General features: G+C 46.7%; 3 protein-coding genes across 3 annotated transcripts in view; all 3 read right to left on the bottom strand.

The window, feature by feature from the left end:
• The window catches only part of LOC142301083 (E3 ubiquitin/ISG15 ligase TRIM25-like), a 2,592-nt gene extending 1,097 nt beyond the window's left edge, over positions 1–1,495 (bottom strand). Inside the window, exon 1 of the mRNA XM_075342102.1 lies at positions 1–1,495. This exon is cut by the window's left edge and continues 1,097 nt beyond it. Within this exon, the coding sequence (XP_075198217.1) occupies positions 1–1,474 (1,474 nt within the window). The 5' untranslated portion in view covers positions 1,475–1,495.
• Positions 1,496–29,888: 28,393 nt separating this feature from the next.
• Positions 29,889–67,525, bottom strand: LOC142302278 (uncharacterized). Its single transcript, XM_075343349.1, is given in 4 exon segments — positions 29,889–31,542; positions 37,278–37,299; positions 57,951–58,258; positions 65,949–67,525. Coding segments are annotated over 4 exon segments (3,561 nt in total).
• LOC142302765 (E3 ubiquitin/ISG15 ligase TRIM25-like) lies at positions 50,434–52,063 on the bottom strand. The gene has a single exon (XM_075343876.1). The coding sequence runs from the start codon at positions 52,061–52,063 to the stop codon at positions 50,480–50,482; it is 1,584 nt and encodes a 527-aa protein (XP_075199991.1). The 3' UTR covers positions 50,434–50,479.
• Positions 67,526–72,089: the final 4,564 nt, after the last annotated feature.

Raw genomic sequence — 72,089 nt, 5'->3', positions numbered from 1 at the left:
CACACAGCTCATAAAAGGACAACTGCCCGGCCTCATAATCCAGACAGATCCTGACTCTATTACTGGAGATCTTGTCAGGTAACTCGATCTCTTCACTGTCATGTCTCACTGAATACTGATTATAACATCTCCACAAACTCCAGGACTTGTTATTCTCTCCAATCAGTGACCGCCTCCCCCTCCTGTCTATACTGGGGTAACACATCCCCACCCTCCACCACCTTGATCTACTGCCCTCCACATCCCAGTAATGTCGTCCTGAGGTAAATCCCCTCCTGCTCATCACCTGATTATACTGGAATCTCTTTGATGTTTTTGGACGATTCTGGTCCCTTTCTGTGCAGGTCGCAGTTTTCAGGTCGTCTGATATAAGGAGATAATTAGCAGCTGTGTTTACATCCAGTAATATGTCTGCAGGACCCTCCACATAGATCCCCTTCCTTATACCTGATATTACCTCACATAATGTGTGTAATGTGTGTGAGATCACAGCCACATCCAGGTCATCTCCATCATGGAGCTGTTTATCATGTCCCCCTGTGTCCTCATCACCTCCCTTCTCCTCAGGATCACACAAGTCCCCGGTGTCTGGTTCCTGTAAGACGGTCAGTGGATCAGTCATGTTACACAGCTCCTCAATGTGCCTCATCTTCCTGGACAGCTCGTCCTTCTTTATTTCCAGCTGATGGATCAGAGCAGACAGTGACAGTGACTCTTCCTTTTCCTGCCTGGAGATCTCACTCAGGACCTTCTTCTCCAGGTCGTCCACCCGTCTCCTGATGTCTGTGCACAGGGCAGTGACTCTCTCGGCTTCTCCAGCTGCTTTTTCTTGAGCTTTTCTTCTCTGTGCCTCCAGACACTGGACTCTTTCCGCAGTCTCCAGTCTGTTTGTTGTCAGTTTTTGGAGAACATTTCTCAGTTTCTCCATCTTTTTTTTTGAGGCCTCATCCAGCATCTCCACCCGGTGTCCCCGATGTTCTCCTGCTGAACAGTAGACACAGATACAAGCAGCGTCCTCAGTGCAGTAATATTCCAGGATCTTCTTATGGACAGGACATTTCCTTTTCTCCACAGAAGTGCTGGGATCAGATAAGACGTGTTCTGGTGATTTGCTGTGAGCCCTCAGATGTTTCTCACACAGAGAAGCCTCACAGTGTAGACAGGATCTAACAGCAGGAACCGGAGAGTCTACACAGTAAGTGCAGCAGATCCCGGTTTCCATCTGTGTTGGTGGAATAATCAGGATATTCTCCATTATGTTCCGTAGAGCTATGTTTCTCATCAGCGGCGGCCGCTCCTGAAACCTTTCTCTGCAGTCAGGACAGGAATAGACTCCAGATTCGTCCTGTGTATCCAGCGCACGATCAATACAGACCCGGCAGAAGTTGTGTCCACATCTCAGCATTACAGGATCTGTATAAGTGCTCAGACAGATGGAGCAGAGCAGCTCGTCTCTCAGATCAGCAGACGCCATGGCTGAAAGAGGAAAAGAGAAAGAAAACTAATTTTCTGACACTCAAACATTGGTTGAGTTTATACTTGTTAATGAAAGACAGAGATCAGGAATACAATTAGGCTAGGTGTGCAAGCTGCATCTTTGTGGTGACCACAAAGATGCACATTTTTTGGCCCCCCACACATGCATGTGTTTTGATACGTTTTTACTGGCTGACTGCTGTCCCTTGGCTGGTTATGAAAAATAGAAGGGGAAAAAAAAAAAAAAAAAAAAAACAAAACCTTTTTTACATTTTTTTTTTTTAATAAATCAAACGTAGGGTTCACCCTCTCCCATTTTTCTAAAACCAGCCAAGGTACAGCACACATCTGGGGTCTGATATTATTAAAGTGAGAAGGTCCTTAGTTATTTGGGCCTTTTGCAGCCTAACAATAGCAACCTGCAGCTGCCCTAGAAGTGGCGTAACCATTAGATGCAATGGAAAATAAACAAAAAAAAAAAAAACAAAAAACCCCCGCACCCTCTTTCACTCATATTAACCCCGAAAACACCCATGCGAGTCCGACGTAATCCACACGAGGTCCCATGACGCTTCCACCACTGCTACATCTGAAGCTCACAGCGAGCGGAATAGAACATGACTGCCCACTGTAAGCTCCAGGCAGAAACTGAAGTGAGCCATGCGATCAGCGGTGACATCACTCCGGTGATTTGCGGTCATAGGTGGAGGACTATAGATGTGGCCACAACTAACCTGAGTGACTTCACTGCACCTCTGTCTGTGATTGGAAGCCTCAGACACGCTGTCACTTACCCTGGGAGCTCGTCTAACTGGAAGAAGAATGGAGCGTCTGCGGGAGCAGTGTGACAGTTGCCCCAGTAAGTATGAAGTGCTTGCTCCTACCCCTTTGCGCCGGATCCTGGTCCCCATAGACTTTATACGGGGAGCGGCACCTGGCGAGATACCAGCGATCAATCCCCACCTCCGACCCAGTCAGTGGGGGATTGTTCTGCCAGTCCTCCGAAACGCAGTGACAAAAGGCAAAAAGAATTGACATGCTGCATCTCTGTGGTCACCACAAACATGCAGCCAAAAGAAACTTGTGCGCACAGTAACAATGAAATTTCATAGACTTTGCTGGGGGAAGGCAATGCATGCACCTGAAAAATGCAGGGGGGGGGGGGGGGGTTGGAGTGTGAACATAGCTTTACTCCCATAATAAGTGTTTGCAGCGTGTTTCGCTGCATCCAAAATGCTGCACTGTACAGTCCAAGTGTAGCGCCCCAAGTGGTTTAATCGTCACCAGGCCAGTGGTATTTGGGGTTGCTGTTGTGACTGGCCTGACCTGGCTCCGTGGCCCCGTCGGCTACATGAAAAGACAAACAGGTGGGTGCAAGGTTGTCCGGTGTAGAGGGGGTTGGAAGGAGGGTGAAGGGTCCCTGGAGAGCATCACCGGTGCCGGTGGTGTGCCGCCCCAGTGTCTCTGGACCCGGGGGTCTTGCGGTCACGCCGATAAAAGGGGGGGGGGGGGTTTGGGGACATAGGTGGTGTACAGCCGGAGCTGTGTCACGTTCGTGACGCCACCCATGGGATGTGGTGAAGGTGGACACCACCGCTGCGGTTACGGGGCACCCGGGGGAGATGTTGCGCAGCAAGTTGTTAACCCCTCCGTGGGCAGGGATGGTGGCCCCGGGACCCGGTGGGCTTGAGCTGGTGCAGGGAGATGGGAGGCCGGGGGGCACTGATGTACTCACGATTAGTAAAACACACAAGTCTCTGGTAAACCAAGGTGATGGTGGTCGGTGCCCGCAGCCGGCTGCAGTCTGGTCCCCCACCCGGTTCGTGGTCACTTTCTCCCGCACCTGTTTTGTGATGGTGGACTACCTGCACCTGCAACGTCAGGAGTCCACTTCCCGGCTTGTGGTTGTCGGAGGAGCCCTTTGCCCGCAGACGCTGGCCTGTGGGATCTCTCTGCCGTGGCGGTGGCTTTCTATCCCCCTCGTTGGGCTGTTGTCTTCAGTCGGGACTTTGAGGCTAGGACTATAGGTCCTTTCCCATCCAATCAGTTAATTAGCTAGCCCCCAGTAGCTTCTGGACATAGCTTCAGGGTCTGAGTACCCCCCTTTGTGCTCCGGTTTCCAGGTCGGTTCCCCGGATCGGTACCAGTGGGCCACTACCCTGTCCCGGTCCACCTCGGTTCCACTGAGCCGTCTTCCTGGCTCCAGCAGACAGAGGCCTTCGTATGCCTCCTATCCAGAGGTACCAAGGCTTCTACACTGGCACCTGTCAGTTTGCCTCAGGCCCTGTCACAGGCCTGGCCTCCACTCTCCTTGAACTCTACAACTGAACTTTCTACTTTGTGTATTTTCTCCTGCCTCAGGCTCTCTGAACTCCTCGGTGGGCGTGTACAACCGCCTGGGCACGCCCCTTGGTGTGTCCATCAAGCTCTGAGGGAGGTGACTAGGGTTTTAATGGTTGGCAGCTGTCACCTTGTTAGGGGACTGGTGTTGTGTGGGGCTCTGACTACCTGGCTAGTCCAGGGCGTCACAGTGGTGACTGGGGGTCTCGGCCGCCAACCCCTATTGCGACTTCTCTCCTAGGAGCGTTGTTGGATGAGGATGGGGGATGCTTTGTAGCGCCACACGTGGTGCACGGCCAGGGATTAGCCGCCGCAAGATGTTAGCGCAGCCCAGATGGTCCTGCTCCCCACACGTGGAGTGAACCCCGGGGAGGACGGTGGCGACCGGGGGGGGGGGGGGAGTTGGCTGTTGGCGCCGAAGTGCAGGGCAACAACAAGCCAAGGCAGCGGCTGCGGGTCCATGACTTTTACTCACAGTTCTTTAGGAGGCTGCCCTCGGGGTACTGATCACCTGCCGTGCTGGGCCCCAGCCGATCCTGGATAAGCAAGAAGCAACCGCCATTGTCCGTGACCATGTAAGACCTTTCTTCTCTGCGCTCGTAGTGTGATGTGCGTCCCCTTGACATGAAGCGACTTGGGGACTCAGTTCCACCTTGTGTCCCATTCAAATTGGGTTAGCCCGGGGACTACCTAGTTGATCCGCGGCCCTGCAGAATTGATGAAGCAACATGAAGTATGGTCCATCCTAGGGATCTGCAACCTGTCTGCGCCAGCCACCAAGGGGACGGTTCAGCAAGCTTCCCCTCGGCAGCCGTGTCCTCCTCAGTCTCACCTGACCGTCTGCAGCTACTCCAGGTCCGGTCCCCCCCAGTCTGCCAGCTTCTACAAGTCCATGATGTCCTGGTACTCACTCTCTCTCTCCTTCCGTGTCTCTGGCTTCCGGAGGTACTCACTCAGCCCAAAGATGATGACACAGTTCACGGTAAACAAGCGGCTGGTTGGACGGGTCCCTCGGATGGCTGCGGTGCGGATGTTCCCTGCAAGTTAGCAGTGACTGTTTCTTCCCTGCACCTAAATACGGTTGTTGGTAGCGATGAGTTCCCACCGGTAACCCGCTCCCCGGCTTGAATATGGGCCGGAGGAGCCCCTCTCTTTTGCCCGCAGGCGCTGGCCCTGGGAAACTGGTGCCTTGGCGGTGGCGGTGTCTCCCCAATATGGTTGGACGGTTGCCTTCAAATCGGGACTTAGTTGTTTGGAGACCCAGGAGGTCCCCTTCACTGACGGATTTGGCAAATTCACGGCGACTCCTAGCCTTGCCGGGATCCGAAAGGCCCCTGCCAATGGTGCTGGCTTCTCTTCGTATACCGCTCCGGTACCGCCGGGCCACCACCCGTCCACGGTCCTTTCGGCAACCTCCGATCAGCCTCTCCTGCAAATGGTCACCGCCGTCTGCCAACCTTGCTGTCTCAGTCCGGGGCACACACCCAGACCAACTTCAGGCTTTTCAACTATCACTTTCTCTGTCACTACTCTCACTGTCCTCCTTCTCCTTCCTCTCACTTTGAACTCTCAAACTCATCTGCCTGGTTTTCCCGCCTCCAGGACTGTGAACTCCTCGGTGGGCAGAGCCAACCACCTGGCCCACCCCCTGGTGTGGACATCAGCCCCTGGAGGAGGGCAACAAGGATTTGTGTTTTGACCTTGGTGTTCCTGCAGGGAATGTGGGGTGTGTGGTGGTGGTGTTGTGACCTGTGACCCCTGGCTTGCCCAGGGCGTCACATATATACAGTATATGTCCCTCATCCTGCTATATACCGTCATCCTGCCATATGGCCGCATCCTGCTATATACTGGCATATGGCCGGATCCGGCTATATAACCCACCGTGGCATATGGCCCCATCCTGCTATATACCCCCATCCTGCTCCTAATATACCCCCATCCTGCCATAAGACCCCATCCTGGTGTATGACCGCATCCTGTGGCACATAAAAAAAAAAAAAAAAAACAAACCCAAACGTTCATACTCACCTCACCTTACCTCACTCCCTGCAGCATCGCTCGTCCTCCCGTCTGTCAGCGGCAGCGCCGCCGAGTGGAGCCGTCCCCGTTACCCTGCTGCATTACGATCATCTCCTGTCTGTGCCGGACACGTGCGCACAGCGATGACGTCATCGCTGTGCGCGCCGCTAGTCTCCACCCACCCGCCGGCACAGACACAGGAGATGATCGCGACGGCTCCACTCAGCGGCGCTGCCGCTGACAGACGGGAGGACGAGCGATGCTGCAGGGGGAACGGTGAGTACTGTACACTGAGTCACTGGACCCCGCGCTGATGATGATGATGCGCGGGGAGCAGTGAATACAGCCGCACATCCTCACTCCAGGCCGTAGTTGCCAGGGGTGATCATGCGGGCCGGCTGTTTATCCCCCGCCCATCATCCTGCCGACCTGTCAGCACTGGCTTTAGCGCTGAGGGATGATGGGTGGGGCATGGGCGTGCATATTAAATGAGCGGGTCCACGTGGTCACGGCAGGCTGCTACAGCCTGCTCGTGCCCCCCAATGACCCACTCCACCGCAGCACCCACATTCCCCGCAGCCACCATCAGACCATAAGACGCACCCCCCCCCACATTTGGGGGGGTGGGGGGGGGGGGGGGGGGGGGAGAGAAGTGTGTCTTATGGTCCAAAAAATACGGTATGCGACAGTCCCCGACTCTTCCAGATTGCCGTGATGCAGTGGCAATCCAAGTAATAATGAGTTAATGGTCAGCGGATCGCTGCCACTAAGTCATAGCTTAATTAAGGCAGCGTCTATGAGACAGCTTTCATGATTAACCCGTAAGTAAAGTGAACACACACACACACACACACGAAAAATCCATTATTTTAAATAACACAAAAAAAAAAAAAGCCCCCCTCTTTCACCCCTCCCAACACACAGCTCCGGCGTAATCCACGCAGGTCCCACGACGCTTGCATTCAGCCGCGACTGACACACTGTACTGAATGCAGCCTCGTAACAAGAGTGCAGAGAGGTAACTACAGGTCATTTCTCAGTCGGTAATGTGAGCACATTACCGTTTGGGAGAACTGCAGTGTGCTCACAGGGACTCTATTGATTATCTATCCATCTATCTCAGAAGGAATTTTTTTTTTTTTTTCTTTAAAAAAAAAAAAAACAACAAACCACACAATGTGCTTTATTGCATTGAACGCATTAAAACACATGTACCAACCTGCTGAAAAACCGCACCAAAACGCATGCGGATTTCGGTGCGTTTTTTTTCTGTGGGTGCGGAAATCTTTCAGTGCCTGCAGAATTTTCTTAAGAAAAAAACTCCATTTTCTAGTGCGCACAGGGCCTAAAACCGCAACGAAATCCGCATGCGGTTTTTCCACAGGTTGGTCCCTGCAGATTTTTACCATTATCTATGGCTAAAACTGCAGGTACCTGTGGAAAATAAGTGACATCACATTAATGCCGCAGGAGAAAAATAAAAAAAAACAACAAAAACAACAACACAATTTTTTTTTTTTTTTAGGTTTTGCTGGGGAATGACTGCACAAATGTTAGACACATAATCCGTGGTAAATCCGCAGCGTGCGCACATAGTCTTATACTTTTACTAACACCCAGAATAGGAGGGGAGAGGTGACATCAAACACATACAAGCAGATCCTGCCCACATTTACTGCTGTAGTAATAGCAGCAAGCAAGGATTTCATGGCAAATATCATCAGCTGCTCCCCCTAGTGTTTAACAGTTGACAATAACAGAACTTTGTAAAATATTTTATACCATGTAAAATAAAAAATGAAAACCTTCATTTTTCTCATTTTTTCAATTGTTGAAAAATGTGGTTGGAGACAAATTCCCTTTGAAATAACAATCAGAATTGTGTAATAGTAAATAATGAAGCAGTAGTAATATTCACCAAGGCCAAGGTTCAAATTGTGACATGTAATAGTAGCTTTGGATGGGAATATTTATTTTTATTTTTTTTTTTAAATTTCACCTCTATTGTGGAGATATCAGCACACATTTTTTAAATATCATTTTTCTGTTAGGAAGTTTGAATGGTTCAAAGTTTAATCAGCAATTTCTCATTTTAAAAAAGAACAAAAAAAAAAAAATAAATAAATTCTCTTCTGCTTTAGGGACCTCACATTTGAAGTGACTTTGACAGGGCGAGGTGGCAGAAAATATCCAAAAGTGACACTATTTTAAAAACTGTACACCTCATAATCACATTCAAGAAGTTATTAACCCTTCAGGTGCTTTACAGAAATAAATGCAGTGAAATGGGTAAAAAAAAAAAAAAAAAAAATAAATATAAATAAAAATTACATTTTACCTAAAAATGTTGCTTTAGCCCCAATTTGCATGTAAACAAGAAATAGCACAAGATGACTCCAAAATTTCTTACCCAGTTTCTTATGAGAGAGCCTATACCCCATAAGTGCTCAAAATCCTTTGTTTTGACAAACGGACGGACTTTGAAGGAAAGGAGCGAGATTTGATTTTTGGTCCAAAAACGTGGCTGAAATAGATTGTGGGCACCATGTTGTATTTGCAGGGCACCTAAGGTGCCTAAACAGAAGAAACCCCCTACAAGTGACCCCCAGTTTGAAAATTCTTAAGGATTTTTTTTCAGGGGTATATTAAGCATTTTAATCCCACAGGCACTTCACTGAACAACCACCGTTAAGACTAGTTTCACACTTGCGTTCAGCGCATTCCGTCACTATGGAGAATAGCGCAGTCCGTTAACGCACTGCGCTATTCTCCATAGACTTGTATGGACGACGCACTGTAACGCAAGTGTCTGCGTTGCATCCGCTGGACGACGCAGCGTCGTTATTTTGACGCTGCGTCGGGCGGAACGCAGCATGTAACGTTTTTTCTGCGCTTGGCGGAGTGTCAAAAAAACGCAACCTGCAGGAATCAGTTAGGCATCCGTTGTTTTTATAATGGACGCCTATGGTGGCGGATTCCGTTAGAATGCATCATTTGACGGATTCCGTTAACGCAGCTGTCTTTACACAACTGTGCATGCTCAGATGTGTAAAGACAAGGAAAAAAAACCTACAACGGATTGCGTTATTTTGTACGATCTGTAGAATGCGTTGTGCCACTATATGCAACACATCCGTTGCATGCGTCACACAACGCAATGCTACGGATCCCGTCCAACGCAAGTGTGAAACTAGCCTAAATAGGCATATTGGCGGTCACTAGGGTGTTAAACATTGGCAATGAAAACCCAAATAAGTCTATGTATAACAGTGCAATGATTACAAACCACTAGTACAATACATGGCATAAGAAAGTAGGTATAATATAAAACATGTAAAGGAAATCTCATTACAAAATGAAGCAGAAATACAGGCAAAAGAAAAAAGAAGGAAAAAAATAAGTGCCAGTTAGAAGCATAATATAAGCACAATATAGAGTATGGATTATATTACCGGATTACCCCCCAGGACCAGGGCAAAGAGCTGAACTACAGCGTCCACCACTTACTGAGAGAGACACACACACAGCAGGCGCCTCTAGTTTAAATGACTGCACATTGTGCAGCTGGACCAATCACCATGAGTGTGATTAGGGGCTGGTATGGACATCAGAGTAGAGGCCAGTCCAGAAAGGGATGAGACTGGTTTCACATCAGCGGTTTCTTGCCGTTTTTTTTCTCAAAAAAACGCAAAACGCATCTTACCGGATCCGTTGTCTGCTCAATGCAATGTCAATGGACTTGCAGCAACATGCGTTTGCGTGCGGTAGTGTCAGGATCCAGTGAGTTGCAGTTTCTCTCTCTCGGGTTTTTTCTGCAGATTTCAAAGAATGAGCATGTCAATTCTTTGCTGCGTTTTTGAAACGTTTTTTGATTGATAAAACCCATTTTTTAGAAAAAAAAGCACCAAAACGCAGATGACTCAAAGATTTCCTGCCACAAGATCAGGTTTTGGTCAGGAAAAAAACTTACCAAAAAAGCCCTGTGTGAACAGAGCCTAAAGGCCCCGTTACACGCAGCGACATCGCTGAGATGTCATTGGGGTCACGGAATTCGTGACGCACATCCGGCCTCGTTAGCGACGTGGTTGCGTGTGACCGTGCGACCGGTAACGATCAAAAATACTCACCTAATCGTTGATCGTTGACACGTCGTTCATTTTCAAAATATCGTTACTCGTACTGGACGCAGGTTGTTCGTCGTTCCTGAGGAAGTACACATCACTACGTGTGACTGTAACGCCCCGCGCTCGGCTGCAGCCGAGCCACTCGGATCCGGGCTCATCGGTGGGTGGCTCGAGCGCCTCCGGACCAGGGGTCACATCGCTCTGAAAGGGGCTGGCGCTTTGAAGGGGTTAGGGTTACGGCCGGGGCCGTGGTTTTGGATAAGTTTGTGACGCCACCCACGAGTCGTGGTGAATGTGGACACCCACGCTGCTGTTTACTAGGCACTCCGGGGAAAATGTTGCGCAGCAAAGGTGTTAACCCCTGCATGGGTAGGGGTGATGGCCCCGGGACCCGGTTGGTGTGGTGTGTCGGTGCTTGGTGGTGCGCGGCACAGTTGTACTCACTATGACAGATGCACAAGAGTCTCTTGTAAACCAAGATGATGGTGGTCGGTGCCCGCAGCCGTCTGCGTCTTGTCCCCCACTCGAGTTGGTTGTCTCCGCCTTTCTCCTGCACCTTGTACTGTGGGCTACCTGTACTTCAGCTCCCCGGCATTGTGTATGTCGGGAGAGCCCGTTTGCCTGCAGACGCTGGCCCGTGGGATCTCTCTGCCTGTGTGGTGGCTTTCTATCCCCCTCGGTAGGCTGTTGTCTTCAGTCGGGACTTGGGTGGGAAAGGACCTAAAGTCCAGACCTCAATCAGTTAATTAACGGGGTCTGGTAGTTTCAGGACCGCATGTCAGGGTCTGAGTACCAACCTTTGTTCTCCGGTTTCCAGTCGGTTCCCCGGTTCGGTACCGGCGGGCCACTACCCTGCCTCGGTCCCTTACGGTTCCACCGAGCCGTCTTCCCAGCTCCTGGAGGCTGAGGCCATCGTCTGCCTCCTAGCCAGAGGTCACTGGGCTCCGACCCAAACACCTGGTGTTAGACCACGGCAGACCTGGGCATAGGTCTGCCTCTGCACTTGACCTTCACTCCTCTCCACTTCATTCCCAAAGCTAATCTAACTAACTACTGGTTTTCCTGCCTCAGGGCCTGTGAACTCCTCGGTGGGCGTGTCCAGCCACCTGGGCATGCCCCCCTGGTGTGAACATCAAACCCAGAGGGAGGTGACTAGGGTTTTAAGGTTGGCTGGTGACACCTTTTTAGGGGACGGTTGTTTGTGCAAGGGCCTACCTGTGACTACCTGGCTAGTCCAGGGCATCACATGACACCCCGGGAACGTCGAACAACAGCGTTCCTGTGTCCTCCGGCAACGAGGTGGGCGTGTCGTTAATGTGGCTGGTCTCCGCCCCTCCACTTCTATTGGTGGCCCGCTGTGTGATGTCGCTGTGACGGCGCACGAACCTCCCCCTTAAAAAAGGGCTTGTTCGCCGCCCACAGCAACGTCGCTAGGAAGGTAAGTCCGTTTTACGCGTCCTAGCCATATTGTTCGCCAAGGGCAACGATTTGCCTGTGATGCACAAACGACGGGGGCGGGTGCTTTTGATAGCGACATTGCTAGCGATGTCGCTGTGTGTAAAGCAGCCTTAAGCGTGTGTGCCCACGATCAGTGTTTGCAGTGTTTTGGTCACAGCCTTCGTCAGCTGCATCCAAACCGCTGCGTTGTACAGTACAAGCATAGTGGACGGGATTTCTAAAAATCCCATGCCCACTATGCTTGTTTTTTCCGCAGCAGACACTGACCTGCGGTGCGTCTTTCCAGACCGCAGCATGTCAATTGCTTGCTGCGTAAATGCATGCGTCCTCTGTAGGGAGAACCCACGAGGAGATTGCAATGCACGGGCCCCTGATCGTAAGTACAAGCAGCTGCGGTCTCCTGTGGAGGAGACCCGCGGCCCCGTAGGTCAGGACTCGCTGCGTTCTGAATGCAGCGAGTCCTTATCGTGGGCACATACCCTAAGGCTAAATTTCTGCACCAAATCTGCATCTCCTGCCAGAAAAAAATTTTTTGATACGTTTTCAAGGCATTCTGGGATGAAAAAACACTGCAAAAACACTGAAAGAATTTACATGCTCCAGATTTATTTCTGCACCAAATCTGCAAAGGGAAAAAAAGCAAAATGTGCAGAAAACTTCAGGATTCTCATTGACTTTGATGGCATAAGGATTTGCATGCAGATTAGTCATTTACAGTCATGTACAGGACCATTTACAGTGATCTCTGCTACATGATAGAATTGTATCCATAAAAACGGATGCTACTAGGACGGTCCCTGTGGCATCCGTTTTTTTCTTGCACCCATTGACTTGTATTGGTGAGGCTCACACGATTTTGGCAACAAATCGCAGCATATTGCAACTTTTCGCTTATACAGAATCTGGGTAACAAAAAAGCTGACCAACTGCTCCACCTCATGGGCTAACATTGGTCCGAATGCAATACAGGATTTTCTCGTATTGCACTCGTGTAAGCATAGCCTAATGACAAGGGTAAAGAATAAATGGCAAAAATTACTCTACATGTATCAGTAACACACACACACACACCCACTACAATGCTCCCCTATTACACATACACACACACACTACAATGCACCTCAATTACACACATACACTACAATGCACCCCCATTACACACACACACACTACAATGCTCCCCTATTACACATACACACACACACACACACACACACACTACAATGCACCCCCATTACACACACACACACACACACACACACACACACTACAATGCACCCCCATTACACACACACACACACACATACTACAATGCACCCCCAATACACACAAACACACACACTACAATGCATCGCCCATTACACACACACACACACACACACACACACACACTACAATGCACCTCCATTACACACACACACACACACACTACAATGCACCTCCATTACACACATACACTACAAAGCACCCCCCTATTACACACACACACACACACACACACACTACAATGCACCCCCAATACACACAAACACACACACACACACACACACTACAATGCACCCCCCATTACACACACACACACACACACACACACTACAATGCACCCCCAATACACACACACACACTACAATGCACCCCCCATTACACACACACACACACACACTACAATGCACCCCCATTACACACACACACAGACACACACATACACTACAATGCACCCCCATTACACACACAATACAATGCACCCCATTACACACACACACACACACACACACACACAATACAATGCACCCTCATTACACACACGCAATACAATACACCCCATTACACACACACACACACACAATACAATGCACCCCCATTACACACACGCACACACACACACACACTACAATGCACCCCCATTACACACACACACACACACTACAATGCACCATTACACACACACACACGCACACACAATACAATGCACCCCCATCACACACACACACACACTGCAATGCACCCCCATTACACACACACACACACACTACAATGCACCCCCATTACACACACACACACACACACACACTACAATGCACCCCCCCATTACACACACACACACACACAATACAATGCACCCCATTACACACACACACAATACAATACACCCCATTACACACACAGACACACACACAATACAATGCACCCCCCATTACACACACGCACACTACAATGCACCCCCATTACACACACGCACACACACACACAATACAATGCACCCCATCACACACACACACAATACAATGCACCCTCATTACACACACACAATACAATACACCCCATTACACACAGAGACACACACAATACAATGCACCCCCCATTACACACAGACACACACACACACACACACACAATACAATGCACCCCCATTACACACACGCACACTACAATGCACCCCCATTACACACACGCACACACACACGCACACACACACACACACAATACAATGCACCCCCATCACAAACACACACACACACACACTACAATGCACCCCCATTACACACACACACACTACAATGCACCCCCATTACACACACATACACACACAATACAATGCACCGCCATTACACACACAGATACACACACAATACAATGCACCCCCATTACACACACATACACACACTACAATGCACCTCTATTACACACACATACACACACACACAATACAATGCACCCCATTACACACACACAAACACAATACAATGCACCCCATTACACACACACACACACACACACACACAATACAATGCACCCCCATTACACACACAGACACACACACACACACAATACAATGCACCCCCATTACACACACAGATACACACACACACACAATACAATGCACCCCATTACACACACACAATACAATGCACCCCTATTACACAGACACACACGCATACTACAATGCACCCCCATTACACACACGCACACACACACACGCACACACACACACAATACAATGCACCCCCATCACACACACACACATACACACTACAATGCAGCTCCATTACACACACACACACACACAATACAATGCACCCCCCCATCACATACACACTACAATGCACCCCCATTCCACACACACACACACACACACACTACAATGCACCCCCATTACACACACACACACACACACACACAATACAATGCACCCCCATTACACACACAGATACACACACACAATACAATGCACCCCCATTACACACACATACACACACTACAATGCACCTCTATTACACACACATACACACACACACACACAATACAATACACCCCATTACACACACACACACACAATACAATGCACCCCATTACACAGACACACACACACAATACAATGCACCCCCATTACACACACACACACACACACACACACACACACTACAATGCACCCCCATTACACACACACAATACAATGCACCCCATTACACACACACACACAAAATACAATGCACCCTCATTACACACACACACACACAATACAATGCACCCCCCATTACACACACACACACACACGCACAAAATACAATGCACCCTCATTACACACACACACAAACAATACAATGCACCCCCCATTACACACACAGACACACACAGACACAATGCACCCCCATTACACACGCACACACTACAATGCACCCCCATTACACACACACACACACTACAATACACCATTACACACACACACACACACACACACACACTACAATGCACCATTACACACACACACACACACACACACACACACACACACAATACAATGCACCCCATTACACACACACACACACACTACAATGCACCCCATCACACACACACACACACACACACACACTACAATGCACCCTCATTACACACACACACACACACATTCACTACAATGTACCCCCATTACACACAATAGAATGCACCCCCATTACACACACACACACACACACACACAATACAATGCACCCCATTACATACATATACACACACACAATGCACCCCCATTACACACACAGACACACACACACACATAGACACACACACACACTACAATGCACCCCCATTACTCACGCACACACACACACACACACAATACAATGCACCCCCATCACACACACACACACACACACAATACAATGCACCCCTATTACACAGACACACACACACACAATACAATGCACCCCCATTACACAGACACACACACACAATACAATGCACCCCCATTACACACACAATACAATGCACCCCCATTACACATACACACACACACACACACACTATAATGCATCCCCATTACATACACACACACACACTACAATGCACCCCCATTACACACACACAATGCACCCCCATTACACACACACACACACTACAATGCACCCCCATTACACACACACACACACACTACAATGCACCCCCATTACACACACACACACACACACACACACATACAATACAGTGCACCTTCCATTACCCCTCCCCCCACACACAATGCAATGCACCCCCCATTACCTCCTTCCCAGACATAATACAATGCACCCACCTATCACCCTCTACACACACAAATTACACTACCCCATCACTACTCACTCCTACCTCCCCCCTCCCCCCTCCCTCGGAATACAGTGCTCCCTCTCTGCCTGTCACAAAGCTGTGTCTCCTTCACAAATGTTCCCCGTTATGAGTCCTCAGCCCCTCCCCACTCATCCCCATTAATTAAATGTGTCTCTTCGGCTCCTCCATGGAGCGCTTACCGCTTCCTTTATGTGCACGTACGTGTTCAGCCATTGGCCCGTGCCTCTGTGTGGAGCACACGTGAGCCCGTATGCTCCATAAGGAGGCATGTCCGTTTTTCTCCGGCAGCACGGGTGTCACGCGGCCCGCACACGTACCACACGGATGTAGTGTGGATGCGGACCCACGTGACACGCGCCGGAGAAACACACGGGTCATTTTAAAAATTAAAAAAAACACATACTCACCTCCACCAGCCCTGCAGTGTCTTCCGCGGCTGTCACCTGCATACGACACCCAGTGAATTTGACCAAGACGCATCTTCTTCACTGGGGGCCGGAAGCAGCGTCAGCGGGGCGTGGCCTTTGCCGGACACTGCCATTCAGCACCACAGACAGCTCCGGAAGAAACAGGTATAACACACGGAAAACACGCATGTGCCACAAACACGGCACATGGAGAGCAAATAACCCCTTTAATACGTACGTGAAAAAACGGCTCGTTTTTTTCATGTGTGTGAAGGGGGCCTAAGAGAGGGTGGGAAAATTAGCCAATGGAAAAATTGTCACTAGAAATAAAGGGTTAAGGGAGGATGACCTTGATGGGCCCTAATACCAGTCCAAAATATTAAGATCCCCGTAAACTGCCAAAACAGCAGAAACCGCCCATAAATTGAACCCTTTTGGGAACTACACCTCCAAGGAATTTATCAAGGTGTAGTGAGCATGAATGTATGAATTAGTGTAAAGTGAAGTGTCATAGATGCCATTAGATGTTTTTGATCCTAATTATTTTCAAGGGGTTATCCGGGACTATTGGTTCAGAGAGGGGGCAAATGTGCTATACACGGCCACTATATAGCTGAGCTGTGCTGTGCAGCTCCGCACCTGAGCACATCCGGCCTCCGACTCCGGGAGCAGCTGAGCTGTGTATGTTCATTCGTGCTGGATCATCTAGGAATTAATGTTTTACTTTATAATCCAAGTCATGTGATAACCTTTGATAGAAGGGAGCACTAATATTAGGGGAGCCTCCCAAATCCTCACTGAGGAAACTCATGGTAATATATAACAGTACAGGACCCAAGGACATAAAACCTGCTGGACTAGGTGTGAAGGAGTGGGCAAAATTACGTGTCATGTAGCAAATAAATATTTCTAAGCAATCCAACAATTCTGTCAACCGGGGAGAAACATTTAACAGAAGAATGAAGCAAAACATCTATTAATTCCTACTCCACACTCTTCTCACAGTGAGCACGGTTATACACAGGTTATGTCAGCTGTAACTACTATCTAACTTACCTCCATCTGTGGAACTCCATTGCAATACCAGTCACAGCCAAATGAGAAGAGTGGCGCTGATTTTGGAAAAAGACCACTATGTTTTTCATATCTCACACAACTCTTTAGATTAGAGCAGTCAAAATACATCTATACAATATACAGACAAAACTAATGTGGAAGTTGTATCTCTCCTAATAAAATGAAGGTAGACTTGTGATACATTCACAACCACAGTTTTATACCACATGCTGCACTTTTGTGGGACACTGTATGGCTGCACCCCCAGATTTCAAATATGGACGACTTCAGTTTACATATTGGCTTGGCGGACTCATAAACGTTTGGGAGTCAAAAGCAGACGGTCTCTTTCTCTAGGTCAGTGTACCTCAGTTTAAACAGAGAAGGCTTTTTTTTTTTAGATAAAATGAAGGAGGTTCTATCTCTCTCGGTGTACCTCAGATAAAATGGAGGCTTTATCTCTCTCGGTGTACCTCAGATAAAATGGAGGCTTTATCTCTCTCGGTGTACCTCAGATAAAATGGAGGCTTTATCTCTCTCGGTGTACCTCAGATAAAATGGAGGCTTTATCTCTCTCGGTGTACCTCAGATAAAATGGAGGAAGCTGTATCTCTCTCAATGTACCTCAGATAAAATGGAGGAAGCTCTATTATTCGGTGTACAGCAGATAAAATGGAGAAGGATTTATCTCTCTATGTACCTCAGACATAATATAGGAGGCACTTTTATTCGGTCTACTTCAGATAAAATGGAGGAGGCTCTATACCTCAGATATAATATAGGAGGCTCTTTTATTCGGTGTACCTCAAATAAAATTGAGGTTTTATCTCTTTCAATGTATCTGAGATAAAATGGAGGCTGCTCTATCTCTCTCTATGTACCTCAGATAAAATGGATGAAAATGTTTCTCTCGGTGCACCTCAGATAAAATGTCTTCATCTCTCACTGTGCCTCACACTAAATACTGTCTCTCAAGATACCTCAGCTATAACACAAGATGTCTTCTTTCTGTGTTTCTCAGATAACTGAAGGATTCTCTCTGTCTCTGTAAAAACATTAAAATTAATACATCTAGTTATCAAATATTTTATAGAAGGACATATAAGTTCACAGTTCTGTTTATGTTGGAGGGCATAGTTTATTAATTAAGTTTTTATAAGGGATAAGTATTAAAATATCTATATTGAGTATACTTGAGTACTGGCATGGAAGGATATTTATATATTCTTCCCGAAGCTTCCCGAAGCTTCCAGAAGGTTACGTAATATGGAACTATATTCAACTATGTTCCACTAGAACACCCTATATGGACTAAACAGCTGGTATATAATACACGATGGAGGGGGCTACTGGGGGGCTCCTCCACATTGCCTGCTGGTCAGAAGACTCCTGTGCAAGATGAAGACACGCTGTCCGGCCTAAGAGAGGACATCCCCTGCCTTGCCATTCAGGACCCAAAGAAAGATGGGTAAAGACTTCCCATTGATCAGTATGGACTAAATGAACTCTTCTCTTTGCGTAAGCTATCAAAGTATATTATTTTTCCTTTCTGTAACTGAACCCTGGCAACCATTTTTTTAAATAGATAAAATACATTTATTTTTTACATTTTTGAAGTCTTTTCTTTCATGCGCTTTTACGTATTTGAAGAAGAATATATTTAAGAGTATATTTTTTTTAACATTTTGGCGAGCTCAGTCATTCGTGATTTTTTTTTTTTACATTTTTGTTGTTCCTTCACTTTGCATAAGGGGGGTATCTCAAGTATCTCCTGCAAAGGATCAGGAATCGACAATTTATAAAAATCACGCAGAACCTAGGAAATACGTATAAGTCAAGTTGCATGAATGTTTTTTTTTAATGAACTTTAAAGTCTTTACAAAGCTACAGAAGTTAACTTTTGACGTATTTTTTGAGCAAGAAAGATAAAGTCAGTCCATAAGAAGTATTGGACGTGCTAAGCAAGGTGAATCAAGTCTTACAGGATCATCCATCAGATCATCTGATCATTTCAGGTAAGAAAATGGATTTTATCTCTTCATATGTTAAGCAAAGTAAACTTCAGTTCACTTATCCAGATATTTCTAATGTGGAAGAGATTTGGTTACGCTTTTATGAGGAGTGTGAACTTGAGAATTCACGTATAGAATGTGTAAGGTCTTTTAATAGAGAGAAACAGAAAATCAGAAATGTCTGTCATTTAGTCTATGATTTTCACAAGTTAATCGTAGAAAAGTGTAAAAATGGTGGAAATAGACAACCTGAATTGTCAGGAGAGTTAGTGACAGAGAAATCCAAAGACTGCTTAGAACCTGGAATGTCAGTCAGTGATATTGTGAATTCTGACTGTAATGTTGGCTGTAATTTTGCAAATCAGAATCTTGATAATGGCGGCAGACACGTGCTACCTAATCAAGGTCATTTTCAACATACTGGGAAAGAAGCAGGAAATGACGTAGAGAAGCCAGAAGGGGGAGGAGACAGAGTGGGACACGTGCAGAAAGGACACGTGGAGAGAGAAAATGGCGACGATCAGTTTCTAAAAATGGAACAGGCTAAGTTAGGGATTAAACTTAGAAAAAATTTATTGGACATATGCAAATTAATTCCCGCATATAATCCTAAAATACATGTTTGCAGAAATTCAGAGATATTTGAAAGTTCCATTGAGAAGTTAAATTTAACCAATAGTGAGACAAATCAGTTATTCCGTATGTGGTTACCTCAGCATTTCTTTAGACAATTGGCATTAAAAAGTCTTCTGACAATGAGACATTTGATTGTTCAAATGATAACGATATCATAAGGCTGAAAAATCTCATCTTCTGTGCAAGGAATGAATCTGATCCAAATTATGAGATGATGAAGGAATTACAAATTGAACAGAATGAGAGTACGTTCTCATTTATGTCCGTTTTTGAACGTTTGTATAGGGCGGTTATTCCAAATGTCAGATTGGATGGAATGATACGTTTATTCATCAAGAAATTTCATTTCCTTGACAATGCAGCCTGTGCGGTGGCATTAAATAAAAAGTCCCTATTCGAATGTACGACATTTATCGATTTTGTTAGAAGTCGCCAAAGTCAATCAAAACAGAAATTAATTAATTCTGAAAAACCAACACAAAAAAAGGAGAGTTTTTGTGAAAAACCAACAGTGTCTCCCAGATCCAGATATTTTTGTGACAGGGTGTATGAAGTTCGGAGGAAGATGCATATGTGTTATAAACCATACAATCCACCCCAATTTTTGTCATCTAAAAGTCTTTTTCCACAGGAAAAACCCTTGTCACCAGTGACGGGATCGGTCACTGGGATTGAGGATTCCAGACAAATGATGAGTAAAAGCTTTGAAAGACAGAAACAGGTGTCTTGTGGAGATCCTCTCCCTGGGTTAGGATTTGATAGTCCGCGACAGCTGGGGGGTCTTTCAGAGAGTGACATTCTCTCTCATTTAACAGAAAACCTTGAATTACATAAGTTCCGAGATTCCTATAAGTTCAAAGTGAATTTAATAAAACGAATCTTTGAAGAAAAAATTAGGTTTGGTCTTCAGTTAAATAAAGTGGATTTCTGGGTAAATTAATTTTATTGTTTGATAAATATGTTTATTCATATACAGTGAATCTATGCATATATATATATATATATATATATATATATATATATATATTAAAGGTAGTGATAGTAAATCAAGGTCATATTTTCATTTAGTAAAATGATAGTTTAATGTTATAATTAATAATTTGATCTCTGTATATGAATAATAGTATTTAAAATAAAATAATAAGAGAAAGTAACGGATTTTTAAGTGTTTCATTTTTATCATAAATATGATAATTTTATTCTTTTATTTCCCTCAGAATTTATCAGTAAAACAGATTGATGAAGTATTAACTTTTTATTTATACATTTGTTCTTGTCCTCAATCAGGTAACATATTTTTTTTTTGGGTAAGGTTAATCGCGGAAGCACGATTAAATAATAATTATTATTTTCTCAGGTACCAATTGCCAGAGTATTATTGCTTTAACGTTTCTTTTATGAATATATATCTTCTTTAGAGCTATTAGAAATGTAATCTGAGCTTTGGAGTGTAGTAAAACTGCTTGCTGTTTTGGAATGGTGTTCTTTGCACGTGACCAAAGCATGTGACTTGGTACTAAAGCTAATAATAAATGTTTGTTCCATGGTCATATGTACAGTGTGTAATACATTGGAATTTGTTTTTTTCGAGAAGTACTTCAAATTAGTAACATAATTTTTGAAATGCGCATAGGATATTGGAAAAAAAGGGATATGTGTCAGTCCAGTTTCTATGTAGAAGTATATGTTAAAGAACCATGACAGTCTTGTGTGCATAGATGTGTCTATGAATGATTGATTGTTTGAGCAGCTGCTATGTCAATGTTGAGTACTTGGATCCAGAAAAAAAAAAAGGGAATTTTTGTTTTAACTTCGAGGTTATAATATATGTATGTATACTATATAGAATAAATAAGTTATAGTACATAAGTATAAATAATGAAGGAATTTATACAGAATATATATATTATTCTTAGACATATTTATTTAATATAGAGATGCTAGGATCTTTTGTGTTAGTCACTTCTTTTACTGATACATAGATTGGTAATCATTTTTCTTTTCAAATATGGAAGTGATATTTATAATATGGTCTTGAGGATATACCACAAATTTTAATTTAATTTAATCTAAACATATTAATTTTTATAATATCATATTTCATGATATTGAAAGGGAGAGGTTTGGTCTCAATCACACACATTTATATTTGATAAATATATGTGTTTATAGGATACTTTAATAATTAATATTTCAAGTACAAAGGAAGAATTGGGAATAAAAAAAAAAATATATTTGAAGTATATCATAATGCATTTATATACTAAGAGAAGTGTATTATTTGTAAGGTTACATGATTTAATTATAGGTTGCTGATATGATAGGTATGGTAATCCTATAAGATACTGGTAACATTAAGGTTATGTATTATTAAAGACATAGGTGTTATATACATAGAAGGCCTTATTTTTATTTCAATTTTTATTTTTATTCCGATTTTCATTTTTCCTTTTATTCCTATTTTTTATATTAATTATTATTTTAATATTCACATTTTTAATCAAAATCTTAAATTCTACAATTTTTATTTTTTCTTCAGATTTTAAATATCTCAATTGAGAAAACACTTCAATATTTAGTTCAGTAATATCTAATATAAGAATATTACTTTATTAAATATGAATCATATTAAAAGGGAAAAGTTCCATTTTTTGGAAGAAAAGATACTTCCTTCATCAATATATACAATTGTTTACTTTCTGGTAATACATTATTTTTATATTAGTATGTTAACACAATAAGGATGAAATATTACTTATAGTTACACATTTCCTTATAGTAGGTTATTTAATAAATAATAGACAAATCAAATAAATTAAATTAAAGTAATAAAGATGGAAGATTGAGGTACATCTAGGTTTACCTTCTTATATTTACAAATAATATATATTATATTTTTAATCAATAATAATTTATAATGGGTATTATTGTGTTTTGATGGAATCATCCAGTCTTTCCTAAAAGGTTATTTGCTTTGGTTTATAATTTTACAAATGATCTAACTAAATAAGCCACATTGTTGCCTTTCATATTTATAATATGATACATGTTATAGGTACACATTACATTATTTCATATTTTATATTATATTTTGGTTACATTCAACACATTGCCACCTATGGGTTTGGAAGGGTAATGCACCAATGACAAAAAAGGTCATTACAAGAAAATACTATTGTCTATACCATTATGCAGTATTTTATCATTCTGAGTATCAATTATATTAATACTTTTACGATAATAATAATGACATGGTATTATAGTATTAGAGTTATGATACGCTGTGACATTTATTAGTGATAGTTATTGCCATATTTGGTATTTAGATTAGGGAATGACATCTTCAATCAAGATTACAAAAGATAACAAGAATTTATATTTTTCCTAAAGTTAAAAGGGATTCTGCAAAAGGTCCAAAAGGTAACGTCTCAAATAAGACTGTGTAACATACAAAATACACTTACCGTGCTTGCATCTCAGAAACATAGTGCTCTTATGGGTCAAGGATGGACAATGACACCTGGTTTGTGCATTAAGACCTCCCTAAAGTTACTAAGAAGAGCAATGACGTGTTAAAGTTAACCCCTGTCGTGCTGACCAAGAACGTCTTAACATCTGTCCAAAAGGATTTGACAACAGGCAGCATGGAGGATAAAAGGTGACTAATGTAAATCACACTGCACAGACATCAAGGACTTCTGCTATTCTTCTACACTCATGAACTGTGGTTTATCAACATTGGCTATGGACTTTGTAATAAAGAATAAAGTTTATGGACTTTGATCTAATGATGATAAAAGCAATACGGGACTGTACTAAATCGGTAACCATTCATTTTTATCAAAGGAGTTATTTCTAAGAGACTGTGTTTATGCCGGATTACATCAGAGATAAGAAGACATCAACTCAGAGGACATCATTTGGTGACCGGATTTGTTTTTTTGCATTTCTTTTTAGGTCTAGCGAAGTATAGTTATATATTTTTATATGATTGATTAGTCACGGCCTGTCATAACATGAATCAACATTATTATATTATTGAACTTACAACATGAATAATGCAAATTAATTATTATTCATCATTATTATTGATATTAATCCGTTATTGCCAAATAAGGAAAGAAGATTTGTTATTTTAATGATGTATTAATTAATTTTCGGGGTTATTCTACCCGCTTCAAGGGGGAATTGTAAAAACATTAAAATTAATACATCTAGTTATCAAATATTTTATAGAAGGACATATAAGTTCACAGTTCTGTTTATGTTGGAGGGCATAGTTTATTAATTAAGTTTTTATAAGGGATAAGTATTAAAATATCTATATTGAGTATACTTGAGTACTGGCATGGAAGGATATTTATATATTCTTCCCGAAGCTTCCCGAAGCTTCCAGAAGGTTACGTAATATGGAACTATATTCAACTATGTTCCACTAGAACACCCTATATGGACTAAACAGCTGGTATATAATACACGATGGAGGGGGCTACTGGGGGGCTCCTCCACATTGCCTGCTGGTCTGAAGACTCCTGTTCAAGATGAAGACACGCTGTCCGGCCTAAGAGAAGACATCCCCTGCCTTGCCATTCAGGACCCAAAGAAAGATGGGTAAAGACTTCCCATTGATCAGTATGGACTAAATGAACTCTTCTCTTTGCGTAAGCTATCAAAGTATATTATTTTTCCTTTCTGTAACTGAACCCTGGCAACCATTTTTTTAAATAGATAAAATACATTTATTTTTTACATTTTTGAAGTCTTTTCTTTCATGCGCTTTTACGTATTTAAAGAAGAATATATTTAAGAGTATATTTTTTTTAACAGTCTCACACATAATGGAGGATGCTGCCTCTCTCACTCCACTTGGGATATCTGGAAGATTCTCTGTCTCTGTTCGACTGATAAAAATTAAGAATGTTTTCTCTGTCTTTATTAAGAATGGAGTTTGTTTGTCTTACTGCGAGAAAATGGAGAACACAGTGAGATTACTCCTGTGAAGCCTTGAGGTAGTGCAGTATACAGGCCCGTATTTGTCACTAGGCAGCGGCAGTCTGGTGCCTATGGTGGCAGGCTGCGGGGGCGGCACCAAAAGGGAGGGAGACAAATTTATTTTGTAACATCAGTCTGTTAGACAGTATAAGAAATCATTTACTTATATTTTCATCTTTAAGACACAAATACAAATAAACTACTGACACACGCAGCTGATTGACTCAGGAAGTACCAGCTTCTGCCCTTCTAGGTCAGACGAACGCCAATCAGCTACTTGCTGCATCACACTGCAGGTGTCACAGCAGGCCACCGCGGAGGAGCACAGACACCGGAGCCAGGAGGACAGACACCGGAGCCAGGATGAGGACAGACACAAGCAGGTAAGAGCTCATATAGCTAAAGATTCAGAAGGGGGGAGGGGGAAGGCTAATGCTATAGACTGGGGAGGGGAGGCTAATGCTATAATATGGTTATATTCCTGTCCCTTCTTCTACTTTTTGGCAGTCCTAACATTTCATTCATAGGCTTTACCAATCTAGGAGTCACAATTTAGGAGTCACACTCCTTAAAAATGGTCAAAAAAGGTTGTCTGAGGCCCTCCTCTACGTGTGCTCCAGGGGGTATTGCAGTTCTTACTAATTTTTGGCAGCCCCTGCTTTTAATGCATGGCCTTTATGAGTGTAGCATTCCCACTAGCTAACCATTTTAACAGAATGTATATGCGGCCCTCTATATGTCTAATACATAAAATATTAAATATATAAAATATAACAGCTTCATTACTGTTGCTCTATAAATCGCACCCCTGAAACCTCTGAGGCCTTATGTTACCAGAAAGGGTTGTCCAGTGGCCTGTATAAACGAATAAACGATTAGTGGTAGTAGCTAGTTCTTAATTCAATTATTGGGGAGCTTGGCAGTGAACATACCGAAGTATATGTATATTTATCCGTTTGTTGTAATCGAATATGAATATACTATACTTTCACAGTGAAGTTCCCAATAACCGGCATAACGTACTAGCTGAAGCAGCAGTTGTCTTGTCCATCAATAGTCAGTCAATTGTGTCATTATTCCGATGATTGTTGGTCACAGAGTGCTATTCGTGACAAATTGCTGGTAGCGGTGGGATATCTGCAAGATCCCCTGCCTGTTCCATGACATTATATATACATATAAGTGAAATTTACTTGCTGTGGATATGTTTAGTCTTCTGAAACCTAAGGAAGGTGCAAGTTCTGTACTGACACAAGTGGTTTTGTTATAGAATTTTGCAATAAAATACTCATTTTTTAAATCCTCTGCCCTCTTATTCCTATCTCAGCAACACCCGGCATTTACGTGCCACCTAAAGGCTTTCTTTTCAGGCTTTACATTTTGTTAGAGAGAGATGAGTGGAGTAAAATTTTAAACAAATCTACATTTTCTACAAAAATCTGCATTTTGAAATTTGCTTTCCACGTGGATTCAGCAAAATGGAAGTCGCTGTCTGCCATTTTCTGGAACCATGAAAGATCATCAAAATGTTATCACTCACCTCTTCGATCCCTCCGCTTCTCACCGTCACCTGTGCAGTCCTCATTGCATCTTGACATCACCACCACTCATGTTGAAATTTTGAAGCCTCTAACGCTAGGCGGGGATTTCAGGATTTGATTAGGCCAGGGAAAGGTTCTATGCATGTGCCTGCAAAGATCATGGTGCACGCTGTGAGATAATGACACCATGACCTATCGAGATTGCAAACAACCCTCCCAGCATAATCAAACCCGGATATGCCAGGTCAGTGTGAGAAACCTGAGGTGTGTGCCTTAGGCTGACCAACATGATTATTGCACAGGTGTGCCTTAGGCTGACCAACATGATTATTGCACAGGTGTGCCTTAGGCTGACCAACATGATTATTGCACAGGTGCGCCTTTGGCTGGCCACAACAAAAAGTCACTCTAATAAGTGCAGTTTTATCACACAGCACAATGTCACAGAGATCACAACTTTTGAGGGAGCGTGCAGTTGGCTAATGACTGCAGGAATGTCCACCAGAGCTGTTTCCTGTGAATTGAATGTTCTTTTCTCTATCATAAGCCATTTACAAAGGTGTTTCACTAAATTTGGAAGTATATCCAAGGAGTTTCATGACTGCAAGGCCACATGTAACCACACAAGCCCAGGACCTTCACATCCAGCATCTTCACCTCCAAGATAATATGAGAGCGGCCACCCAGACAGCGGCTGCAACAATCCGTGCATAACCAAAGAATTTCTGCACAAAGTGTCAGAATCTGTCTCAGGGAAGCTCATCTGCTGCTCGTCATCCTCATCGTGGTCTCCACCTGACAGCAGATCATCGTCGCTACCGACTTGAGTGGGAAAATGCTCACATTCGATGGTGTCTGGAACATTGGAGTGGTTTCTTTTCACGAATAAATCCCAGTTTTAACTGTACAGTGCAGACGACAGACTGGTGGCAAATGGAGGTCACACCACATGCTGACAGGTTTTCTGACCTCCTCAGAGCCCCTCAATATTGTAACACTGCACATTTTAGAGTGGCCTTTTATTGCAGCCAGCCTAAGGCACACCTGTGCAATAACCAAGCTGACCACCCTAAGGCACACCTGTGCAATAATCATGCTGTCTAGTCAGCATCTTGAAATGCCGCACCTGGGACATGTATGGATTATCTCGGCAAATGAGAAGTGATCACTAACACAGATTTAGACTAATTTGTGAACAATTTTCTATAGAAAGTCTTAGATCTTTGAGTTCAGCTTACAATAAATAGGAGCAAAAGCTAAAGTGTTGCGTTATTTTTGTTCAGTGTACTTGGACAATGGATACAGAGAGCATGCTGGGTGTTGTAGTCTAGTAATTTTATGCATTACGAAAGACGTTTGACCTTAATGTGTTATAATGAGATTTACACAATCAATATCCCACCAAGAAGCCGCCCAAGTGCATTGAGCGGCACCAGTGCACCTCCAGCATAATCTGCATATGGCTTCTATGTGATCAGATCTCTACAGAAAAAGGCGTCATATTTATCAGGAGACAAGCGCCTATACAGCTATACTGCTGCCTCCAATAGGAGAAATGTACTGACAGGTTCCCAGAAAATAAAGTTTCACTCCAAAAATAAAAGAAAAAATATGTAAATGTAATAGTTTATTGAAAAACATTTATATAAGAATCTGCACAAACAAAGTGAGGCTGATACAGAGCCCAATACTAAGACCGTTAGGCTGGATTCACATGATCGTATGGCATGCGATGTGAGTGCATCGGATGCAATATGCTAATGATCCTTGGCTCCTGTTCTGCCAGTTGAGCCAAGTGTCATTATACTGTGATCCAATCCTGTGATTGGATCACAGCTGCGGAGGAGAGGGAGGGATTATTCTGTCCATATGCTCCATTGTCAACTGTCAACTGATGTGATTATCGCACTGCACTCCAATGTCATCCGTGTGGAGTTCAATTTTTCACTCGCACCCATAGACTTGTAAGGGTGCGAGTGACATGTTTCTCGATGACATTGGTCCCAGTTCTACGCTCGTGTGAGATTACCCTTACATACATAGTGATGCCTCACATCAAACTCAGGGCACTTCAACTGGGCCCAAATGGGTTCTGGCCCAAACCATTTAACCCCTTAAAGACACCAGTTACTTATTCAAATTGTTATAATCAGCTGTCTGTCCACTTTGATGCCAGTTCTGATGCTAAGAACCCATTTGGGCCAAGCTGAAGTGACCTGAGATTGATGTGGGGTATCACTACCTGTGTATCGGTGGGGTGACATCAGTGGCCCAAGGTCATTTAACCCTTTCAATAACATACATCGGTGCCCACTTTGATGCCCATTTTTGTGCCGGTTTTATAAAAAAAATTTAGATGTTTTTTATTTTTCTTGTTAAACCTGTAAAATAAATTATCATGTTCCCAAACCCCTCCCTTTCCCAGTTATTATTTAAAATCCCTCAATATAAATACCTTAGAAAAAAACCCCTGTAAAAAACAGAAAATAAACAATTGGACAATAAGAAAATAGACAAAATAGAAACCAACTTCAGAATCGTTAACAGATGAGCATTATTCCCAGAGTATATCATCTCCAGTATATAAACAAACCCAGAAATTTCCAGATCTGCATATAGATTAACTGTTATGTACTAACTCCACATGACATTGAACATTTTATAGAAAGAATACAGAAGTAATTCCGCATTAGGCTAAAAATATACATTTTATTAGAGATCATTTAAAAACCAAAAATAAAATTATTCAGTGCACGAAACACAAACAAGGACTAAACACGCAGAAGGACCACAAACATAAGGTGTCCGTTAAAAATCTGTTGAAGTGTCTATTACTTTAACATATGATTCTCAGTGTAAGATCTTACATTAGTGGTCCGTCTGCGTGTTTAGTCCTTGTTTGTGTTTTGTGCACTGAATAATTTTATTTTTAAATTCTCTAAAAAAAAATGTATATTTTTAGCCTAATACGTAATTACTCCTGTATTCTTTCTAGAGTATGTTCAATCTCCAGTATATAGTAGCAACTGGACATATATCACTATATACCTGCACAGGGGATCATACACCCATATCAACAAGTCATAGTGAGTGACATCCACGTAAGGAACATCACCTGTATCCCACCATCTTATTCATCCTATTGGCCAATGATTTAGCAATTAAAAGCTTAGTTCTGTCTCCAGTGTCCGCCAGGATATCTTACATATTGATGGTTTCTCCCAGTCACTGTTTACCCCCTAATATCTTTATAGAACCATCATATACATATAATGCAGCATGAAGGGGCTCGGAGAAGGCGGCAGTGAAGGTGTGTAAGTGTCTGATGGGGTGACACAGCTCATAAAAGGACAACTGCCCGGCCTCATAATCCAGACAGATCCTGACTCTATCACTGGAGATCTTGTCAGGTAACCGGATCTCCTTACTGTCATGTCTCACAGAATACCGATTGTCACATCTCCACAAACACCAGGACTTGTTATTATATCCAATCAGTGACTGACGTCCCCTCCTGGCTATACTGGGATAACACATCCCTACAATCCACCCCTCTGATCTACTGATCTCCACATCCCAGTAATGTCGTCCTGAGGTAAATCCCCTCCTGCTCATCACACGATTGTACTGGAAACTATCTGCTGTTCCTGGACGTTTCTGCTCCTCTTGTGTCCAGGTCGCAGTTTTCAGGTTGTCTGATATAAGGACATAATTGCCAGCTGTGTTTACATCCAGTAATATGTCGGCAGGACCCTCCACATAGATCCCGGTCCTTATAACTGTTATTATCTCACATAAAGTCTGTAATGTGTGTGAGATTACAGCCACAGACAGGTCATCTCCATCATGGAGCTGTTTAACATGTCTCCCTGTGTCCTCATCACCTCCCTTCTCCTCAGGATCACACAAGTCCCCGGTGTCTGGTTCCTGTAAGACGGTCAGTGGATCAGTCATGTTACACAGCTCCTCAATGTGCCTCATCTTCCTGGACAGCTCGTCCTTCTTTATTTCCAGCTGATGGATCAGAGCAGACAGTGACAGTGACTCTTCCTTTTCCTGCCTGGAGATCTCACTCAGGACCTCCTTCTCCAGGTCGTCCACCCGTCTCCTGATGTCTATACACAGGGCAATGACTCTCTCGGCTTCTCAAGCTGCTTTTTCTTGAGCTTTTCTCCTGCGCTCCTCCAGACTCCGGGCTCTTTCCTCAGTCTCCTGTCTCTTTTTGATTAGTTTGTGGAGAACATTTTGCAGTTTATTTTTCTTCTCTGAGGCCTCTTTCAGCATCTCCACCTGGTGTCTTCGATGTTCTCCGGCCAAACTGCAGGACACACAGATACAAGCCGCGTCCTTAGTGCAGTAATATTCCAGAATCTTCTTATGGACAGAACATTTCCTTTTCTCCAGAGAAGTGCTGGGATCAGATAAGACGTGTTCTGGTGATTTGCTGTGAGCCCTCAGGTGTTTCTCACACAGAGAAGCCTCACAGTGTAGACAGGATCTAACAGCAGGTACCGGAGAGTCCACACAGTAAGTGCAGCAGATCCCGGTGATCTTCTTTTGTTCTTGCTGAGCATCCAGGAAACGTTCTGCTACATTGCGTAGAGCTATGTTCCTCATCAGCGTCGGCCGGTCCTGAAACTTTTCTCTGCAGTCAGGACAGGAATAAACTCCAGACCCGTCCTGTGTATCCAGCGCTTGATCAATACAGTCTCGGCAGAAGTTGTGTCCACATCTCAGCATTACAGGATCTGTATAAGTGCTCAGACAGATGGAGCAGAGCAGCTCGTCTCTCAGATCAGCAGACGCCATGGCTGACGGAAGGAGGAAGAGAGAAACAAAACTAATTCTCTGATACTTAGAAACAATAGGCGGTTTAAACCTGTGAATACAGGGCAGAGCTCAGGTGCACATTCTTTCTCCCTGACACTTAAAGGGAACCTGTCACCAAATATGTCCCCTATAAGCTGGGCCCAACACCAGTAAGCCCTTAAAAAAATACTATATATAAGTGCCCAGGCTACTCTGTATAACATAAAAAACAGCTTTTATTATACTCACCTGCACTGCGGTCTGGTCCGATGGGCATCATTGGTCTCGGTCTAGCGCCTCCTCTCTAGTTGCAATAGCCGTCCTCCATTGCGCTCTTGCGCACGCAGACCGCCCGCGTATTCGCACTACAATACTATGATCTGCCCTAAGCAGGGCAGAGAGAAAGTGCGCGTGCGCAGGAACGCAATGGAGGATGGCGAATATCACAAGAAAGAGAGGAGGCCAGCGACACCCCTGAAACCGGACCACCGGTGAGTATAATAAAAGATTTTTTTTACATTATACGGAATGGTCTGGGCACTTATAGGCAATGTGCACACGTTGCAAATTTGGTTGCAGACAATCTACACACAAATCTGCATGTTCTGACAGGAAAAACGCTGCGGAAAAATAAATGTGCATTTTTACACGATTTTCTGTCTTTTTGCCGCATTTTTTGATGCGTTTTTTCTTTGCTTTCAATGGTCAAAATTAAGGAAAAAACGCAAAAAGAATTGACATGCTACAGATTTTTTTCAACACCAAAATCTGCATGGAAAAATGCCTTAATTTGTGCACAGCCCTTCAGAATTCTCACAGACTTTGCTGGCATCAGGATATCCTTCCAGATTTCTGAAAATTAGCAACAAAAAACGCATTAAATGAAGTGAAAAAAAACGCAGCATGTGCTCACAGCCTTAGGCCCCCTTCACATGCACGTGTCTCCGGTACGTGTTAGGTCCATTCCTGCATGTACCGGAGACACAGACACACGTACGCCAATGTTAATTAATGTATGGAGTTACACGTGCGTTATTCCATACGGTGCGTGTGTCCGTGTGCGCGATACGTTTGTTTGTCCGTAAAACACCGATGCATGTCCGTTTTCCTCACGGAACACGCACACACGCAACCATTTAACTCAATGGGTCCGTGAGCACACGTACGTGATACGGATGCATCTCCGTATGGTCCATGTCCGTTTTGTGCTTTTTTGTAGCGATGTCGGTCATTCTCTTTTTTCTGTGTATGTCAGTCAATCTCCCTCAGTCTGTCAGTCGGTCTCCCCCCATCTCTCATACTCTCCGATCCTCGATCACCGGCGCGGCGCTGCAAAGCTGTTAAAAAAGCTCCGGCGTCTTTTACTATTTTGAAAATGCCGGCCGCTCATTATTCAATCTCGTATTCCCTGCTTTACCCGCCCACCGGCGCCTATGATTGGTTACAGGGGAGACACGCCCCCACGCTGAGTGACAGCTGTCTCCCTGCAACCAATCACAGCTGCCGGTGGGCGGGTCTATATCGAGCAGTAAAAAAAATAAATAATTAAAAAAAACGGCGTGCGGTCCCCCCCAATTTGGATACCAGCCAGGGTAAAGCCACATGGCTGAATGCTGGTATTCTCAGGATGGGGAGCTCCACGTTATGGGGAGCCCCCCCAGCCTAACAATATCAGCCAGCAGCTGCCAGGGATTGCCGTATCCATTAGATGCGACAGTTCCGGGACTGTACCCGACTCATCCCGAATTGCCCTGGTGCAGTGGCAATCGGGGTAATAAGGAGTTAATGGCAGCAACCCATAGCTGCCACTAAGTCCAAGATTAATCATGGCAGGCGTCTCTTCGAGATACCTTCCATGATTAACCTGTAAGTTAAAGTAAATAAACACACACAGTCAAAAAATCCTTTATTTGAAATAGTAAACAATAACAAACACCCTCGTTCACCACTTTATTAAGCCCCAAAAACCCCTCCATGTCCAGTGTAATCCACAGAGGTCCCGCGACGCTCTCAGCTCTGCTACATGAAGCTGACAAGAGCTGCAGTAGAACACCGCCGCTCCTGCCAGCACCACGCAGCAACTGAAGTGAGTCGCGCGATCAGCGATAACATCACTCAGGTTACTCGCGGCCACCGCTGGATCCTCCATCTGTGACAGCGAGTCACCCAAGTGACTGAAGTGAGCTGCGCGATCAGCGATGAAGTCACAGGTGAGTTGCGGTCTCGGGTGGAGGACTCCAGCTAGCCGCGGGTAACCTGAGTGACAGCAACGCTAATCGCGACGCTAACTTCAGTCACTCAGGGGATTAGCGGTCAAGGGTGATTCCATCACGGATGTCCACTAATCAGGATGCCACACACAGACAGAGCCGTGGTATGACAATGAAGTCGGGTGAAGTTCATCCGAGTTCATTCTCATCGCGCGACTCTGTCTGTGTCTGCTGTCAGCGGCCATGTAGCAACGACATTGTGCATCACACATGGAACATTTCACACGGACAACACACGGACATTACACGTACGTATCTCACACACACACGGACATTACACACGCACACACGGCGAGCATACGCCATCACACGGATGTCACACGTACCGGAGAAACGGACATAAAATCCATAAAACTGACCCGAAAAACGGAACGTAAGACACGCACGTGTTTTTCACGTGCGTGTGAAGGGGGCCTTAAACAGCATTCTAGAATACTGTATATAAGATCTCACTGGTGGCCGCTGTTTATAGTCGCCAAATCTAGTGACAGGTTCCCTTTAATGTACCCATATATAATATCGTATGATTTTTTAGGACTTACATTGTGTTTGCATATAAATAACTGGGTTGTTAGTTACAGTAAAGTTTCTTATAGGGAATATGTCACAAAATGTATTTTTGTTTTACATTTTGGACTTTGTTAAAAAGTTTATTTTCAAATGTATAAAATTTAAATCGTGAAATTCATTGTTTAGAACTTATTAACGGAGCTGTTGGGGCCTGTCATTTTTATTTTAGCAGACAGAAGGAATTATAATATCTCATTGAAATAGAAGGCATTTTGTCGTATATGGTAGAAACCCACAGTTTCATCGCCAGTTCCAGCAAAATTAGACAAAACAAAATTTCAGCAAACAAATATAAAAAAATCTTCATAGATGAATAAAAAGATTTTATTTCTTTTCCATTAGGAACACGCAGACAGGATAGTGAATGTTCTGTTCATGCGTTTCCAACACGCCGATTAGGATGAAGATTGTGGAGCGTTCGAAACGCATCAACAGAATATCCACTATCCTGTCCGTGTGTTCCTGATGGAAAAGAAATAAAGTGAGTTTTTATTCATTTATGAAGATTGTTTTGCCACTTTTTGTCTCCTAAATTTTTTTTTAATTTTAGCCTAGCGTTTTGCGCTGCATTACAATTTCCCTCTTTCACTTGCAATTCCTGTGATCTGAGCAGAGCAGTCATATCATTGCAGTGCTTAGATCACAGTAATACCAGGTAAGCGCTCATCATCACCACAATGACATGCATCACAGTGATGTTCTGCTGAGCATCTAATCCTATCATGTGTCATGCAGTCTGCAGAGCTATGTATGTAATCCTATCATGTGTGATACACTTAGCAGAGCTATATATTTAATTAAAGATAAACTGTCACATGAAAAAGCCACTATTAGGCCGGGGCCACATGGGGATTACCGCGATCCGCTTGCATGACACTCGACTCACGCTAGCATTACAGCAGAGCCGAGTGTCTTGCGAGTGTCATTCTCGCCTTGCCATTCTTGCCCTGCACTCGCGGTACACCGGTGTACTGCGAGTGCAGTGCGATTTTTCTCTCGCCGCATAGACTTGAATGAGTGCGAGAGAAAACAGGATCGCATAACAGTCGCAGCATGCTGCGATTGTTTTCTCGTTCCGATTAGGGCTTAGAAAATAATTGCTCATGGGTGCTGACACACAGGCTAATATTGGTCCGAGTGGAATGCGATTTTTTTTTATCGCACTCCACTCGCATTGATTTTCATGCTGTGTGGCTTAGGCCTTAAACTGCAGCTATGGGTTAATCTGCAGGTTACTAGTGTTCTGAATCTGCCCATCGCCAGCAGTTTGAGCCTCACTGCCAGGAGGAAATGATCTTTACTCCTCCCAGCAGCATTCGGCTTCCAGTTACTGATCAGTGACTGAACTCTCCCTCGTCTCCACTATAAGTGGAAGCCAAATGCTGCCAAAAATTATTTTCCTCAAAGTGCCAGCGCTGGGCAGATTGAGAAGACTATTAACCTGCAGATTAGCCCCATATGTGCAGGTTAATAGCATTATTTTACATTTCAGGTTCCCTTTAATGTCTATATAATGCAAAGTTGAAGGAGGGCACCTAAAAAGGTGGCCTTACACACTGCAACATCGCAAACGACATCGCTGTAACGTCACCGGTTTTGTGACGTAATAGCGACCTCCCCAGCGACATTGCAGTGTGTGAAACACATCAGCGACCTGGCCCCTGCTGTGAAGTTGCTGATCGCTACAAATCGTTCAGGACCATTCTTTGGTCCTTTGTTTCCCGCTGTGCAGCATGATCGCTAGAAAGTCTCAGTGTGTAAAGGGGACTTTACAGCGATTCCGTTAGCGACTTCCCTTTCAAAAAGCTGCTTTACAACGTCCCCAATGACTAGCTAGGTCGTTCTGCAGGTCCGGATCGCTGTTGCGTCGTTGGCCAGGTCTGCCTGTTTGACAGCTCACCAGCGACTCACCAGAGACTTTGTAGCGATCCCGGCCAGGTTAGGATCACTAGAAAGTCTCAGTGTGTAAAGGGGCCTAAACACTCCAAAGATTACCTTGGCACAAAGGAGCATGTGGCATAGAGCAAAAAAGATTGTGTCATAGCGGCCCGTTTTCAATAGAAGACTTCTCTCACAGGCTACACCTTCATTTGTTCTTTTTCTGGCTATACAAATCTTCTTTGATAAAACCTGTAGGATATATAAGAACTTCTGCCCTTCCGGCGATATGCGTGGGGCTGTGACAGTCTCTCACCTTACTCACCAGCAGCCTGTGCAAAGCTGATCCTGAGCACAGCACAGCTGGTTCTTTGCTTCATTTCTTTATTGCTGCTGCAGTTATCTTATCTTAAGGCCATGTGTCCACGCTGCGGAAAATGCGCGGATTTTGCCGTGGATTTCTCGCGGAAAAGCCGCAGATTTTCCGAAAATCTGCAGCAGCGGCACTTCCCAGCCATTTCTATGGCATTTTGGAAATGCTGTGCCCATGCTGCGGATTTTTCCGCGCCGGATTTGCCGCGGATTTTGATCCAGAAAAATCTGCAACATGTCAATTATTGTTGCGGATTTTGATCCGGATTTTGGCTATAGAATTGGGGGAAAAAAAAAAATCTGCACCAAAATCCGCGGCAATTCCGCACCTTTGAAAAGGTGCGGATTTGCCGGGAAAGTCGCGGATTTTCATGCAGAAAAATCCGCAGCAACATTCTACCGTGGACACATAGCCTTATTGGCCATACATCTTGCATCTTGCACCTATGTTATGAAACTTTCGCAGTATCGTTAAGGTATGTTCCACCATATTCTGCTCTTTCCTTAGGAGCAAGATTCTGAACTTTGTATTCTTTGGTTCTACCTTATCGCACAGTTATCTCTGACATTGATCGCAAACATTCTTCCTGTAGCATTTGTGTCTTTTGCATTTCTACTCTACTTGAATATTATGGTACATGTTATTTGATATACTGCAGTTGTCTATAGGACTTCATGTAATGTACAACAGGCTGTGTAATGACACATTTCTCACCTGGGCAAATACGTTTTTCTTCCTGCAAAGGAAAAATGTCAAACACTTTGACATGAGATACCAGTTATGAATATTGTTTTTTTTGTGTGACAGGTGTAGGTCTTATAGTTATGTAAGACATACTGTATTTTCAATGTTGTAACAAAGCGGAGAACACAACGCACTTACTAATTTACTTGCGGTCTGTGCATCACCTCTCAATTATTATCGGCCAGATGGATAACGTTGTATGTGCCATGTTTCATTTTTATAGGAAGCTAACATTATGATCTGGGGCCTCCAGGTGGGTTCATATCCTTAAAATGGGTGATCTCGTAATTTTTGGTACCTGAGTCACATTCAATTTAACAGCCACCATCTCAGGTCATCAAGGGGTGTGACTATTACCTAGTAAAAGCAGATTCTGGTATAGAGCCATTGTTCAATTCTGAGAGATTCAGCATGCTATAAGGCTGCGCTGTTTACTAATCGGACTGCTTCACTCCACAAAAATCTGCACTATTCCTGAGATCTTAGATCTAGTAATTGTTTTTGTTTATTCCTTTTATTTTTATGTAACTATATATACGGTATTGTTTTCTCCCCTTTGTAATATCTTTTGTATATTTTAGTAAACACTGCCTAATGGTTGGAGTAAATAATTAAATATATATAATGTAACAGCTTCATTCCCCTTGCTCTATAAATCATACCCTTGAAGCCTCTAAGGCCATACGTTGCCAGGAAATGTTGCCTGAGCAGCCTGTATAATATCTTAATTTGGTTATTGCGGAGCTTGGCAGTGAACGTACTGAAGTATGTATATATATACATATATATATATATATATATATATATATATATATATATATAAAAACACAATATAATGATACTGCGCTAATGGAGGTGTGGTCCTTGTCAAAATAGGGCTTAGGGTACTCACACTTGAGTTGTTTTCCTTCAGTTGCAATCCGCCGTTTTGTAAAACAGCGGAATCCATTAACGGATTCCACTGCTTCCCATAAACTTGTGTGGACGATGGATTGCGAGTGAAGTACCTGCATTGCTTCCGCTGGGTGACGCTGCGTTGCTTCCGACGGGCGGAAGGAACGCAGCATGTAACTTTTTTGAGCAGCGCAATCCGTAGGATTTCGCTGCGCATGCTCTCTCTGGCTCCCTGTACTCGTAACCAGGGTACATATCGGGTTACTAAGCAATGCGCTTTGCCTAGTTACCCGATATTTACCCTGGCTACGGGTGTAAGAAGCCAGCGCTAAGCGGTGTACGCTGGTAACCAAACCAAGGTAAATATCGGGTAACCAAGCAAAGTGCTTTGATTAGATACCCGATATTTACCCTGGCTACGTGTGCAGGGAGCCCGACACTTCCCCCGCTCGGCTCCGCCCCCTCCCGAATTCCGCATGTACACACACACACACACACCTGTCCCCAGCGATGCAGTCCCTGCGGCACTGACATCCTCAGCGCCATGGCCCCGCTCGGATCCACCCACCCCGCACTCCGCCTCCCGCACACATTCTCGGCGACCGAACGATCAGCTGATCACCTGGCGGCTGGCTTCTGTGAGCGATCAGCTGATCACCCGGCGACCGGCTGCTGTGAGCGATCAGCTGATCGTTCACAATAGTCTGCCGCCGGTAAAACTGTAAAGAAGAAAAAAAAATAAAAAATTCCATCCGTTGCATCCGTGGTGCCACTAAATGCAACACATCCGTTGCATCCGTCACACAACGCAATGCAACGGATGCCGTTCAACGCAAGTGGGAAGCTAGCCTTAAAGGTAGGTTTTTTCCTTTGTTTTTGTTTTTTTTAGAAAGGAGGACTGCATTCCTCTAAAAATATATTGGGTTTTTCTCCACTCCATGACTCTGCTGCGGAGTGACGTCATCACACACTGACAGATGTGCCAGCAACATGCACCACTGATCGGATCGCATCACAGACCAGAGGCTCAACTCCCACTATGCACACAGCGTCTGCCAGTCCGGATCTACATGGGCGGACGTCCTCATCTGAGGAGCTAACTTGGTTTGAGTACCTGCAATTACTCCCCCCCTTTGCAACACTCACACAAGTGGACACATTAGTGGACTTTTTGGACTTAATAGCTATTCTAGGTTTTTACCATTGCTTGTTTTTATTCATACACATATACCGTGTTTCTCCAAAAATAAGCGCTTCCCCAAAAATAAGCCCTGGCAGGGATTTTCAGCATTTTCGGAGCAAGGCTTAAATATAAGCCCTCCCCCGAAAATAAGCCCTAGTCCCGGATCAATAATGAAGTGTCCGTGCAGCTAAAAAAGGTTACAAATACTGCAGGACACTTCATTATAGACAGCGGCACCCGCCAATTACACTCATCCGATGCTGAGCGGCAGGACCTGCAGTGATCACACACCCACACACATCAGATCTCACACAAAAACACACACACAATCAGATCTCACTCACACACCTCATCTCACAAACATGGGATCGCACTCACAGTCAGATCACACACACAAACATCGGATCACACGCAAACATCAAATCACACACACAAACATCGGATCGCACACACATCGGATCGCACACACATCGGATCGCATATACACTCACCTCATCCAGCGACACCGATCTCTTCTCGCCGCCAGAATCCTGAGAGGCAGTGCAATGGAGCGCAATGAACAGGACCTGCGGCGGGACACGTGACTTGCTCTCATCATTCCCTGAGGCCGTAAGCGCTGGATGTGATGTGATGTGTACGATCGGCTGAGTGTGTGTGCGATCGGCTGTGTGTCAGTGATCTGCTGTGTGTTTTTCTGTGATCGGCTGTGTGTATCTGTGATCGGCTGTGTGTATTTGTGATCGGCTGTGTGTGCCTGCGATCGGCTGTGTGTGCCTGCGATCGGCTGTGTGTGCCTGCGGTCGGCTGTGTGTGCCTGCGATCTGCTGTGTGTGTGATTTGATGTGTGTGTCTGCGATCAGGCTGTGTGTGTCAGTGTGTCAGCCAGCAGCAGGGGAGAACGGCATGCAGCCACCACCGGAGATCACAGGGAGGACCTGGGAGCCACACAGACGTCCGTCCGAGTCTGGTGAGTATGAGTCTCCGGGGAAGTGTGGGGTCTGCTTTTTTGAGGGGTAAACTTACCCCCAACCGTGTTTCTCCATGAATATGACCTCCTCCAAAAATAAGCCCTACACGGTGTGTATGTGTATATATATATATATACACATGCCACTTTATATTTTGTAGCTTGGACCTACTATTTGCTACCTTCAAGCTTATATACATACTGTATCTCTGTGTATTCCATTCTAGTCTTTTTACCAGTGTACCTTTAGCATTGCTTATGTGAAACTCTGTGGAGATATTAAAAAACTACAATTCAGCCATATTTTGACAAGGGGAATTGTAGAGAAATTAACATTCAAATCACAGGCAACAGCAATGGTGGACATTCCTGCCGTCAGCATGACAGTTCCACACTCCCTCAAAACTTGTGATGTCTGTAGCATTGTGCTGTGTGATAAAACTTCACATTTTAGAGTGGTCTATTATTGTGGTCAGCCTAAGGCACACCTGTGCAATAATCATGCTGATCAGCCTATGGCACACCTGTGCAATAATCATGCTGATCGCCCTAAGCCACACCTGGCAATAATCATGCTCATCCGCCTAAAGGTCCAGTCACACTAAGCAACTTACCAGCGATCCCAACAACGATAGGGATTGCTGGTAAGTTGCTAGGAGGTTGCTGGTGAGATGTCACACTGCGACGCTCCAGCGATCCCACCAGCAACCTGACCTGGCAGGGATCGCTGGAGCGTCGCTACACGAGTTGCTGGTGAGCTCACCAGCAAGAAAAACCACAAAGAACTATATCAAAAAAACACCAAAAAGGAGCCAAGACAAATGATATGTGCACACACAGAATGTGGTGAGCCTTCCTCATAAAGATGGCTGCAGCCAAGGTGCAAGATGCTGATGTCACAGCCACTCAACCTCCACACTAGGGGGGAGGGGCGGCTGCTTAGCATAAGACATGCACACTAATAAGGCTTGCACTGGGAGCCCATCATATAATGAGTGAAATGCACAGTGTCTGAACTGTGACCTATAAATGACGCCAGAAACCCAGGTCAGGCGGGCAAAACAGCACTATATAGGTGCATCTCGCACGGATACACGAGACGCACAGTGTCTGAATAATGGCCTATAAATGACGCACAACACCAGGTCCAGGCGGGTCAGTTAGCACTATGAGTACATAACACATGACAGGCTCACCATTTAACCACCTGAATTCAAAAGGTCCACACACATCCTGCAAAAATGGATAAAATGTGCCATACCTCAAATGGTGAGATATTAGTTTACATTTTGGCCCAAAATATGTAAGCTCGCAATCCGTTCGTCAAGGATTCTCACACTTGCGAGTCCCTACACTGAATTAGTTAGAAAAACCACAAAGAACTATATCAAAAAAACACCAAAAAGGAGCCAAGACAAATGATATGTGCACACACAGAATGTGGTGAGCCTTCCTCATAAAGATGGCTGCAGCCGAGGTGCAAGATGCTGATGTCACAGCCACTCAACCTCCACACTAGTGAGCTCACCAGCAACCAGTGACCAGCCCCCAGCGCCGCGTGGAAGATGCTGCGCTTGATAACTAAGGTAAATATCGGGTAACCAACCCGATATTTACCTTGGTTACCAGCGCACGGAGCTACACGTGCAGAGAGCAGGGAGCAGCGCACACTGAGCGCTGGCTCCCTGCTCTCCTAGTTACAGCACACATCGGGTTAATTACCCGATGTGTACTGCAGCTAAATGTGCACAGAGCAGGGAGCAGCGCACAATGCTTAGCGCTGGCTCCCTGCTCTCCTAGCTACAGCACACATCGGGTTAATGAACCCGATGTGTCCTGCAGCTACATGTGCACAGAGCAGGAGCCGGCACTGACAGTGAGAGCGGCGGAGGCTGGTAACAAAGGTAAATATCAAAGGTAAATATCGGGTAACCAAGGACAGGGCTTCTTGGTTACCCGATGTTTACTGTGGTTACCAGCCTCCGCAAAAGCCGGCTCCTGCTGCCTGCACATTTAGTTGTTGCTGTCTCGCTGTCACACACAGCGATCTGTGCTTCACAGCGGGACAGCAACAACTAAAAAATGGCCCAGGACATTCAGCAACAACCAACGACCTCACAGCAGGGGCCAGGTTGTTGCTGGATGTCACACACAGCAATATCGCTAGCAACGTCACAAAAGTTGTTCGTTAGCAGCGATGTTGCTAGCGATGTTGCTTAGTGTGATGGGGCCTTAAGGCACACCTGTGCAATAATCATGCTGTCTAGTCAGCGTCTGGATATGCCACACCTGTGGCGGATAGATTATTTTGGGAGAGTAGAAGTGCTCACTAACACAGATTTAGGCTATGTGCCCACGCCGCGGATTTACCGCGGATTTTCCGAAAATCTGCAGCAGCGGCACTTCCAAGCCATTTCAATGGCATTTTGGAAATGCTGTGTCCATGCTGCGTATTTTTCCGCGGCGGATTTGCCGCGGATTTTGATCCGGAAAAATCTGCAGCATGTCAATTATTGTTGCGGATTTTGGTGCGGATTTTGGGTATAGAATGGGGGAAAAAAAAAATCCGCATCAAAATCTGCGGCAAATTCGCGGTAAATCCGTGGCAAATCCTCGGCAAATCCGCGGCAAAAATAAGGTGCAGATTTGCCGTGAAAGTCGCGGATTTTCATGCAGAAAAATCCGCAGGTACATTCTACCGTGGACACATTTTCTATAGAAAAAGCCCTTTTGTGTCCATAGAAAAAGTCTTAGATTTTTCAGTTCAGCTCATGATAAATGGGAACAAAAACAAAAGTGTTGCGTTTATATTTTTGTTCAGTGTACTTGGACAATGGGTACAGAGGGCATGCTGGGAGTTGTAGTCCTGTAATTGTATGCATTACAAAAGACGTTTGACCTCAATGTGTTATAATGAGCTTTACACAATCAATATCTCACCAAGAAGCCGTTAAAAGTGCATTGAGCAGCCACCGATGCTCTTCCAGCATAATCTGCATATGGCTTCTAATTTTATGCATTATAAAAGACATTTGACACACACTCACTTACTGGGGTTATTCCCTTGAGAGAAAACCAGCGCTCGAGGCAGAGGCCTAAAAGGAAAAATGGGAGGAGCTTAGCTCTGAGGTAAAATGTCAGTTAGTGACGTGTGAGGTGAAGTGAGGAGTGCACTGAGGAGACGTCCTGTCCTGAGGTGATTTCTAAAAACCTCTGGAGGGGCGGCTACACCTGTCAGGGGCATCAGTCCCTAGGTCACCGGTGCCTTCAAGGTCGGTGACAAAACTGAGAGACTGCAGCCTTATTACAAGGGGCAGTGAACTTCTGGATGTATAGTGGCACGTGTGAGTCTGGAAGTTTCTAGAAGAAATAGAGAGTCTTCCTTCAGGACTCCAGGCACCTGCTCGCCAGAAGGGATAATCAGTCCAGATTGTTATTGTCTTGGGAATCCCAGGTTACCAAGGTACCTACTCCCAGGTAGGGAAATAGTGGCAGAGGGAAAGTACGCCATCACTAAACAGCAGAGGAACCAACTCTCATCAGGGCAGGAAGTACCCCATCATTGTATGCTGTGATAACACCCTGCAGAGCTTCAGTAAAAGGTAAAAGCTCCCTGTCCTGTCTATGGCTGAATCATTCTGTGCTGTGCCATCCCTACCCAGGGCTGTATTTTGCCTTCGTGCTGCCCTGGGCACTTTAAGTGGTCGCGCCCCTTAGTGACAGCGTAAAACTGAGTTTTTGCACTCGACATCTGTTTAAGGCAGATCTACTCTGTAAAACACTTTAAAAAGTATAAATGAGAAATGAAGGGCACTAACCCCCCCCCCCCCCAATGGGGATCACCACAGGCACAGCAAAACATAGCATGAGTATAAAATATTCCCACCACACCGTCCCCACTTATATACTGTGACTGTCACACTGCCCTCCCTTATAAATTATACCCACCACACCTTCCTCAATTATGAAATATGATCTGTACTGTCCTCACATCATGCTGCCCCCTCCTCACAGTGTCCCATGCATGCTGCCCCATCCTCACAGTGTCCCATGCATGCTGCCCCCTCCTCACAATGTCCCATGCATGCTGCCCCCTCCTCACAGTGTCCCATGCATGCTGCCCCCTCCTCAGTGTCCCATGCATGCTGCCCCCTCCTCACAATGTCCCATGCATGCTGCCCCCTCCTCACAGTGTCCCATGCATGCTGCCCCCTCCTCACAATGTCCCATGCATGCTGCCCCCTCCTCACAGTGTCCCATGCATGCTGCCCCATCCTCACAGTGTCCCATGCATGCTGCCCCCTCCTCACAGTGTCCCATGCATGCTGCCCCCTCCTCACAGGGTCCCATGCATGCTGATCCCTCCTCACAATGTCCCATGCATGCTGCCCCCTCCTCACAGTGTCCCATGCATGTTGCCCCCTCACAGTGTCCCATGCATGTTGCCCCCTCCTCACAGTGTCCCATGCATGATGCTCCCTCCTCACAATGTCCCATGCATGCTGCTCCATCCTCACAATGTCCCATGCATGCTGCTCCATCCTCACAGTGTCCCATGCATGCTGCTCCATCCTCACAGTGTCCCATGCATGCTGCTCCATCCTCACAGTGTCCCATGCATGCTGCTCCATCCTCACAGTGTCCCATGCATGCTGCCCCCTCCTCACAGTGTCCCATGCATGCTGCCCCCTCCTCACAGTGTCCCATGCATGCTGCCCCCTCCTCACAGTGTCCCATGCATGCTGATCCCTCCTCACAATGTCCCATGCATGCTGCCCCCTCCTCACAGTGTCCCATGCATGTTGCCCCCTCACAGTGTCCCATGCATGTTGCCCCCTCCTCACAGTGTCCCATGCATGATGCTCCCTCCTCACAATGTCCCATGCATACTGCTCCATCCTCACAATGTCCCATGCATGCTGCTCCATCCTCACAGTGTCCCATGCATGCTGCTCCATCCTCACAGTGTCCCATGCATGCTGCTCCATCCTCACAGTGTCCCATGCATGCTGCTCCATCCTCACAGTGTCCCATGCATGCTGCCCCCTCCTCACAGTGTCCCATGCATGCTGCTCCATTCTCACAATGTCCCATGCATGCTGCTCCCTCCTCACAGGGTCCCATGCATGCTGCCCCTTCCTCACAATGTCCCATGCATGCTGCTCCCTTCTCACAGGGTCCTATGCATGCTGCTCCCTTCTCACAATGTCCCATGCATGCTGCTCCCTCCTCACAGGGTCCCATGCATGCTGCTCCCTCCTCACAGGGTCCCATGCATGCTGCTCCCTCCTCACAGGGTCCCATGCATACTGCCCCCTCCTCACAGGGTCCCATGCATACTGCCCCCTCCTCACAGGGTCCCATGCATACTGCCCCCTCCTCACAGGGTCCCATGCATACTGCCCCCTCCTCACAGTGTCCCATGCATGCTGCCCCCTCCTCACAGGGTCCCATGCATGCTGCCCCCTCCTCACAGGGTCCCATGCATGCTGCCCCCTCCTCACAGGGTCCCATGCATTCTGCCCCCTCCTCACAGTGTCCCATGCATGCTGCCCCCTCCTCACAATGTCCCATGCATGCTGCCCCTCCTCACAGTGTCCCATGCATGCTGCCCCCTCCTCACAGTGTCCCATGCATGCTGCCCCTTCTCACAGTGTCACATGCATGCTGCCCCTCCTCACAGTGTCACATGCATGCTGCCCCTCCTCACAATGTCCCATGCATGCTTCCCCCTCCTCACAATGTCCCATGCATGCTGCCTCCTCCTCACAATGTCCCATGCATGCTGCCCCCTCCTCACAGTGTCCCATGCATGCTGCCCCCTCCTCACAGTGTCCCATGCATGCTGCCCCTCCTCACAGTGTCACATGCATGCTGCCCCTCCTCACAGTGTCACATGCATGCTGCCCCTCCTCACAATGTCCCATGCATGCTGCCCCCTCCTCACAATGTCCCATGCATGCTGCCCCCTCCTCACAGTGTCCCATGCATGCTGCCCCTCTCCATGAGCTCCTAATGCTGCCTTACTCTTTTCCATAATGTCACCTCCATGTTGCCCCATTCATCATACTAAGACCACCACACTAGCGCTTATGCTGAGACACCCCCCCCCCCCCACACACACACTACCCCACTCTTGATATTGACTCCCCTACATTGCTCCACTCCATACTGAGCCCACACATGCTGCCCCTTCTCCATAATGAGCTCCCAATGCTGCCCCCCTCTTATTCTGAGTCCTTACACTCCCCCCATAGATTTTGTCATTGCACTATCCCTCAACCCTTGTCCTCTGTCTCTAGCATTGGCCCCTCTCTCCCATTCCCCCAGCAGCAGCCTCTCTCCCCCGCCTTCAGCAGCAGCCTCTCCCCCAGCATCAGCCTCTCTCACCCCAGCCTCCCCCAGCATCAGCCTCTCTCTCCCCCAGCATCACCCTCTCTCTCCCCCAGCCTCCCCCAGCATCAGCCTCTCTCTCCCCCAGCCTCCCCCAGCATCAGCCTCTCTCTCCCCCAGCCTCCCCCAGCATGAGCCTCTTTCTCCCCCAGCCTCCCCCAGCATGAGCCTCTCTCCCCCCAGCAACAGCCTCTCTCTCCCCCAGCATCAGCCTCTCTCTCCCCCAGCCTCCCCCAGCATCAGCCTCTCTCTCCCCCAGCATCAGCCTCTCTCTCCCCCAGCCTCCCCCAGCATCAGCCTCTCTCTCCCCCAGCATCAGCCTCTCTCTCCCCCAGCCTCCCCCAGCATCAGCCTCTCTCTCCCCCAGCATCAGCCTCTCTCTCCCCCAGCATCAGCCTCTCTCTCCCCCAGCATCAGCCTCTCTCTCCCCCAGACTCAGCCTCTCTCCCCCAGCCTCAGCCTCTCTCCCCCCAGCCTCCCCCCCAGCCTCAGCCTCTCTCTCTTCCCAGCCTCCCCCCCAGCCTCAGCCTCTCTCTCCCCCCAGCCTTCCCCCCAGCCTCAGCCTCTCTCCCCCCAGCCTCCCCCCCAGCCTCAGCCTCTCTCCCCCCAGCCTCCCCCCCAGCCTCAGCCTCTCTCTCCCCCAGCCTCCCCCCCAGCCTCAGCCTCTCTCCCCCCCAGCCTCCCTCCAGCCTCAGCCTCTCTCTCTTCCCAGCCTCCCCCCCAGCCTCAGCCTCTCTCTCCCCCCAGCCTCCCCCCCCAGCCTCTCTCTCCCCCCAGCCTCCCCCCAGCCTCAGCCTCTCTCTCCCCCCAGCCTCAGCCTCTCTCTCCCCCCAGCCTCCCCCTCAGCCTCACTCTCCCCCCAGCCTCAGCCTCTCCCCCCAGCCTCCCCCCCAGCCTCAGCCTCTCTCTCCCCCCAGCCTCAGCCTCTCTCTCCCCCCAGCCTCCCCCCCAGCCTCAGCCTCTCTCTCCCCCCAGCCTCAGCCTCTCTCTCTCCCCCCCAGCCTCAGCCTCTCTCTCCCCTCAGCCTCTCTCTCCCCCCAGCCTCCCCCCCAGCCTCAGCCTCTCTCTCCCCCCAGCCTCCCCCCCAGCCTCAGCCTCTCTCTCCCCCCAGCCTCAGCCTCTCTCTCCTCCCAGCCTCCCCCCCAGCCTCAGCCTCTCTCTCCCCCCAGCCTCCCCCCCAGCCTCAGCCTCTCTCTCCCCCCAGCCTCAGCCTCTCTCTCCCCCCAGCCTCCCCCTCTCTCTCTCCCCAGCCTCAGCCTCTCTCTCCCCCCAGCCTCAGCCTCTCTCTCTTCCCAGCCTCCCCCCCAGCCTCAGCCTCTCTCTCTTCCCAGCCTCCCCCCAGCCTCTCTCTTTTCCCAGCCTCCCCCCAGCCTCTCTCTTTTCCCAGCCTCCCCCCAGCCAAAAAGAGGCATCGCAACGATCATCAACTAACCTGTAAGGTGCCCATACATTCTAGGCTCTGCCTTACGCATACCTGCTCCGGTGCCTGCTGCCCTGCTCTGCTGATAATCCTCTTCTGGCTGGCTCCAGCTCCAGTTGCGTCCTCCTCCGCGGAGTGTGTCGTCTGCAGCATTGGACGCTGCAGCACGGGGCAGTGAGCTGATTGGCGCGCCCGCGCGCCTCTGACCCGGAAGTGCAGGCGCTGGAACTTCCGGGGTTAATCAGCTCACTATGCCTGGCGCCCTCCGTGTATTTAAAGAGACAGAAGTGCGCCTTTCCTCCCTCTCACCCCCCCCCCCCCGAGAACACAGCGAAGTGCAACGGAGGGAGGGGCGGGGGGCGGGGATGTAAAAAAAAAAAAAAATTATATATATATATATATATATATATATATTTTTTTTTTTTTTTTTGCTGCCAGAAAGTGCCGCCCCCCCGCAACGTGCCGCCCTAGGCACGGGACCACGGGTGCCTAGTGGCAAATACGGCCCTGTCCCTACCACAACACATCCCCCAGGAACCAGCACTAGTTGGGGGGGCCAAGAGGACAACCCTCCGGCACTGCGCATCACCACCTAACTCCTGGGGTCACCAGCAGTGCCCGGCCATACCGCAGCCAAACATTCCAACTGGCGTCACAAACTCTTTATTTTCTTTTCTTTATCCCATTTTTAAATATTATTTTCACTGCCCATTACAAAAAGCCTGTTGCTCGCGCCCGGTACGGCCACATCGCTGCTCGGAGCCACTACCGTGACATCAGAGGCCTCCGGGGCGGCACAACTTGGTCGACAAAAATGTATGGACATGTGACCATCTGTAAAGACTATAATACGTACCAGTGCTATCTGTGAAAACCACGTATAGAACATGTACGCAAATAAACGACGTCTGAATGAGACCTAAAACACGTACTAAATGTAAAGAAAAGTCTCCATGCTCCTCCAACCTCCCAAAAAAGACACCTCATATCACTGCATAAAGAGTTGTCTCCAATATGCTGAAAACCATGTAAGTAAGCCACAGAAGTTTTGAGAGTGATGAGAGATGAAACCAAAGTTTTCAAGCCTATGGATCAGAAGTATATTTGATGGAAGAAGAATGAAGCATCCATTTAAAAGAAAACCCTGAAGTGAAACATGGCAGGGGCTCAGTGGTGTCTACAAAGAAACATGGCGGAGGTTCAGTGATGCCTATAGTGAAGAATGGCGGTGGCTTGGTGAGTTAAATGCGGAGCATCACTATGTATGTAATGGTGATGTGAGATCAATGGCTCATGTCATTTAACCCTTCAATAATATACTTCAGTGCCCACTTTGATGCCCATTTTTATGCCAGTTTTACATTTTTTTTAGTTGTATCTAAAGCCTGCTTTACACGTTGCAATTTCGCATACGATATCGTATGCGATTTGCAACGCCCCCATCGTATGTGCGGCACGTTCAATTTGTTGAACGTGCCGCACAAACGATTACCCCCGTCACACGTACTTACCGTACCCGTCCATACGACCTCGATGTGGGCGGCGAACGTCCACTTCCTGGAGTGGTAGGGACGTGCGGTGTCACAGCGACGTCACACGGCAAACGGCCAATAGAAGCGGAGGGGCAGAGCTGAGCGGGACATAAACATCCCGCCCACCTCCTTCTTTCCGCATTACCGGCCGGGAGCCGCAGGACGCAGGTAAGATCTGTTCATCGTTCCTGGGGTGTCACACACTGCGATGTGCGCTACCCCGGGTACGATGAACAATCTGACATTCAATTCATGAGGAATGAACGACGTGCGGGCGATGAACGTTTTACCGTTCAATCGCAATCGCATGTAGCTGTTACACACTGCAATGTACCTTATGATGCCGGATGTACGTCACTTACGACGTGACCCCGCCGTCACATTGTAAGATACATTGCAGCGTGTAAAGCTGGCTTAAGTGTATTCATATCAGGGCTCCTCAGTGCATTGTATTTCATTGCTGTGATTTTAATTTTTGTTAAACCTGTAAACCCCCCCCAGAAAATAAACAATTGCTCAATAAGAAAATGGACACATAAAAAAACATATTCAGAAGAGTATTTAATCTCCAGTATATTGAAGCAACCGGACATATATCACTATATACCTGCACAGCTGATCCTACACTCATATCATCTAGTCATAGTGACAGCTGCCATGTAGGGATCATCCCCTGTATCCCACCATCTTATTTATCCCATTGGCCAATTGATTTAGCTATGAAAGCTTATCTCTGTCTCCAGCATCTGCCAAGATATCTTACATATTGATAATTTCTCCCAGTTACTGTTTACCCCCCAATATCTTTAAAGAACAATGATGTACACATAATAGAGCATGAAGGGGCTCGGAGAAGGTGGCAGCGTAGGTGTGTAAGTGTCTGATGGGGTCACACAGCTCATACAAGGACAGCTGCCCGGCCCCATAATCTAGACAGATCCTAAATCTATCACTGGAGATCTCGTCAGGTAACCGGATCACTTTCCTGTCATGCATCGCTGAATACTGATTATTATATCTCCACAAACTCCAGGACTTGTTATTATGCCCAATATATGAATGGTGCCCCCTCCTGTCCATACTGGGGTAACACATCCCCACCATCCAATTCCCTGATCTACTGCCCTCCACATCCCAGTAATGTCGTCCTGAGGTAAATCCCCTCCTGCTCATCACCTGATTACACTGGAATCTCTCTGCTGTTTCTGGACGATTCTGGTCCCTTTCTGTCCAGGTTGCAGCTTTCCGGTCGTCCGATATAAGCAGATTATTACCCGCTGTGTTTACATCCAGTAATGTGTCTGCAGGACCCTCCACATAGATCCCCCTCCTTATACCTGTTATTACCTCACATAATGTGTGTAATGTGTGTGAGATCACAGCCACATCCAGGTCATCTCCATCATGGAGCTGTTCATCATGTCCCCCTGTGTCCTCATCACCTCCCTCCTCCTCAGGATCACACAAGTCCCCGGTGTCTGGTTCCTGTAAGACGGGCAGTGGATCAGTCATGTTACACAGCTCCTCAATGTGCCTCATCTTCCTGGACAGCTCGTCCTTCTTTATCTCCAGCTGATGGATCAGAGCAGACAGTGACAGTGACTCTTCCTTTTCCTGCCTGGAGATCTCACTCAGGACCTTCTTCTCCAGGTCGTCCACCCGTCTCCTGATGTCTGTACACAGGGCAGTGACTCTCTTGTCTTCTACAGCTGCTTTCTTTTGAGCTTTGCTCCTCTGCTCCTCCAGACTCCGGACTCTTTCCTCAGTCTCCTGTCTCTTTTTGATTAGTTTCTGAAGAACATTTCTCATTTTTTTCTTCTTCTTCTCTGAGGCCTCATCCAGTATCTCCACCCAGTGTTCCCGGTGTTCTCTGGCCAAACTGCAGGACACACAGATACAAGCCGCGTTCTCAGTGCAGTAATATTCCAGGATCTTCTTATGAACAGAACATTTCCTTTTCTCCAGACAAGTGCTGGGATCAGATAAGACGTGTTCTGGTGATTTGCTGTGAGCCCTCAGGTGTTTCTCACACAGAGAAGCCTCACAGTGTAGACAGGATCTAACAGCAGGTACAGGAGAGTCCACACAGTAAGTGCAGCAGATCCCGGTTTCTGTCAGTGTTGGTTGAGTAATCAGGATATTCTCCATTATGTTACGCAGAGCTATGTCCCTCATCAGCGCCGGCCGCTCCTGAAACCTTTCTCTGCAGTCAGGACAGGAATAAACTCCAGACTCGTCCTGTGTATCCATGTATCGATCAATACAGACCCGGCAGAAGTTGTGTCCACATCTCAGCATTACAGGATCTGTATAAGAGCTCAGACAGATGGAGCAGAGCAGCTCGTCTCTCAGATCAGCAGACGCCATGGTGTAAGGGGTGGACGGACCCCTAGTGTGGAGAAGACGTTTCCCCCCCCCTGAAGACGCCACATGGTGTGGTGGCAAATGTTGATAGTAAAATGTTACCTGTCATAAACTGTTACCCCACTAGGTGCCAGTGTAGAGCAGTGGTTCCCCTGGTAACAGTGGCAGGGAAGGAAGAGGCAGGGCAGCCTAGGTGGGGAAGGAAGGGTTCTGAATGCAGAGTCCAGTGTGCACTGCAGTGAGATGTGAGAGGCAAGCAAGCTCTGTCTGAGGTGACGGGGCAGAGTGTGGAAGTGGGTGAAGAGCACAGAAAGAATGCTGACATGTATGTGCCCCTGCCATCCACACTCTGCCCCAACAACACACCTGTTTTGCAAGTAACGGCCGGGCCGGGGTTAAGCCTGCGGCCCACAAGGCGAGGGGACCCGACTACACCCCCTGAGGCGCCCCCTGCCCCCGTTACAATGGCTGACAGAAGGAGGAAGAGAGAAACTAAACTAATTCTCTGATACTCGGAAACAATGGCGGTTTATACTTGTTAATACAGGACAGAGTTCAGGTGCACACAATTACTCCCTGACACTTAAAGGGAACCTGTCACCAGATTTGTCCACTAGAAACTGTGGCCATCACCAGTAAGCTGTTAATGGTAGTGAGAAAGAAGTAGCATAGAAACTGTGCATTCCCAATAATCATACGAAAAACATGTTTTTTATTGACAAACAAAATGCAAAAAAAACTGACAAACACACTGGTTAAAAATACATGAAAAACAACAGAACGAGCAGTACTGGGATAGGGGATGGATATAATAATCCTTGATATGTCCCCAAAGTAGATGCTGAGGCACAAATAAACAAATATGCAGTGTACAGATGTCACACAGAATGAACAGTAAGATGGTATTAAATACCAAACTGGATGGTATTGAACTAAGACAAATGGTAAGAATAAGTAAATACAGACATAAAATAACAAATCAAAATGATGACTAGCAAATTCAAAATAAATAGAACGACAACCATACTGTAATGTCACAGGCCTCCAGACGAAGCTCTGGCGAAACGCACGTCGAGGTGCAGGGCAGTGTGGTCTTCACTGGGTCAATGGCTGCCGCTGGTTGGTATCAGGACATGGGGCTAATATGCTGCTTATAACTTCTGGGGCTAGCTGGACATAGTCCCTATATGTTGGTTTTGTATGTCCATGATTTCTCCTTATTCAAAGGTTTCCTTATCTAATGCATTATAGCACAAACACTTTTTATGGTCTTTATTGTGAGTATTGTCCTCCTATGATGCCTACGGGGTTTGGAGTCTTCTATTTGTTATCTAACATTGCATATATGTCACAATATCTTTATACTTAGCTAACATCCTCCCAGTGGGTTAAATCATTGATTATTCAGGAACCATGTTGTGTTTGGGTATACTTTGAATATAAACACTGTATATGTCTGACCGCACTGCACTGTTTTTCTGTATATGATTTTATGAGGTTCTACCTCTTGCTCTGTGTGTCTAGTATATAATAAAAATATGTAATTTTGTCATATTATGTGTGACAAACATGCAAAATAAAAAATCAGGAAGGGACAAATACTGTAAATATAAAATATACATTATATATATACATTATATACATATATCTTTACACACACACACAGTACAGACCGAAAGTTTGGACACACCTTCTCTATTCAAATGATTTTTATTAGGTTTTGTAGTTAACAAATCTTGAAATCATGCGTTACAAAATTTAAGGACATATAGATAGTAATAACAAGGTTAAGAAAATGCACATATTTTGACCCTCCAGTTTGTTAGTGTTGATACATCAAGCAGTATATTTTGTTGGTCAAAACAATTGCTTATGAATTAACTTTTTGCAAAACATAACTAAACAACAAATAAAATTAACAACTTCCTGACATGGATTCCGTAGACAGTCCAGCAAATTTGCGAGATCAGAAACATATAATTCTAGTGAGTTTTAGATCAGGGAGGTATCAAAGACTAGAGCTTCAAGCCTGGAATTAATAGTGAGCTTGTATTTCTCGAATATAGTTAGTGTTTTCTTAACGTAGGATGGGCTATATACCGTATTTTGCGGACCATAAGACGCACTTTTTTCCCCCCAAATGTTGGGGGAAAGTTGGGGGTGCGTCTTATGGTCTGACTATAGGGCTGCGGCCAGGAATGAGGGTGCTGCGGTGGAGCGTGTCATCGGGGGCACGAGCAGGCTGTAGCAGCGCCTGCCGTGACCACGTGGGCCCGCTCATTACATATGCACGCCCATCTTTCCGCCCATCTCTCAGTGCAGAAGCCGACACCGACAGGTGGGCGGGAGGACGAGCGGGGACGCGTGCATAGTAAAGAGTCGGTCCGCATGATCATCCCTGGCAATTACAGCCTGGAGTGATCATGTGCGGCTGTATTCACTGCTCTTCGCGCGTCATCATCAGCGCAGGGTGCAGTGAATCAGTGTACTCACCCGTCCCCGTGTGTGGAGCCGTCCCCCTGCAGCACGCGATGTCTTCCTGTCTGTGGCGGTCAGCTGATCTGTGCTGATCAGCTGATCGGCACAGACAGGAACACATCGCGATGCTGCAGGGGAACGGCTCCACACACACAGGTCAGTGGTGCAGGGTGGAAAATGATCGGTGCTGGAGGGAGTGAGGGAAAGGTGAGTATAAACGTTTATTTTTTTTTTCTCTGTGCTATAGGATACAGGCCATATACCAGGATGGTATATGAGCACAATGGGGGCATATAGCAAGATGGAAGTATATGAGCAGGATGGATGGGGGGTATATGAACAGGATGGGGGTATTTTATGAACAGGATGGGAATATATGAACAGGATGGGGGTATATGAACAGGATGGGGGTATATGAACAGGATGGGGGTATATGAAAAGGATGGGGGTATATGAACAGGATGGGGGTATATGAACAGGAAGGGGTATATGAGCAGAATGGGGGTATATGAACAGGATGGGAGTATATGAGCAGGATGGATGGGGGAATATGAGCAGGATGGATGGGGGGTATATCAATAGGATGGGGGTATATGAACAGGAAGGGGTATATGAACAGGATGGGGGTATTTTATGAACAGGATAGGAGTATATGAGCAGGATGGATGGTCGGTATATGAACAGGATGGGGGTATTTTATGAACAGGATGGGAATATATGAACAGGATGGGGGTATATGAACAGGATGGGGTATATGAGCAGGATACGGGTATATGAACAGGATGGGAGTATATGAGCAGGATGGATGGGGGAATATGAGCAGGATGGATGGGGGGTATATCAATAGGATGGGGGTATATGAACAGGAAGGGGTAATATGAGCAGGATGCTGGTATATGAGCAGGATAGGGGTATATGAGCAGGATGGGGGTTTATAGCAGGATCATATACAAGTCAGAAGGATCATTACCAGGATGGGGTACCTTAGTAGAGAATTTGAGGACATTACCCCCATAACAGTGTCAGCAGCAGATCCTCGCCCCATAACAGTGTGTCATGACCACATTTTTTTGTTTAAAGTTTTATTTTCCTATTTTCCTCCTCTAAAACCAGGGTGCGTCTTATAGTCCGGTACGTCTTATAGTCCGAAAAATACGGTAGTCTTTCGGTGATTGGGCTCTGGCCATGGGTCCCATTTGGTGAGGTACTTTTGTTTGAGTATTATTTTTTATGGCATAGTAGTACTCAAGTTTTATGCAGAGTTAGTTTCTCCTTAGCTTCTTGAATATTAGGAGCTTTCTCACTTTTCCATTTGGATGCAATGAGATTAGTGGACAGGACACTAGTAGAATATGTATTACTATGGGCCTAAAATGTTTAGGTATTGCTTCAATGTTTAAGAGAAGAACTAATTCTGGAATTAGAGCTACATCTAGCTGTGTAATGGACCTTATAAGTGATTGAATGTCTCTCCAGAATTTCTTAATTTTTGGACACGACCAAAATATGTGAGTTATGTTGCCTGAATTTTCACAGTTTCTCCAGCATTTGTTTGAGGTATCTGGGTTAATTATATGCTCATGAACACGGCCGAGAACTAGCAGGCCACCCACGAACTTGTGGGCTTGTAAATAATTCCGGGCTGGAGTTCCGTTAACCGCCTCCGGAGAGGCAGGTTGGAGGAGGGACCCGCAGCAGAGCAGGCTGGGGTCCGGTCACCACCAGGACTGGTGACCATCCTCCGGGGTCAGGGGTCCCCCTGAACGTGGGGCCCCCTGAATGACAGCCCGGTGCGAGACACTGTACCCATTCCCGCTTGGGCAACCTGAACCAGGTTCTGTTTTCCGGACTGGGGAAAAGGGGTGCTGCCCGCTTCTTAGGGTCAGCATCAAGGTTTAGGTTGTTTGGGTGGGAAAGCGGAAGAACTGGGACCCGTCTGTTGTTATTAAAAATGTTTTACTACTTTTTGCAACGTTTAAAGTAACATTCCTCCTGTCAGGGAAGATTTGACAAAAGTGCATACCGTTTGTTTGTTTTTTTCTGTTATTTATCTTTTCAGAAAAGAAAAACGGTGATGGACGGGCAGCCCATGGACGGTCTGCATTTTACCAAGGGGGAATGTGACGCCCTGGACCCCAGGGGTCACAGTACACTAACAACACACACATACACACACCCTCCCCCGGCCAGGTACTTCAGTCAAACAAAATCCTTGTTGCCTCCTCCAGGGTCTGATGTCCACACCAGGTGGGGTGGAGCCAGGCGTTTGGCCCCACCCATCGAGGAGTTCACAGGCCTGGAGGCCGGATAAAGTCAGTTGAGGAGAAAGGTGAAGTTGAGAGGTGGAAGTGAGAGGAGCAAAAACTGTGCGTGTCTGGGTTGGAGCCCAGGCACGATCAGCAAGGTTGGCAGACGGTGGTGGCCGTCTGCAGGAGTTGGTGGAGGTCAGCGGAACCGTAGGACCGGTGTCGGGCGGTGGCCCGCCGGTACAGAACCGGGAAACAGATTGAAGCCAAGCACCAAGACAGGGTACTCAGACCCCGACTAGGCTAGGAGCCGCCGAAAAGGTCAAATTCACTGATTGCGGTCTGGACCTCAGGGGTTCATTCCCAAACAAGTCCCGTCAGAAGGCAACAGCCCAACCCGTCCGGATAAGAGCCACCGCCATGGGCCAGAGATCCAAGGGCCAGCGCCTGCCGGCAAAACGGGCTCTCCCGACACATATACGCCGGGGAGCGGACTACTCGTGGGAAGCCATAGGAGTCAAACACATACACAGGTGCAGGGAAATGACAGCCACCATCAACCCGTCCGGGGAGAGTGAAAACACCGCAGCCGACTGTGGGCCCCGTCCATCCAGCCGTTTGGTTTACCAGAGACTCTGTCCGTGTCTGAGTGAGTACAACAGTGCCATTCGGCACTGCGTTGCATCTTAACCTTGCACCCGCGCCCACGCTGCCTCCCCACATCCGGCCCTTGCACCTGCACCTATACCTTCCCTCCCCAACTGGGGCCCCGTGACCAACATCCCCTCCCCATGATGGGGCCAACACCTCAGCTGCTCTCCGCCATCGCTCCCGGGAACCCCCGTCACCAGCAGCGGTGGTGCCCAACTATCACCACAACCCCGTGGGTGGCGTCACGACCGACATCCCACCACAAACCTCCCCTTTTCACTCGTGGGCGAGGAGTCGCTGCTCGAGCCCCCGGGTCCGGCCCCGTGCTCGAGCCACCGAGGAGCAGCAGCAGCACCGGACCCGAGTGCCAGCGATTCCCAGGCGAGCGGCGTTCTCAACCCCTCCACCCGCGACTTCATTACCTAGAGTCTTTGTATCTGCCCCCACGGTGGTCCGCGTTGAGGGCATCACCTCTGTGTACGTGATAGCAGGGAGCCGGAGGGGTGTAGCGTCACCTGGGGTCGAGTCTCGCAGCACCCGGATGGCCTGATCCTTGAATTGTGCAAAGTCGAGGTCAGGATTTTTTAGGCCCATAATGCGCAGCTGTGTCCGATAGGCGTTAGACAGGAGCCCCTCCATAAACTGCTCAGTTAGCAGCCGGTCTTCATCATGCACACTGTCGGGATCCACCTGCTTAACAGCCCTCATCGTCTCTTGAAGGTTCAGAGCATAGCCCCGTACGCTGTCCTGCACCCTTTGCTTGCACCCGAAGAACTTCATTTTTATCTCCGCAGCCGTGCGAGTATCAAAGGTGTCCTTCAGCCTGGCCAGAATTTGTTTTACAGTTCTTTTGTCAGTGTCCGGCAAGGACTTAACCGATGCGGCCCAGAGGGAGGTAAACTGGCCAATTAGAATGCTCGCTTTGTGGCCCTCAGCCAGGGGGTATACTTCAAATAAACTACACAGTCTTTCTTGGAAGTCTCTCAGGCTATGCGAATCCCCTGGTAACCACGTTTCTCTCGGTATAGACGGCATAGAGAGCAGCATTACAGGCGCTGCAACTACAGCAGCAGCCTGATCTCCAGCCGGGTTGGACATGTTTCTCCCCTCTAGTGAACCTCAGCCAGGCTCCGCGTCTCCCTCTTGGGGAATCCGGGGTTAACTCACAGCCGCTCTGGCGGCGGGGCTTCTCTTCACGTGCTTTTTTGGGTTCCACCCATGATAGCCTGCCCCCTTTCTTCCCGCGTCACGTGGTTAATGGCAAGCGTTGTTGTTAGTGAACGCTATTTACACAGTCTTTAAGGCGCACCGTTCCCATTGTAGCGGACACGAAATCCTGTTCGTGATGCCAAGTTGACACGCCCAACGGGACCGTGGGACACTTGTTACGGAGCCGGTGTCTGTCTAGAGGTTGTCGTGGCGGCAAGACCCGGTTTCGTGACCCCAGCGGTGTCGTTAAAGATGAGGGGGTTATTTACAGGGGATGATAGTTCGCGACGCCACCTGTGGTAGTCGGCCACAAATGTCTGACACTGCAGGATGGGACCGCTGGGGCAGGTGGTGATGCAGCTGAGTTGGAATAGCTCTCCACAGGTAGAGCTAGGCCCTAGGGCTGTTGGGAGTAGTAGTCTTTGTAGTTGATGGAGGGACTCAATCGTTGGGGTGCAGGAGTGAGGACGCCGGTAATAACTGAACAACACAGGGACCGTAGTTTCCGTTACCTTTTACTCGGTAATAGTTGGTACAGGCCCGGGAGACAGGTCCAGCTAGTGATGGAGGTCCGGTCAGCCTGGAAGCAGTTGAGAGGATTCACCAAGCCGGGTATGTTCAGAGGCCTTCCCTCTGGCACTGAATTTATGGGTCCCTGCAGTTTGAAGCTACTCTGTGGCGCTCTCCCTTGTGTCGGTACTCGTTCTCACCCGTATGGCAGGTAGCGCGAGCCCCTTACTGGTACCGCTCCTCCTGTCACGGCTCTTGGCTCTACTATGGCCCGAGCATTCTGTGGGGCCAGAAGACCTGCAGTCTCCTGCCCTCTGGATTCAGCTGCGGGGACTTTAGCACCCACATAGCCTTGGACCCAGGTGTCCTGTTTCTCTGTGCTCGACCCTTAGGAGCTCAGTCCTAGCTCCCTTCTCAGTGACCGTTTACTTTCAACTCCTTTTTCAGTTTCACTTCCTGTCTCTCCCCAACTACTTTCCCAGGCCAGAATGCATAGGGAAGCTTCCCATGTACTGGGTTAGAGCTCCCCCTTCTGGCATGGAGTGAGGAAAGTGTTGACTGCTGGTGTTACCTAGCATGGGGGACCTCCATTCTTGCTTCCAAGCATAGCATCACCGCCTGTGAGGAGGGCAACGCTACTGTGGCAAATGGACCACTGTGGCGCCACACTTGCTGGGAGTTGTAGTCCATAAATTATGTGTACTATGAAGGATATTTGACTTCAATGTGTTATAATGAGCTTTACACAATCAATATCCCACCAAGAAGCTGTCCAAGTGCATTGAGCGGCACCAGTGCTCTTCCTACATAATTTGCATATGGCTAAGTGATCAGCTCTCTGCAGAAAAATATATTAAACGCCTATACAGCTATATTGCTGCTTCCAATAAGAGAAACGTACTGACAGGTTCCTATCAGATAATAAACCATATCATGAGTCACTCCAAAAATAAAACAGATAAAAAAAAATATAAAAATTGAACAGTTTGCTGAAAAATATAGCACAATTCATACAAAAAAACATTTATAGAAGAAGATGCACAAACAAAGGGAGGCTGATACAGAGCACAATACCAACTAGAATATATTATGACGCAACACCAAAATGAGCGACTAGATCGCAAAAGATTAGTAAAATAATTGTGGCTTTACACAGTGTGTCCACCACTATCCTGTCCACCGCCATTAACTTGAGAACGACAGCAGCTATAGGCATAGAAGTGGTGTCTAGGTATAGTAAAGTATCCATACGCTACGCAATGAGACCACCTATAGCGCCACCTGGTGGAAAACAAAGTTAGCATTTTTATCTCGAAAACGGAACGAGATAGAGAAAAAAAGTGAATTACAAAGCTGTAGGGCATCAGCAATTCAATACGAATTGACACGTTGCATACAGAAATGCTATGATATGAAACCCATGACGCCCCCAAAACAATGAATGCCGGTCACGCATATTGCGCTCATTTAACTTTGATGCTCAAAGCGGCCCCCGTCAGCTGCAATGCACATCTGCATTCTCAAGTTAATGGCGGTGGACAGGATATGGGTGGACACACTGTATATAACACGTGGAACATTAGGACACAGTGTAAATGCTAGGGTAATGTAATACACCATAGGAAAACAGTAATCATTAATATATAGATGTAAGTAATATAGAGTTACCACAATAACATACTAACTACTCAGGTTAGATCAGAGAATATCAGCCTCCATCTCGGGATCCCCCCAGATTTCTGAGGTGGCCGAGGGTCGGCTTTTCTCTGACAGGGGAAAAAACCCCCAAAAAACCGGACTTCTGCTATCAACTAGTTCCGGAAAAAACACAGCACATGGATGACATTCTAGTGCCATCTGATGTTTTCACGGACACACAGCCTTCTATTGGGGAGATTGATCCAGGCTCAGATGAAAATCAGACAGGTCACCGTGATTTTGGACAGACCACTCAGTCCACAAAAATACACGGACCTGTGAACAGCTGTAAAGACTATAATAGGCACCAGTGCCATCTGTGAAAACCACAGATAAAACTCGTATGCAAAAAAAATGAGTGAGGCATAATTCACATACTAAATGAAAAGGAAAGTTGCCATGCCACTCCACCCCCAAAAATGACGTACGCCTCAAATGACTGCATAAAAAGGTTGGCTCCAATCTGCTGAAAACCACGTAAACAACAGAAGTTTTGGGAGGGATGAGAGAAACCAAACTTTTCAGGCCTATAGATCAGTGGTATGTGTGATGGAACAAGGATGAAGCATCTGCTGCAAAGAAAACTCTCAGGCTATGTGCGCACTAGAAAATGGACTTTTCTTAAGAAAAATCCACACCCTCTGACAGTATACCGTACCCGCGGCAAAAACAACACTCGCGTTTTTGCCGAGTTTTGCCGTGGTTTATCCACGGGTTGGTACCTGCGGTTTTTTACCATTATTTATGGCAAAAACCGCAGGTACCTGCGGAAAAAAAATGACATGAACATTAATTGCGCAGCGGAAATTCCGCAGGTATCAAAAAACGCAGTGTGAGCACAGTATTTTTTTTATACCCATAGGTTTTGCTGGGGAATGACTGCAGAAATATTAGAAACATTTTCTGCAGCAAATCCGGGGTAAAATTCGCTGTAAATCCGCACATGGCTTTAAGGTGAAGAATGGTGCAGGCTCCATGATACTTATAGAGAAAAATAGCGATGGCTTGATGATGCCGACACGGACGGATGGTGCTGGCTCAGTGATGCTGGCTCAGTGATGCTGACACTGACGGATGGTGCTGGCTCAGTGATGCCGACACTGACGGATGGTGCTGGCTCAGTGATGCCGACACTGACGGATGGTGCTGGCTCAGTGATGCCGACACTGATGGATGGTGCTGGCTCAGTGATGCCGACACTGACGGATGGTGCTGGCTCAGTGATGCCGACACTGACGGATGGTGCTGGCTCAGTGATGCCGACACTGACGGATGGTGGTGGCTCAGTGATGCCGACACTGACGGATGGTGGTAGCTCAGTGATGCCTATAGTTCAGCAGCTAATTGGCATCTAGTTTCAGAACACGTCATCCTGATAATCGTGCAGTAACAGTAGGTAAGAAGCTGGTTTATACAATTTATGATTGAATACATTTATTCACTGGTCCAAACAATTAGAGCAGAAATAAATAATTAAAGGGATTTGTGTGATCACCAAAAAAAAAAGGCCAAATCATAATGTTTAATACCTGGGAATAATAACCAAGACACATCAGAGAATTATCCACAATGTTACACAGGGATAATAGATGACGATGCTGAGGTTGGTTTCATATTCGGGAATTATTTAATTTCAGGATATTTTTTTTAACAGGTTTAGCATCAAAAATTGAAAAGCGCAGAAATGAAATACAATTCAGTGAGGTGTCCTGATGTGATTATACTTACAAACAACTAAAAAAAAAAATATTACATGAGCCATCTCACCCCAACAACACACAGATAGAGATGCCCTACCTCAAACTCAGAGCACTTCAGCCTGACCCAAATGGGTTCTGGGCCCCCAAGACATTTAACCCATTAAAACAACAGTTAAGCCAGCTTTACACCTTACAATTAGGTGTGCGATCTCGTATGCGATGTGACACGCCCAAGTCGCATATGCGATTGAATGAGATTGCACGTAGGTCGTTCATTTGCTGTCACACGAGCGTTAGTAGTCTATGTTAAATTGATCAATTTTGTGTGCGATCCTTTAGATCATGTGTTCTGTGACGTATGCATTGGGCACCCTTTTTTTTTTTATTTATTGACTTGACAAGCGTGTGTAATGTGTAGGGATGCGTTTTTACTATGTCATCTGCCATTCAGCTCTGCTACATGGCTGCTGACAGCAGACACAGACAGCCATGTAGCAGCGGTGAATGGCAGATGACAGCAGACATAGACAGAGCCGCACTGTCAGAATGAACTCGGGTGAACTTCACCCGACTTCATTGTGATGCTGCGGCTCTGTCTGTGCCGCGTCCTGATTAGCGGTCACCAGTGAAGACTCACCGGTGACCGCTAAACTCCTGAGTAACTGAATTGAGCAGCCCTCTCTCATATACTCACCGATCCCCGGCGCTGCACGGCCTTCACACTGCTCCGGCGGCTTTTACTGTTTTGAAAAAGCCGGCCGCCCATTAAACAATCTCGTATTCCCTGCTTACCCCGCCCACCGGCGCCTATGATTGGTTACAGTGAGACACGCCCCCCTACGCTGAGTGACAGGTGTCACACTGCACCCAATCACAGCAGCCGGTGGGCGTGTCTATACTGTGTAGTGAAATAAATAATTAAATAATTAAAAAAAAAACGGTGTGCGGTCCCCCCCAATTTTAAAACCAGCCAGATAAAGCCATACGGCTGAAGGCTGGTATTCTCAGGATGGGGAGCTCCACGTTATGGGGAGCCCCCCAGCCTAACAATATCAGCCAACAGCCGCCCAGAATTGCCGCATACATTATATGCGACAGTTCTGGGACTGTACCCGGCTCTTCCCGATTTGCCCTGGTGCGTTGGCAAATCGGGGTAATAAGGAGTTATTGGCAGCCCATAGCTGCCAATAAGTCCTAGATTAATCATGTCAGGCGTCTATGAGACACCCTCCATGATTAATCTGTAAATTACAGTAAATAAACACACACACCCGAAAAATCATTTATTGGAAATAAAAAACACACACACATTCCCTGGTTCACCACTTTAATCAGCCCCAAAAAGCCCTCCATGTCCGGCGTAATCCAGGATGGTCCAGCGTCGCATCCAGCGCTGCTGCATGGAGGTGACCGGAGCTGCAGCAGACACAGCCGCTCCGGTCACCTCCACGCAGCTAATGAAGACAGCCGCGCTATCGGCTGAGCTGTCAGTGAGGTTACCCGCTGTCACTGGATCCAGCGGTGGATGCAGCGGTGGCCGCGAGTAACCTCACTGACAGATCAGCTGATCGCGCTATTCCCTTCATTAGCTGCGTGGAGGTGACCGGAGCGGCTGTGTCTGCTGCAGCTCCGGTCACCTCCATGCAGCAGCGCTGGATGCGACGCTGGACCATCCTGGATTACGCCGGACATGGAGGGCTTTTTGGGGCTGATTAAAGTGGTGAACCAGGGAATGTGTGTGTGTTTTTTATTTCCAATAAATGATTTTTCGGGTGTGTGTGTTTATTTACTGTAATTTACAGATTAATCATGGAGGGTGTCTCATAGACGCCTGACATGATTAATCTAGGACTTATTGGCAGCTATGGGCTGCCAATAACTCCTTATTACCCCGATTTGCCAACGCACCAGGGCAAATCGGGAAGAGCCGGGTACAGTCCCAGAACTGTCGCATATAATGTATGCGGCAATTCTGGGCGGCTGTTGGCTGATATTGTTAGGCTGGGGGGCTCCCCATAACGTGGAGCTCCCCATCCTGAGAATACCAGCCTTCAGCCGTATGGCTTTATCTGGCTGGTTTTAAAATTGGGGGGGACCGCACACCGTTTTTTTTTTAATTATTTAATTATTTATTTCACTACACAGTATAGACACGCCCACCGGCTGCTGTGATTGGGTGCAGTGTGACACCTGTCACTCAGCGTGGGGGGGCGTGTCTCACTGTAACCAATCATAGGCGCCGGTGGGCGGGGTAAGCAGGGAATACGAGATTGTTTAATGGGCGGCCGGCTTTTTCAAAACAGTAAAAGCCGCCGGAGCAGTGTGAATGCCGTGCAGCGCCGGGGATCGGTGAGTATATGAGAGAGGGGGTAAGAGGGATAGACCGACATGGACAGAGAGAGAGGGACAGAGATAGTGACGGACTGACAGAGATTAGTGAATGACAGACATTGTGAGGCGCTTCAGAACGCAGCTTTTCAGCTGCGCTCTGAAGCAGACCTTTTTTAAGCTGCGGTGCAGAGCGCACACCTGCGCACATAGCCTCAGATATCAAAATCGTATGAGGGATGTCACACGTTACAATTGACTAGTTTCGTACTACTAAACGTCCAATGTATGAGGAATAAACGACGTGTATGCGATCACCGTATTTTCGTTCAATATCGATCGCATGTAGGTTTCACACGCAAATACATCACGAACGATGCCGGATGTGCGTCACTTACAACTTGACCCCGACGACGGATTGAAAGATCTATTGAAGTGTGTAAAGCCAGCTTTACATATGCAAATTGTTTAAATCAGCTGTCTGCCCACTTTGATGCCAGTTCGGATGCCCAGAACCCATTTGGGCCAGGCTGAAGTGACCTGAGTTTGATGTGAGGCATCACTATCTGTGCATTGGGGATGTGACATCAGTAGCCCAAGGTCATTTAACCCTTTCAATACCATCCATTAGTGCTCACTTTGATGTGTATTTTTGTGCCGGTTGTATAATTGTTTAATAGCTGCTTTAAGTGTATTCACATCAGGGCGCCACATTACATTGTATTTTATTGTGATTTTGTAAAAATAACCCCCATAAAATAAACAATTCCCCAATATGAAAACAGACAAATAAGAAACCAACTTCAGAATCTATAATAGATGAGCATTATTCCCAGAGTATATAATCACCAGGATGTAGTAGCAACTGAAGATATATCACTATATACCTGCACAGCTGATCATACACCCATATCATCTAGTCCTAGTGACAGCTGCCATGTAGCGATCATCCCCTGTATTCCTCCATCTTATTCATCCTATTGGCGAAATGATTTAGCAATTACAAGCTTAGTTCTGTCTCCAGTATCTGCCAAGATATCTTACATATTCATAATTTCTCCCAATTACTGTTTACCCCCCAATATCTTTATAGAACCACCATATACACATAATACAGCATGAAGGGGCTCGGAGAAGGCGGCAGTGATGGTGTGTAAGTGTCTGATGGGGTCACACAGCTCATAAAAGGACAACTGCCCAGCCCCATAATCCAGACAGATCCTGACTCTATCACTGGAGATCTTGTCAGGTAATTGGATCTCTTTATTGTTATGTATCACAAAATACTGATCATAACATCTCCAAAAACTCCAGGACTTGTTATTATCTCCAATCAGTGACTGCGGCACCCTCCTGTCTATACTGGGATAACATATCCCCACCCTCCAATTCCCTGATCTACTGCCGTCCACATCCCAGTAATGCCGTCCTGAGGTAAATCCCCTCCTGCTCATCACCTGATGATACTGGAATCTCTCTGCTGTTTCTGGATGATTCTGATTCTCTTGTGTCCAGGTCGCAGTTTTCAGGTCGTCTGATATAAGGACATTATTAGCGGCTGTGTTTACATCCAGTAATATGTCGGCAGGACCCTCCACATAGATCCCCCTCCTTATACCTGTTATTACCTCACATAATGTGTGTAATGTGTGTGAGATCACAGCCACATCCAGGTCATCTCCATCATGGAGCTGTTTATCATGTCCCCCTGTGTCCTCATCACCTCCCTCCTCCTCAGGATCACACAAGTCACCGGTGTCTGGTTCCTGTAAGACGGTCAGTGGATCAGTCATGTTACACAGCTCCTCAATGTGCCTCATCTTCCTGGACAGCTCGTCCTTCTTTATTTCCAGCTGATGGATCAGAGCAGACAGTGACAGTGACTCTTCCTTTTCCTGCCGGGAGATCTCACGCAGGACCTTCTTCTCCAGGTCGTCCACCCGTCTCCTGATGTCTGTACACAGGGCAGTGACTCTCTCGGCTTCTCCAGCTGCTTTTTCTTGAGCTTTTCTTCTCTGTGCCTCCAGACACAGGACTCTTTCCGCAGTCTCCAGTCTGTTTGTTGTCAGTTTTTGGAGAACATTTCTCAGTTTCTCCATCTTTTTTTTTGAGGCCTCATCCAGCATCTCCACCCGGTGTCCCCGATGTTCTCCTGCTGAACAGTAGACACAGATACAAGCAGCGTCCTCAGTGCAGTAATATTCCAGGATCTTCTTATGGACAGGACATTTCCTTTTCTCCAGAGAAGTGCTGGGATCAGATAAGACGTGTTCTGGTGATTTGCTGTGAGCCCTCAGGTGTTTCTCACACAGAGAAGCCTCACAGTGTAGACAGGATCTAACAGCAGGTACAGGAGAGTCCACACAGTAAGTGCAGCAGACTCCGGTTTCCGTCTGTGTTGGTGGAGTAATCAGGAAATTCTCCATTATGTTCCGCAGAGCTAAGTTCCTCATCAGCGGCGGCCGCTCCTGAAACCTTTCTCTGCATTCAGGACAGGAATAAACTCCAGACTCGTCCTGTGTATCCAGCGCACGATCAATACAGACCCGGCAGAAGTTGTGTCCACATCTCAGCATTACAGGATCTGTATAAGAGCTCAGACAGATGGAGCAGAGCAGCTCGTCTCTCAGATCAGCAGACGCCATGGCTGAAAGAGGAAAAGAGAAAGAAAACTAATTTTCTGACACTCAAACATTGGGTGAGTTTATACTTGTTAATGAAAGACAGAGATCGGGAATACAATTAGGCTAGGTGTGTAAGCTGCATCTTTGTGGTGACCACAAAGATGCACATTTTTGACCCCCCCAAAAATGCCAAGTCAAATCTATTGATAGAAAGAAATAACAGGATACCTTGATAAATAGAACAATAACTAGCTTGGCCCGCTGTTTTTTTTTTCATTATTTTTTTGGTAAAAAAATGACTTTGGGTCCCCCCATTTTTCATATCCAGCACAGGAACAGCAGCAGCGGTGGGCAGCAACCCTCAGCTGTCTGCTGTCCCTTGGCTGGTTATGAAAACTAGAGGGGGATCAAACCCTTTTTTACATTTTTAATTAACTCAAACGTAGAATCCCCCCCCCATTTTTCTAAAACCAGCCAAGGTACAGCACACGACTGGGGTCTGATATTATTAAAGTGGGAAGGTCCATGGTTATTTGGGCCTTTTGCAGCCTAACAATAGCAGCCTACAGCTGCCCTAGAAGTGGCGTAACCATTAGATGCAATTCTGCCGCTGGACCTGGCTCTTCGTTGCCCTGGTGTAGTGCCAATCGGGGTAATAAGGAGTTAGTGGCAGTCCATAGCAGCCACTAAGTCCTGGATTAGTAATGGCAGGCGTCTATGAGACACCCCCATCACTAATCTGTAAATGAAAGTCAACACGGAAATTTTTTTTTATTTGAAATAAGACAAAAAAAGCACCCTCTTTCACTCGTTTATTAATTCCAAAAACACCCCTGCGGGTCCGACATAATCCACACGAGGTCCGATAACGCTTCCACCACTGCTACATCTGAAGCTCACAGCGATCGCAATAGAACATGACTGCCCACTGTAAGCTCCAGGTAGCAACTGAAGTGAGCCACGCGATCAGCGGTGACGTCACTCAGGTGATTTGTGGTCATAGGTGGAGGACTTCAGCTGTGGCCGCAACTAACCTGAGTGACGTCACCGCACCTTTGTCTGTGATTGGCAGCCTCAGACACGCTGTCACTCAGCATGGGAGCTTGTCTAACTGCAACTAATCAAAGATGCCGGTGAGCAGGGGAAGCAGTATATATGTATGAGCCTAATGAGCGGCCCTGGAAGAAGAATGAGAGTCTGCAGGAGCAGTGTGACAGTTGCCCCAGTGAATTGGTAAGTATGAAGCACTTACTCCTACCCCTTTGCGCCGGATTCTGGTCCCCATAGACTTTATATGGGGAGCAGTCTATGGCCAGATACCAGAGATCAATTCCCCCGCCGACCCAGAGTCAGTGGGGGATTGATCTGCCAGTCCTCCAAAACGCAGGGACACAATGCAAAAAGAATTGACATGCTGTATCTTTGTGGTCACCACGAAGATGCAGCCAAAAGAAACTTTTGCACACAGTAACAATGAAATTTCATAGAGTTTGCTGGGGAAGGCAATGCATGCAGTTTTGGGATCAAAACTGCATCTGAAAAATGTGGGGGAAAAAAGCGACAAAAAAAATGCAGTGTGAACATAGCCTTAGGCGGGCTTTGCACGGTACGATATCGCAGGTGCGATGTTGATGGGGTCAAATCGAAAGTGACACACATCCGGCGTCACAGTCGATATCGTAGTGTGCAAATCCTTTTTGATACGATTAACGAGCGCAAAATTCGCTACGCCAGCAATCACAAGATGTCGCACCTGCGACGGGGACTATCACACTCGACATCGCAGCATCGGCTTGCGATGTCGCAGTGTGCAAACTGCCCCTTACTCCCACAATAAGTGTTTGCAGCGTGTTTCGCTGCGTCCAAAATGCTGAACTATACAGTACAAGTGTAGCACCCCACGGGCCTAAGGGGTTTACTCGTCACCAGACCAGTGATATTTGGGGTTGCTGCTGTGACTGGCCTGACCCGGCTCCGTGAAAAGACAAACAGGTGGGTGCAAGGTTGTCCGATGTAGAGGGGGTTGGAAGGAGGGTGAAGGGTCCCTGGGGAGCATCACCGGTGGCGGTGGTGACTGAGGGACTCGGCCAGCGATCCCTCCTACGACTTCTCTCCCAGGAGCGTTGTTGGATGAGGATGGGGGATGCTTTGCAGCGCCACCCGTGGTGCGCGGCCAGGTATTAGCCGCCACTGCGAGATGTTACCTTCCTCCAGGGCTGATGTTAACGCAGCCCAGATGGTCCAGCTCCCCACACGTGGAGCGAGCTCCGGCGAGGATGGTGGCGACCGGGGGGAGTGGGCCGTTGGCGCCGAAGTGCGAGGCGACGGCGATGGTAATAACAAGCTGAGGCACAGAGTCTGCGCTCATTGTGTAATATGGGTCCCCTTGGCATGAAGTGACTTGGGGACTCAATTCAACCTTGTGTCCCATTCAAATGCGGTTAGCCCGGGGAGTACCTAGTCGACCCGCGGCCCTGCAGAATCGTTGAAGCAACACGAAGTATGGTCCATCCTAGGGATCTGAAGCCTGTCTGCGCCAGCCACCAAGGGAGTGGTTCAGTAAGCTTCCCCTCAGCAACCGTGTCCTCCTCAGTCTCACTGGCTCACCCGACCGTCTGCCGCTACTCGCGGTCCACCCGGGTCCAGTTCCCTCCAGTCTGCCAGCGTCCACAAGTCCATGATGTCCTGGTACTCCCTCTCTCCTTCCATGTCTCTGGCTGGCTGTTCTGCTTGGTCGGTCCCCCCTTTGGGGAGGGAACTGGGTCACAGACCTCCCCCAGGGAGCTGTTGTTAGTGCTCTGCCTCGGGCTGAAGTCTGTGTCTTTTCTGACGTGATTTATTTTCTGCTTCTACTGCCCCCTCTCTCTAGATGACTCACTCTTCCCGGGAAGTTCCTCTCTGCCATGGTAACCACCTGTGCCCTGATTTTAGTGTGAATGCACCTGGTTTTTTGTTTGTGTAAGGCCTGTGACACACATCCGTGCCGCCGGTATGTGTTTGCCATTTTTTGCACGTTATTTACCTTCGTTACCAGCGTCTGCAGCTCTCACGCTGCCAGTGCCGGCTCCCTGCACGCATAGCCGGATTACACATCGGGTAAATAAGCAAAGGTTTGCTTATTAACCCGATGTGTACTGTGGCTACGAGTGCAGGGAGCCAGCGCTAAGCGGTGTGCGCTGGTAACCAAGGTAAATATCGGGTAACCATACCCGATGTTTACCGTGGTTACCAGTGTCCGCAGCTTCCAGACACCGGCTCCCTGCAAGCGCAGCGTCGCTTGCACGTTGCTGCTGGCTGGGGGCTGGTCACTGGTCGCTGGTGAGATCTGCCTGTTTGACAGCTCACCAGCGACCATGTAGCGACGCAGCAGCGATCCTGACCAGGTCAGATCGCTGCTGGGATCGCTGCTGCATCGCTAAAGTCTGACGGTACCCTTAGGAACAATAATCAGTGCAGCATATCGTCTTGATATCGTCTTGATTAACTAACAGGTTTGACGCTGCATGTCAGTATCTTTTTGCAATCACCAACTGAAGGACGCTACTCTGATTCTAAACTTAATTCACCCTTAGGCCTTGTTCGCACGCACCTGCTGAATATTCTGCAGCGATTTGACAGCACATGTGCTCTTCAAATCGCTGCAGAAACACTGCATAATGGATGCAGTTTCTGTCGAAAAAAAGCCGATTTCATGCGCTCTGACTGCTGCCCCCACCATAGACAGAGCGGGAGCTGCATCCAAAGGGCACAAATTAATTGACATACTGCTTTTATGAACGCATGGATTTGGGTAAAAATTTTAGCACCCAAATCGCTGCGTTCAAAAAAGCAACGTGCGCACGTCTCATGCACAATCTACATAGATTGTGGTGGGGACGGAGGACACATGCATTTACGCTGCAGTGCAATACGCAGCGTAAATGCATGTAATTACGCAACGTGCGCATGAGCCCTAAGACCATGTGCGCACTAGAAACTGACTTTTTCTTAAGGAAAAAACAGACCCTTTGAAAGAATCCCGCACCTGCGGTAAAAAAAAAACGCATTAATCCGTGGTAAATCCGCAGCGTGCGCACATAAGTCTTATACTTTTACTAACACCCAGAATAGGAGGGGAGAGGTGACATCAAACACATACAAGCAGATCCTGCCCACATTTACTGCTGTAGTAATAGCAGCAAGCAAGGATTTCATGGCAAATATCATCAGCTGCTCCCCCTAGTGTTTAACAGTTGACAATAACAGAACTTTGTAAAATATTTTATACCATGTAAAATAAAAAATGAAAACCTTCATTTTTCTCATTTTTTCAAAAATAATGAAGCAGTAGTAATATTCACCAAGGCCAAGGTTCAAATTGGGACATGTAATAGTAGCTTTGGAGGGGAATATTTATTTTTAATTATTTTTTTTAAATTTCAATTTTGTGGAGATATCAGCACAATTTTTAAAACATAATTTTTCTGTTAGTTAGTTAGAAGGGTTTAAAGTTTAATCAGCAATTTCTCATTTTTCCAACAAAAAAATAATTTAAAAAACCTTTTTTTCTTCTTCTTTAGGGATCACATCACATTTGAAGTGATTG

Source organism: Anomaloglossus baeobatrachus, chromosome 4 (assembly GCF_048569485.1).
Source record: "Anomaloglossus baeobatrachus isolate aAnoBae1 chromosome 4, aAnoBae1.hap1, whole genome shotgun sequence".
Lineage (NCBI taxonomy): Eukaryota > Metazoa > Chordata > Amphibia > Anura > Aromobatidae > Anomaloglossus > Anomaloglossus baeobatrachus.
The sequence above is the reverse complement of the archived record's forward strand: the minus strand, read 5'-3'. Positions and strand labels throughout refer to the sequence as shown.

What these genes read in the sequence shown, in the direction of transcription:
- LOC142302765 (XM_075343876.1), bottom strand. Translation starts at nt 52,063, where the DNA reads ATGGCGTCTGCTGATCTGAGAGACGAGCTGCTCTGCTCCATCTGTCTG.